At 35.6% G+C, this 72,089-nt stretch overlaps 1 protein-coding gene across 2 annotated transcripts; it reads left to right on the top strand.

Annotated features, from left to right (window-relative positions):
• Positions 1-21,920: 21,920 nt before the first annotated feature.
• LOC141611748 (thioredoxin H9-like) lies at positions 21,921-65,464 on the top strand. 2 transcript variants are annotated; one of them, XM_074430359.1, is made up of 6 exons: positions 21,943-22,134; positions 22,986-23,049; positions 23,678-23,728; positions 24,592-24,705; positions 30,262-30,384; positions 65,057-65,464. In XM_074430359.1, exons 2-6 carry the CDS (start codon positions 23,029-23,031, stop codon positions 65,201-65,203), a joined length of 456 nt encoding a protein of 151 aa, XP_074286460.1. In that variant the 5' UTR covers positions 21,943-22,134; positions 22,986-23,028; the 3' UTR covers positions 65,204-65,464. The 2 variants fall into 2 exon arrangements, with proteins under 2 accessions (XP_074286461.1, XP_074286460.1); XM_074430360.1 differs by lacking the exon at positions 23,678-23,728 and having other exon boundaries at positions 21,921-22,134.
• The last annotated feature ends 6,625 nt before the right edge of the window (positions 65,465-72,089 follow it).

Raw genomic sequence — 72,089 nt, 5'->3', positions numbered from 1 at the left:
CGGTTTGTTGAGACCGACGATAGTTGTGCTTTCAGTGCGATTTCCTACTCGGTATTAGTCCCATAATGTGATGTTGATGTGTTGTGGTTGATTGAATAATATAGTAATTGTATTGTGACGGTTTGTTGATTGTGATTGTTTGTATCTGGTTCTCGAGGCGTGTCCTCGGCTGAGTGGGGTCACTTGCGGGAGTGGCTTCACGCCCTAGTTTCGCCCTTCGTGGAACCCGCAACGGAAAGGGATGTGCACATTAATGGACAGAGTTATCGCTTATTATGAGGAGCGGGGATTTGGTGGGTACGGCTGCGGTCCCCCATCGCGTGGTGGTCCAAAGTGGACGATCGGTGATTGAGATTGATGGGACTGATGTGATTGTGTGTGTGACGGTGTGAGATATATGTTTATCGTATTGTTGATATATATAGATTGTGTGATTAGTACTGACCCCGTGTTGTTGTTTGTAAAACCTGCGGTGATCCATTCGGGGATGGTGAGCAGTAATTGAGCAAGTTTGAGTTGAGTACTGGGATAGCTGGGATGTGCCACCGTCTGACGATAGAAGTCTTCCGCTGTAGCTTTACTAGTTTTATGACATTTCGATTAGTTCGATGAGACGAGTTGGTTTTGAGAACATGTATCGTATTTTGGTATTTGGTTTCAGTTGTAACCTTTCGCTAAACTTATATTATTTAAAGTTGTTTCGTTATTGTCTTATGAATATCATGCCTCGGGTAACCGAGATGGTAGCTTCTTTATACCTGAGTGGTCCTGGTAAGGCACTTGGAGTATGGGGGTGTTACAGCTTTGATTGCCCAAAAAGCTTTGTACTCTAACTCAATCGGTAAGTGGCATGCCTTCCCATAGACAAGTTTGTAAGGGGAAGCTCCTATGGGAGTCTTATAGGACGTCCTATAAGCCCAAAGAGCGTCATCAAGCTTCATGCTCCAATCCTTACAAGTTTTGTTGACAACTTTCTCAAGAATTTGCTTGATCTTTCTATTTGAAACTTCAACTTGACCGCTTGTTTGAGGATGGTATCCCAAGCCGGTTCTATGTTGAACACCATATTTGGTCAAAAGGGATGTGAGCTTCTTTTCATGAAAATGCGTTCCTCCATCACTTATGATTGCTCTAGGGACTCCGAACCTTGGGAAGATTATTCTCCTGAAGATTTTAGTGACCGTCCTTGCATCATCGGTTGGGGTGGCAATTGCCTCTACCCATTTTGAGACGTAGTCTACGGACACAAGGATGTATTTGTTCCCTTTGGATGTCACAAACGGCCCTTGGTAGTCGATCCCCCAAACGTCGAAGATCTCTACCTCTAGTATGCCCCTTTGTGGAATTTCATTCCTCCACGAGATATTCCCCGTTCTTTGACAAGCATCACAATGAAGGATGAACTCCCTAGCATCTTGGAACATCGTAGGCCAAAAGAAGCCCGTTTGAAGAATTTTCGCAATGGTTCTTCTTGCTCCGTGGCATCCACCATAAGGGGATGAGTGACATCCTTCCAAGATTCCTTGAATTTCCCATTGAGGGATGCACCTTCGGTATAGCCCATCACTATACTCCTTTTAAAGATTTGGGTCATCCCAAAAGTACCTCTTGACTTCGAATAAAAACCTCTTCCTTTGGTTGTAGTTTAAGTTTGGAGGGAGTACTCTTCCAACAATATAGTTGGCATAATCGGCAAACCATGGGCTGATATGCCTCTCAAGCTGTGTTTGAATGGCCATTAAGATATCATCGGGGAAAGAGTCATTGATCGGTGTTTCTCCTTCTTCGTCATGAAACTGGATCCTTGACAAATGATCCGCTACTACATTCTCGGCCCCTTTCTTATCTCTTATTTCCAAGTCGAATTCTTGAAGAAGCAAAATCCATCTCAACAACCTTGGTTTTGCCTCTTTCTTTATCAAGAGATGTCGAAGAGCTCGGTGATCCGAAAAAACAATCACCTTGGATCCAAGCAAATAAGAACGGAATTTGTCTAAAGCATAGACAATGGCAAGGAGCTCTTTCTCTGTGGTATCATAGTTCACTTTGGAAGAATCAAGAGTCTTGCTTATATACTAGATAGCATGTAAAGCCCTTCCTACCCGTTGGCCAAGGACCGCTCCAACGACGTAGTTACTAGCATCGCACATAGTCGCGAACGGTAGTTCCCAATTTGGTGGTTGAATGATCGGTGCCGAGATTAGTGCTTCCTTAATTCTATTGAAGGCTTCAACACACTCATTAGTGAAATGAAATTGGGCATCTTTAAGTAAGAGTTGAGTGAGGGGTTTCGCGATTTTTGAGAATTCTTTTATAAAACGGCGATAAAAACCCGCGTGACCGAGAAAACTTCTCACCCCTCTAACATTCACGGGAGGTGGGAGTTTCTCTATCACCTCAACCTTAGCTTTATCGACCTCGATGCCCTTTTCCGAGATTAAATGATCCAAAATAATTCCTTCATTGACCATAAAGTGACACTTTTCCCAATTCAAAACGAGACTAACATCTTCACATTTTTGCAATACAAGAGAAAGGTTATGCAAGCAAGAGTCAAAGTCTTTCGCATAAACACTAAAATCATCCATAAAAACTTCTATTATGGTCTCTAGGTAATCGGAGAAGACACTCATCATGCATCTTTGGAAAGTAGCGGGGGCATTACACAAGCCAAAAGGCATTCTCCTATAAGCAAAAGTACCATAAGGGCATGTGAAGGTGGTCTTGTGTTGGTCATCCGGGTGTATAGGGATTTGAAAGAATCCCGAGTACCCGTCAAGGTAGCAGAAGAACTTGTTAGAGGCTAGCCTCTCAAGCATTTGGTCAATGAATGGTAGGGGAAATGATCCTTTCTTGTTGCGGAGTTCAATTTTCGATAGTCAATACACATACGCCAACCGATGATCTTCCTTGTGGGTATTAGCTCATTCTTTTCATTTGTCACCACCGTGGTACCTCCTTTCTTAGGTATCACTTGAACGGGGCTAACCCACAAAGAGTCCGATATGGGATATATGATTCCTGCATCAAGTAATTTCATAACCTCTCCTTTAACAACTTCTTGCATGTGGGGGTTGTGGGTTAATATCCGTATACTACCCCTTTAATTGCAAGACTATAACGTAAATTTAAACATGCGAATATTGTCATAAAACATAAAAACAATAGAAACGATAAGGAACAAGAAATAACCTCGGGTCCTTTAAATTGCGGCGTAAAGAACAGAAATCAAAGCAGATTTCCTCCTAATCGTTACACCCAAGACTTTGTCCGAGATATGCCCTTGTGCTAGAACAGTGTTCTCCGATTGCCTTGCAATATGGGGAGAACTGATGTGTGTTTTGTCGAGATGAGAGATCTCAGGTTTTTCAGAGAAGAATACTCTTCAAAACCCTAATTTTTGTTTCAAATGATGATTAGGTTTAACAGAAGGAGGAGGTCTCCTTTTGTTCTCCTATTTCGGCCAAAACCGTGACCCACAAGGGGAAGTGGGCTTCCACTTCCTCTTGGTTTTAACTCGAGGTCCGGTTCGTTAAATACTAAAATGTATATGACGGGTTTGTATTATAAACTGTTATCGGTTATCGGAAATTAAGGCATCAGCTAATAATACGGGTTAGCTGAATTATTAATACGTGTCCGAAAAAACAGTATTGTATAATTATTTTTAATATACATTTAATTAAATATAAATCACGTATATTTAATTTTACGAATTAACTGGTTAATTCGCCTTAGCCCATGATATTTAATCCGTATTAAATATAATATCTCAACATCACATATTTGACTAATTACTAGTCAAATAACTCGGACTAACTGGTTAGTCAATTTTTTGCATCTACATGACAGTATTTTCATACCGTCACATCTCTCGAACGTATCCTATAGGTGTGACTTTTAGGGACCAGTTGATCACCGCCATCTGTATGACAATAACGTCAAACTTATCTAGCAAGCCAACCGTTATTGATAAACGTGGATCAACTGATAATAATACCAAAGTATGCCCTTTGATCCTTTTAGAGGTTTATAAGTCCTTGCACTAACTGTTAAGGACACCAACCCCAACAAGCTCCCACTTGTCCGTACAAGTGTGCAATGACGTTATCCGCACTAACTGGAGGATACAAGCTCCAACAAACTCCCACTTGTCCGTACAAGTGTATGTGCGATAACCGATTCTCATATTCATTTAAAATTTCTCCCACTCAATGTAAAACAATTTGCAGATCCGGATCCGCAAAGGTCGTATTTTACAATCGATCTGTATCTAGAGTGGTTTCCCCGACTAGAGAGTAACTTAACCGATAAAACGAATCCGTATCCGAGCATGGCCATGCATTTCGATTCTGACTCCTCGAGTGGCCCCGAGAAATATCGAGTACCTGATAAAGGCTGAATATTTCCTTCAACTCGACTCCTTCCGATCTAAGCACAACATGAAATGACCCAGAAAAAATCTACTTGGCCCCCTGTTACGGATGACCGTGAGAAAGAAACCAAAGTCACCCAAAATCTGCCGTAGTCTCAAGAGACAGTCGATAGTCAAAGAATCGACTCTTAGGATCACCATGGCAGTCCTATCCACGACCGGCGTGAATGTTATAAAACATTTAGGACTCCACGTCGATGTCACATTGGTGTCCTACGAAATATCCGTATAAATCGCCTCTCGTGATTGGTCGATCAACCGGTTGACTTATGGCTCGTTGAACCCACCATCAACCAACGTCACAAAATAATTGCCGAGTTATCAGCTCATGTGGGCAATTAAGGACTAACAAGATATGATGTTTGTTCGTTCACTTTGTGGTGTTCAAAATTGTCGTACAATTCCACATGAAAAACAAAATATATATATAAAATATCAAAACGATGATGTCGTATAGAGTACAAAAGAGAATGAATCTGATCCATAAAAGAGTACTATAACTCAGGAACACGTTTGATTCCCATGGAATTTACGTGCCCTTCATGCTTATCTTGTCGTAATGCTTTAGTGAGAGGATCTGCTATGTTATCATCTGTAGCAATCTTTTCTATCACTACTTCCTTTTGCTCCACGTAATCTCGGATTAGATGAGCTTTCCGTTGTACATGTCTAGACTTGTTGCTAGACTTAGGCTCCTTAGCTTGGAAGATGGCACCACTATTGTCGCAATAGATGGTGATCGGGTCATTCGAACTAGGCACTACAGAGAGCCCATGTAAGAATTGACGCATCCATATCGCTTCCTTTGTTGCTTCGACGCGGCATAGTACTCGGACTCGATCGTAGAATCTCTTTATGTAACAGTTTGTTTCGAACTCTTCCAAATGATCGCAGCGCCATTAAGAGTAAAAACGAATCCAGGCATCGAGATTTCGAGTCATCTCGATCCGTTTGGAAGCTAGCATCTGCAGAATCTGGTTGCGCATAGCGTTTGAGAGCCTCCATAAGTCAATGCCCAATCTTTAGTCCTCCGTAGGTACTTAAGAATGTTCTTGACAGACCAACCAATGTGGTTCACCTGGTTCTTTGTTGGAATCGACTTGTCATACTCAATGCATATGCCACGTCCGGACGTGTGCATATCATGGCATACATGATTGATCCTATAGCCGAAGCATAAGGAATCCGTGTCATGCGCTCTTTCTCTTCCGGTGTCTCGGTGCCCGAGACTTGCTCAAATGCACCCCCGGAGCCATAGGAAGAAACCCCTTCTTGGAGTTAGTCATCTTTGAATCTCTCTAGCACTTTGTCTATGTAAGACTCTGATCGAGAGATAACATCCGTCGTGATCTATCTCGATAGATACGGATGCCTAGAATTCTTTGTGCCTCTCCCAGATCTTTCATCTGGAAATGGTTCTTCAACCATACTTTCACCGAAGTTAAGAGAGGTATGTCATTCCCAATCAGGAGTATGTCGTCAACATACAATATTAGGAAGACAATCTTGCTCCCACTCGACTTGATATATAGACATGGTTCCTCGACGGATCGAGTAAATCCATTTTCTTTTATCACTTGGTCGAAGCGATGATTCCAACTCCTTGATGCTTGCTTAAGTCCATAAATGGAACGCTTAAGCTTGCACACTTTCTTAGGATGTACTGGATCGATGAAACCTTCGGGTTGTACCATGTACAACTCTTCCTCCAAAAATCCGTTTAAGAAGGCGGTTTTCACGTCCATTTGCCAAATTTCATAGTCATGAAATGCGGCAATCGCTAAGATAATCCGAATGGAACGCAGCATGACTACGGGTGCAAAAATCTCATCGTAGTGCAAACCTGGCACTTGGGTGAAACCTTTAGCAACTAGTCGTGCTTTGTAGATATCTTGTTGACCTTCCACAGAATGCTTTATCTTGTAAAGCCATTTGCATTGAAGGGGACGAACCTTAGCAGGTAAGTCAACAAGATCCCACACGTGGTTCTCATACATGGAGTCCATCTCGGATTGCATGGCCTCAAGCCATAGCTTTGAGTCAGAACTGGTCATGGCACCTTTATAGGTTACGGGTTCACTACTCGTTAAGAGTAGAATGTCATCTATGTCATGTTCCTCGACCAGACCAATGTATCTGTCCGGAGGAATAGAGACTCTTCCCGACCTCCTAGGTTCCTCGGAATATTTACATGCAGCCGGGATTGAAGGAACAGTTCCTCCAATGGTTGCTCGGTGTTTGGTTCTCGGAATCTCCGACAGTCGAAGGTTCTATCACTCTTTGCATTCTCGAGAAATTCCTTCTCTAAGAATGTCGCACTAGCCGCAACAAAAAAACACGTTGTTCGGTTGGCGAATAGAAGTAATGACCAAGTGTTCCTTTAGGATAACCTATAAAGAATGTCTTGACGATCGCGGGCCGAGCTTATCCTCGTGTCTCCACTTGACATAAGCCTCGCAGCCCCAAACCCGTATAAAGGACAAGTTAGGGACCGTTCCTTCCATAGTTCATATGGAGTCTTGTCAACAGACTTTAGACGGACTTCGGTTAAGTATTAGAGCGGTGACAAAGAGCATAACCCCATAATGAATCGGGTAAAACCGTGTGACTCATCATGGATCGAACCATATCAAGTAGTGTTCGATTTCTCCGTTCGGACACACCATTCAACCGAGGTGTTCCGGTGGAGTTAACGTAGGGCAATCCCACAGTCCTTTAGGTGTTGATCAAACTCGTGAGAAAGATACTCGCCACCACGATCCGAACGCAGTGTTTTAATCTTTCTACCTAATAGGTTCTGTACCCTATTTTGGTATTCCTTGAATTTCTCAAAGGATTCACTTTTGTGCTTCATTAAGTAGACATAGCCATATCTACTCAAATCGTCCGTGAAAGTGATGAAATACCTATAGCCTTCTCGTGCGGTGATTGACATAGGTCCACATACATCCGTGTGTATGAGTCCTAATAGGTCAAGCAGCGCATTCCAACACCTTTGAAGGAAATCCGAGTCATCTTACCGATGAGACATGATTCACACGTGCCAAATGATTGAAAATCAAAGGCCGAGATAGCTCCATGTTTGATGAGCTGTTTTACGCGTTTCTCATTAATGTGTCCCATACGGCAATGCCATAGATACGTTTGATCTTTGTCACCAACCTTTAACTTTTTATTCATTACGTGTAATATTTCCGTGGTCGATCTAAAACATAAATTCCATTCATGGAGACGCCTTGCGATAAATCATATCGTGTAATGAGAAAATGCAAGCATTGTTTTCTATTACAAATGAAAAACCAAGTTTATCAAGCGCAGAAACTGAAATAATGTTTTTGGAAAGACTAGGTACATAATAGCAGTCATATAATGACAACTCAAATCCGCTTGGAAGCTGGATCACATATGTCCCCTTGGAGATGGCAGCTACTCTTGCTCCATTCCCGACACGCAGTCCACCTCACCCTTTACGAGGGGTTCGATGTTTCGGAGCCCCCGCACATGATTACACAGAGATGAGAACCACAACCAGTATCAAGTACCCAAGTTCCGTAACTTGCGTGGTTAATCTCAATCATATGAATAAAAGTAGAAGAGAGAGAAGACATACCAACAGGTTTAACACGACTTGCCTTTAAGTCCTCATGATAAACAGGACATGTGCGTCTCCAATGCCCAGTCTTGTGGCAATGATAGCATTCCATGTTTTCACTCTTGCTCTTTGTCATGCCTGATGAGTTACTCGACTCACCAGGACCACTCTTACCTGAACCCGACTTCTTGAACTTCGCCTTACCTCTTTTAGGTTTGCCGGGAGCTTTGCCCTTACCTTTCCCTTTGTTTGACACAACGAGAACATCCTGTTTCGAGCTCCCACTGAACTTCATGTCTTTCTCGGTCTGTACGAGAAGGGAGTGCAGTTCATGGGGAGTTTTCTTCAAATCATTCATATAGTAATTCGCTCTAAATTGCGAAAAACCATCGTGGAGTGAGTGAAGCATGCGGTCGATAACAATGTTCTCGCTGATGTTACGATTAAAGGTCTCCGGTTTCTCGACATTCTCAATCATGCTGAGAATGTGTGGGCTAACCGTTGGCCCTTACGAGTCTCGCATCAAAGAAGCGAGTGGTATGCTCATAGGTCACGATTCTCGGTGCTTTCGAGAATTCCTTAGTGAGCGTGGTGAAAATCTTGTTTGCACCTTGGGCTATGAAGCGTTTATGCAAATTGGGTTCCATTGCAAAAATAAGTACGTTCTTTACCGCACCCGCTTCTAAAGCGAAATCGTTATACTTGTCGATCTCGTTTATTCCGGCCGTGGGGCCTGGGTTTAACGGCATGGGCTCAGCGGATATTTGAGCTTCCGTCGCAGCGGCAAGGCATTCCGTAATCTTTGCCTCCCGATCCCGCGAAGTTGGATCCGTCATTCTTGATCGAGTAGACCGATTCATCGACTCATGAAGATCCTAAGCCAGGACTCACGGTCCAATGTGGCACTTGGCATTGGGTTATCACTTGAACCAGCCATTTGTTGTTTAGCGATTTAAAACGTGATCTACACTGAAAAAGGAAGAAAAACAAAACGAAATAAGCATCTCATCGAGGTGATTTAAGTCTATTTTAAAATTCATTTTAAACATGTAGACTCTCGCACTTGCATAATTGATCTCCCTCAAGAATGATACAAGTGATCCCAAGACTCAATTTCGTAAATTGATAAGCCAACTGTTTAGCTAATTCTTCCTAAGAACTCTTGGTCGATAGATATCAAAATCCTATCTATAGTCCACCATAGTCACAGGATCGTACGAGTGACCATAGTGTTGAGATAAAATAGGTCAATCAGTTCCAACTTACCCGACGTAGAAGGGGTCATAGTATGCCTACCGACGAAGAAGGGACTCATTGGAGTTTGACCTATAAAGACCGTTCTCAATTTTGGTTTATACGAGGAAGATCCCATCAACAAAATTATAATTCATTTTAAGTGAACGAATAACTAGCGTCTGTCGTGAATGAATTTATTTGGATGATGGCTTAAAACGTGTGACATGAGAATGTCAATGAAAACTAACTCGTGACCTCTATATGTGTCAGTTTTCATGCAATAATTAGGTGGTTTGGTTTTTAGGCGGAAAATGATGCAAATTATCGTAACAATAAATAAATAAAGTAATGCAATACGTAAATAAAAATTTCCTAGTGTGGCCTATCCTAGTAAAAGAACATAATACAACTTTGGAATCCACCGTTGGACCCGAAAAGCTTGTCTTGATGTTCCATCTTGATCCAAGTAGCGGGAGTGAGCATCCGGTCTCCATCTATGGTCTTCTCAAAAATTACAATTAAAATTACAAAATATAAACCTATTTACAATCTAATTAAAACTGTAATTACAAGTGAAAAATCCAAAACGGAGATACAAGATCTCAAAATACAACCAAGACCGTGTTCCATCATTACGGTAACACGTTCTACTAAGGCCACACTAAGTTACAACCGCTTGTAAAATTAAATACGTAATTAAAAGGCATTCACGGCATTCATAAATTAACGATAAATAAAAATGCATCAACTAAAAACAAATTCATTCGTGACATAATTCCGTAATTATGTTAAACTTATCCAAACCACCTTTTAATGATTAAAATTCATGTGATAAAACCGCTTCTATCATTTAATTTTAATCCATTATAATCCGTCATTTTAAAGACGCTTTAAAACAACTATATGGTACGTGAGTGAATCGATTCACTATTAAGCGAGTGTACTATATCCGTATAAAGTACATATTTAAGCCAAAAGAAAATTTAAATCAAAAGAAACAAATTTTCAAAGTCATTAAAGATTTAAATCCCTCGATCCAGGGACATAAGTGCTCGATCGAGGGACAGGAGGGCTCGATCGACTGAACTGCAAGTCGATCGAGAGGTATGCTAATCAGGAGGTGCTCGATCGACTAAACTGGTGGTCGATCGAGTACCTATATCAGCAAAACTACTCGATCGAGTACGAGGACAACTCGATCGAGCAGAGGGGTTTTGAAAGCAGGTCGATCGAGTACAGCAAGGACTCGATCGAGCAAAAAATTTTGGAACAGGGTCGATCGAGTACAGCAGGGACTCGATCGAGCAAAAATTATACAGAAAAGCCACTCGATCGATTAAAAACATGGTCGATCGAGTGCAAAAATCTCTGGAAAATCCAAAACCCTCGTGAAAACATATTTCGAGACAAAATCAATTGCAAATATGATCAAAAACGCATTAAAACAAATTTGACAATTGACAAAACATGACATATTGTTATAATCTCTGTATAAAACAACAATATGCAAAAACCAAATCGAAAAACATGAAATTACCGTGTAATACATGACACGGTTTAAAAAAAATTTCTGCCGTGTATACTAGGCACGGTTTTCAAAGCAGAAAATCATCGTTTCAAAAACGTTTTATGAAAAACACATGAAAAATTCACGTGGCCTCGCTCTGATACCACTTGTGGGTTAATATCCGTATACTACCCCTTTAATTGCAGGACTATAACGTAAATTTAAACATGCGAATATTGTCATAAAACATAAAAACAATAGAAACGATAAGGAACAAGAAATAACCTCGGGTCCTTTAAATTGCGGCGTAAAGAACAGAAATCAAAGCAGATTTCCTCCTAATCGTTACACCCAAGACTTTGTCCGAGATATGCCCTTGTGCTAGAACAGTGTTCTCCGATTGCCTTGCAATATGGGGAGAACTGATGTGTGTTTTGTCGAGATGAGAGATCTCAGGTTTTTCAGAGAAGAATACTCTTCAAAACCCTAATTTTTGTTTCAAATGATGATTAGGTTTAACAGAAGGAGGAGGTCTCCTTTTGTTCTCCTATTTCGGCCAAAACCGTGACCCACAAGGGGAAGTGGGCTTCCACTTCCTCTTGGTTTTAACTCGAGGTCCGGTTCGTTAAATACTAAAATGTATATGACGGGTTTGTATTATAAACTGTTATCGGTTATCGGAAATTAAGGCATCAGCTAATAATACGGGTTAGCTGAATTATTAATACGTGTCCGACAAAACAGTATTGTATAATTATTTTAATATACATTTAATTAAATATAAATCACGTATATTTAATTTTACGAATTAACTGGTTAATTCGCCTTAGCCCATGATATTTAATCCGTATTAAATATAATATCTCAACATCACATATTTGACTAATTACTAGTCAAATAACTCGGACTAACTGGTTAGTCAATTTTTGGCATCTACATGACAGTATTTTCATACCGTCACATCTCTCGAACGTATCCTATAGGTGTGACTTTTAGGGACCAGTTGATCACCGCCATCTGTATGACAATAACGTCAAACTTATCTAGCAAGCCAACCGTTATTGATAAACGTGGATCAACTGATAATAATACCAAAGTATGCCCTTTGATCCTTTTAGAGGTTTATAAGTCCTTGCACTAACTGTTAAGGACACCAACCCCAACAGGGGTTTAATCTCCTTTGAGATTGGATGGTAGGTCTATGGTCCTCTTCTAGATGAATTCTATGCATGCGAAAATTGGGACTTATCCCCTTAAGGTCATCTAGACTATAACCTATAGCCTTTTCGTGTTGTTTCAACACATCAAGCAATTTTCCCAATTGGTTCTCATCAAGTTTGTCATTAACAATCACGGGTTTGGTCTTAGATTTATCAAGATAAGCATATTTCAAATTTGGGGGAAGGGGTTTTAAAGTTGGAACTTGTACCTCGCTTTCCTCCATTGAAGGTTCATTAAGAACTTGCTCCATTTCCATTAGACATTTCCCCATTAGAATGCTTATACATGTCCCCATTAGAATGCTTATCTTGGCCTAGGTACTCATAAATTTTATCAAATGTCAAAGAACGTTCAACATTTAACAATCTAAATCGAATCAAGTGGTCCTGTGGGAGATAGACATATGAGCTAAGAAACTCAAGTGTCAAAGCACGATAAGAGAGTTCATGCAAAAGAAATAGACCTTGCAACCCAATTTGATAGAACATATCATACATGGCAGTCTCTATACGCAAAGTACGCAAAATCTTTCGGTCCACACACCTAGTAGGAAGCATGGTTTTTGTATTCATTAATGCCACAAATTTATCCTGTTGCTCCTTATCACGAAATTCAACAAAAGGAAATTCGTCTATTGGTAGAAGCTCTTCCTCTTCCTCCTCGGAAGTCTCTACTACCACCGGCTGACGAACGGGAGTGCGTCTCCCCCGTGGCCTCTTGTTACCTTGTCCGCTACTCGACATATCTGTAAAAAGACAAGTATATAATCACAAACCAATTTAATTACCAAAACAGGCCACATTTTTAAGACCACATGAGTCGGAAAATTCAATTTTGAGGTCGAAAATCACACATAAACCATGTAAAAGGCAAGGGAATTGCAATTATATAACAAAAAGTGAAGATTACAAGCAAATAAACATAATTTCTAACCAATTTAACGCAAATAATCAACCCGGATTTATGAACCCTAATTCCCAAATTTTTGAAATTAGGCCTTTAATTCATCAATTAGAGGGTTAAAAAGTAAGGAAATAGCAATTGTATATAAGTAATGGAGGATTCAAGGCAATAAACACAAGCTTTGAGCAACAAAAGTGCAAATTTTCGGACCAAAATAGGGGAAAACGGGACTTACTTGATGAAATATGAGCAATAAAACACACAAACAAGCAAAGAGGAGTGATTTAATCCACTAGCAAGCAAATTAGCACAAATTAGAATAAAGAATGATGATGAAATGAAGGATTGGAGTAATGAGGATATCAGAATGAATGAGAGAATGAATGAATAAAGTGTGACAGAATAAACAAGGCAAGTAACAAATATGAGAAAAGAAATAAGAAGTAGCCGGTTTTTTTAACGTGGAACCCGGTCCAGTGTGGATCCTCGATCGAGCCTGCTCTTACTCGATCGAGGCACCAGTTTCCAAAAACGCCAACTCTCGACATTGCAACTTTTAATTGAATTAGATGGTTCCTCGATCGAGCCCTGCTGACAGTCGATCGAGCTTGCAATTTCCTCGATTGAGCCTCCTATTACTCGATCGAGGCACCAACTTCAGTCCTTTTTCTCGCAAATACGTTAACTTGCCGTTTTAAAATCCGTCTTAGCTGCAAAAATACTTTGAAATACGTTAAATTCTCTCCCTCACATAACTGAAAACAATGAAATAACATAATTGAAATGCGATTAATGAAATTTAAATTCCTAAATTACAAATTAATACAATGCAAACTCCGAGCTGCCTCTCGGTAGCGCTGGTTTTAGCGGTCCCGCACGACCGTATTATCTCATCAGTAGGAGGAATCAATGGTGAAGATGTCAACGACCTCTATCACCCCCAACATGGGCACCTTCATAAAAGATTTTCAAACGTTACCCATTCACCTTAAATGTCTCACCTTTGTCAGTTTACAGTGTAACTGACCCAAATTTGTTCACCTCAGCAACTGTGAACGGTCCAGACCATCTACTCCTTAGCTTACCTGGGAACAAACGCAAACGAGAATTAAATAGCAATACCTTTTCACCAATATGGAATTCTCGTTGCAAGATATGATTGTCATGACACTTTTTTGTTCGTTCCTTGTACACTTGAGCACTATCATAGGCATGTAGTCAAAACTCATCAAGCTCATTCAACTGCATCAATCTTCTCTCACCCGCCAGTGAGGGATCCATATTTAGCTCTTTTATGGCCCACATAGCCTTGTACTCAAGCTTTAAAGGTAAATGACAAGATTTGCTATAGATTAAACGGTAACGTGATGCTCCAATCGGGGTCTTGTATTCAGTACGGTAAGCCCATAAAGTATCATCAAGCTTCCGACTCCAATCTTTTCTATTCTTGCTCACTACCTTTTCGAAGATTTGTTTCAATTATTTGTTGGAAACCTCCACTTGTCCACTAGTTTAAGGATGATATGCCAATCCTCTTTGGTGTGTAACACTATATTTCTTCTACAAAGAGTTAAGATGACGTTCAATGAAATGCTTGCCTCCGTCAATAATCACCGCGCGAGGCACTCCAAAGCGTGGAAGTGATTTTCTGAAACAACTTCACAACAGAGTTAGCATCACAAGTGGGGGTGGCAGTTGCCTCCACCCATTTAGAAACATAATCTACAAACTGCTAAAATATCTCTACCTCTGAGATTCCAGTTTGAGGCATCTCGTGCCTTTGCGAAATACTACCTGTTCTTTGACATGCATCACAAGAACGAACAAAAGTAGTAGCGTCTTTTAAGATAGTTGGCAAAAAAAAACCTGATTGCATTACCTTAACAAAAGTCCTAGATGGACCATGATGACCACCATAAAAAGAAGAGTGACAATGAGAGAGAATTACATGTACCTCACCCTCTGGAATACACCGTCTATAAAGACCGTCTGCACACTCCCGGAACAAGTATGGATCATCCCAGAAATACCGTTTCACATCATGCATGAATCTCTTCTTCTGTTTATAAGACAAGTCAGGAGGAAGAATACCTCCAACCAAGTAATTAGCATAGTCTGCAAACCATGGAGTGCTCGCAGCAATAGCTAGAAGATGGTCATCTGGAAAAGAATCATCAATAGACAAAATTTCTCTTCTTTCAAATCTCAAACGAGACAAATGATCTGCAACAACATTCTCAGCACCAGACTTATCACGAATTTCTAAATTAAATTCTTGCAATAATAAAATCCATCTAATAAGTCGCGGCTTAGCTTCTTGTTTAGTTAAAAGATACTTTAATGCTTCATGGTCAGTATGAACAATAACTTTAGAACCACAAGATAAGCTCTAAATTTGTCTAAAGCATAGACAACTACAAGAAGCTCCTTCTCCATAGTAGCATAGTTGATCCGCGCATCATCAAGAGTCTTACTTGCATAGTAAATAACATGCAACACCTTATCTTTTCTTTGCCCCAACACAACTCCAACTGCATAGTCACTGGCATCACAGATAATCTAAAAAGGTATACTCCAATCCAGAGATTGGATTATAGGAGCTGAGATAAGAGCTTGTTTAATCTTGTCAAAAGACTTAACACACTCATCAGTAAACACAAAAGGTGTATCCTTGTGAAGCAGCTGGGTTAGAGGTTGAGCAATTTTCGAAAAATCCTTAATAAAGAGACGATATAATCCTGCATGACCAAGAAAATTACGTACACTCTTAACATTAACCGGGTACGGGAGTTGCTCAATTACCTCAACCTTAGCTTTATCCACTTGGATACCTTTACCGGACACCAAATGACAAAGTACCACCCCTTTAGTAACCATGAAGTGGCACTTTTCCCAGTTGACCACAAGATTGCTCTCCTCACAGCGCTGTAAAACCTTAGTCAAGTTTCTCAAACAAACATCAAAGTCACTACCATAAACACTGAAATCATCCATAAAGACCTACATAATAGACTCTATGTAATTAGAAAATATGGCCATCATACAACCCTGAAAGGTAGCTGGGGCATTACATAAACCAAAAGACATTCACCTATAAGCAAATACACCATATGGACATGTGAAAGTAGTCTTTTCCTGATCGTCAGGATGAATGGGTATCTGAAAGAAACCAAAGTAGCCATCTAGGTAACAGAAATAAATATAACATGCTAGTCTCTCTAACATCTTATCAATATAAGGAAGTGGGAAGTGGTCTTTCTTAGTAGTTGTGTTCAACTTCCTATAATTAATACACATCCTCCAACCTGTAACAAGTCTAGTAGCAATTAATTCATTCTTATCATTATTTACTACTGTAGTACCTCCTTTCTTAGGTACAACTTGGACAGGACTGACCCACTTAGAATCAGATATAGAGTAAATAATGACAACATCAAGTAATTTTTGTACCTTTTTCCTTACCACCTCCTGCATTGGAGGATTTAGTCGTCTCTTACCATGTGCACTAGGCTTGTGGCCTTCTTCCAAGTGAATAAGATGCATACAAAAGTCAGGACTAATACCTTGTAAATCATCAATGCTATACCCAGTGGCCTTTTTATGAGTTTTCAAAACAGTCAACAAAGCAGAAAGTTGGCCTTCAGTTAGGCTAGCATTGACAATTACTGGGTTCATTTCACAGTCATCCAAAAATCCATACTTAAGATGAGAGGGAAGGGGTTTAAGTTCAGGTTTCTTTCCCTCGGTAACCTTGGATGGGCTACCTAAGCTATATACCTTTTGCTTTGGGCATTCATCTCCAGTTAGAAACTTCTCAATCTCATCAACTTCTTGACTCCATGAACCCGTCTCAGCAGCAAAATTAGAAACGAGGGCAATCTCCAGAGGATCCCTACTTAAACACATAACAAGACACTCATCAATAGTAAAATCAACAATAACAATACTATGACAAGTTTCTTCTATCATGGAATGTTTCAAAGCTTTTTCTAAGTTAAAAACAATAGTATCATCCCCCACAGTTAAAGTTAGTCTCCCTTGCCTAACATCTATAACCGCCCCCGTTGTGTGAAGGAATGGTCTACCCAAGATGATAGGAATTTGGTTGTCCTCCGCCATATCTAAGACAACAAAATCAACGGGAATGAAGAATTTCCCAACTCGAACGGGAATATCCTCCAACACACCCAATGTGTGCTTAATAGATCGGTCAGCCTTATACAAAGTCATATTAGTAACAGTCATTTGACCCATATTTAACTTCTTACAAATAGATTAAGGCATGACACTAATGTTAGCTCCTAAATCACAAAGAGCTTTACTAATAGCAAGATGACCGATATGACAAGGAATAGAAAAACTCCCTGGATCCTTTAGCTTAGGTGGTGAATTAGCTTGCAACACGGCGCTGCACTTTTTAGTAAAAGGAACTGTCTCCACTTCATCAAAATACCTCTTCCTTGTAAACATTTCTTTCATAAACTTCGCATAAGCCGGCACTTGAGTGATCAACTCAGTAAAAGGAACACTCACTTGCAAGTTATTTACTACCTCCATTAACCTTACAAACTGCTTATCCAGCTTAGATTTTTTTTTGACGATGCGGAAAAGGTAGTGCAATAGTAATCGGCTCGACTTCCTTTGCTTTAGAAACGATTTTTGAAACACCGTCATCGACTGCAGGGGTGCCTCGATCGAGCCTGGGTAATACTCGATCGAGCACTGAAGTTCCTCAGTCGAGCCTATGGCTACTCGATCGAGGATCCTTGGAAGATCCGTCTTTTTGCTTTTCTCGCGATTATTCTCATCTCGTGTTTCCGTTTCGTCAACTTATTTTTCATCGTCACTTAGCTCCAAATTACCCAATCCCTTAGGATGCATATAAGGTACCGCATCTTCATTAATGGGCAATTCCTCTTCATTACTTGGCAATTCCGGATTTTGATATGTATGACCGCTCCTCAACTGGATGACATTAGCTTGCTCATAAGCTTGCTTACCTTGAGGAGGAAGATGTCCGGGCTGTTTTGAAGAATTATGAATGGCCATCCGAGCCACTTGGGTATCCAACATCTTGTTATGGGCAATCAGCTCAGAAATTTGAGCCGTCTGCTTTTGTTGCATTGACAAAGTTTGTTGCAAGAGAGCTTTCAACTCTGCCATCTCATTATTTGGAGCTTGTTGAGTAGTTTTTTTAGGAGGTTGTTGATATTAATTATGAAACTGCTGACCTCCTTGATTTTGCATTTGATATCCTCCTTGTGCTTGATTACCATGATTTTGAGGAATAGTATATGGATTTTTCTGTGGTTGTTGCGGCTGTGGATTTTGCACATTATGACTAGACCATTGAAGGAAAGGATGCTCCTTCGTTCTTTTATTGTAAAAATTAGAGAAATGTGTACCTTGCCTGAAAGACTGATAGGCATTAACTTGCTCCAATGTGCTCATACACTCAGCTGCACTATGACCATCCATACCACACCGCGCACAAGACTCCTCCTGTTGACTCATATCATGAACTACCTCTTTACTACCCAAAGATTGGGTAGTCTTGATCTCAGCAATTTGGGGAAAAAGAGCCTCTAACTGTGCCGCAATACCGCTATCTCCACCATTCCCACGTGTACTTCCCCTAGGATTTCCATACTTAGCAGTATGGGTAGCAATCTGATCAATTAAATTCTACGCGGTATCATCATTAGTGTTGTCCTGGAACCTCCCATTAGCTGAAGAATCTAGCAAAGCACGATGATCGTCATACAACCCGTTATAAAACTGGTTGCAAAGAAACCACTTTTGAAAGCCATTATGGGGAACCGAACGGACAAAACGTTTTGAAGCGAACCCATGCTTCATTCAAATCTTCAGTAGATGCTTGCTTGAAGCTGGTAATTTGACTTCTCAATGCATTAGTTTTCTGTGGTGAAAGTACCTCTTGTAAAAAGAAAGAGCTAGAGTATTCCATTCAGTAACTCCTTGATCCTCCGTATCTAAATCTCGCAACCACTCCGCAGCACCATCTTTCAAAGAAAAAGGAAAGAGCACCTGCTTCACCTGATCTTGTGTCACCCCAGCAGTTAAAGGGATGGAACAACAATAAGTAACGAATTTCTCCATATGTTTTGTAGGGTCTTCAGTAGCTCCCCCTCCAAATAAATATCATTCCACCAAATTTATGTAAGAGGGATGAATTTCAAAAGTTCCATCATCTATAGTAGGGAGCTTGAATCCTTTAGGGATGGAAGCCAAAGTAGGCTCGGAATGACTTGCTAAAGTAGGCATGATGGTAAACTCAGGAACTGGAATATCAAGATCAGAAATAGTGTCCTCTTCAAAGGACATATTTTCTGAAGAAGTAGAATGCTCTGTCTCAACGTCAAGTATACTTAAGTCTTCTACTTGACCCACTTCTTTCTAAAACCTTCGTCTGTAGGAAAATGTCTTCTCTGGCTCGAGATCTATTGGAAGAATCTCGGACCTAGTTGACCTGGGCATACACGAAACTAACAAGAAAAATATAAGAACGGTCTCAAGGAACTAGGTTCCCTGAGACAAAAAGATAAAATAAACAAAAACAAACAAGAAAATTGTTGCCTCCCCGGCAACGGCTCAAAATTTGATAAGGCTAATGTCGTATCACCTAAATCAAAATAATTCTATCTCACTACTAAGAAAATAGTTAGTGGCAAGAAAGGTATCGAATCCACAGGGAGGCGGTAATATTCATTTTGCTAATATTTAAAGTGTCTTAAAGTAACCGATTTCCTGGGGGTTTTGTTTGGTTTGTTTTCTAACAATTAACAGCAAGTGAAATAAAGATGATTAACAATAATATTAAAGAAGTCTAGGATTCCGGTTCACTAGGTCAATTATACGGGGTGTATCTTAATCAATTGTTAGGTTAATCAAACTATATAAGGTCACAAGATTGATTAATTCTATTATGCCCTTTAGATTAAGTCTGACATGCACTCGTTATAATTAAACACAATCTATCTGATTATCGCAGCCTATATTAATTCTAACTCAGTCGGTAAAAGTATTAATTTGCTACACTAATTATAGACTTAGGCCTTAAATCATATAACTAGAATAAGAAAAATAATCAAACGATAGTTTAAACGATATTGCTAACAATCAATTAATAACCCCCTTCTAATCAACCTAGATCCCCTTTATCCTAGATGAATGATTTAGCTACTCATATTAAATTGATTAACAATAATAAAGGTAGATGTAAGCATGATTGAAGACATAAAATAATAACAATGAATTAAAAGCATAAACTTGAATAATAATTAATGAAGAACGATTAAATACCTTAACAATTAATGAGGAAAGATGTTAGATCCAAAAGTATGCTAGCCAACAAAAACTAAGAGTATTTTGCGGTATGAAAGTTATAAAAAGCGTAACCTAATAATCCTTACGAGTTTAGAATATATAGTACAAATAAGACGTGTTTTAGGAAAATACGGAAAAGATTTAGCTATAAAGATCCTCGATCGAGCCTTGACATACTCGATCGAGGACAAGTTACTCGATCGAGCCCATATATACTCGATCGAGGAACCAGCCATCCAGCTTATCTTCGTTTAATCTTCTCGTCTTATCTTCAAGTCTCCTCGTTTCTCATGCCATACCTCGTGTATTCTGCTATGCCATATCCGCAATGCTCATTTTTACTTGATTCACCTCGTAATGCGTCATTTCTGCATTAAAACATAAAGTAGCAGCAGTATCGACATTTCACTATAAAAGGCATATAAATGACATAATAGGCACGAAAACGGTATCAAAACCAACATGAAAGGAGTTATAAAAGTGTATATAAAAGTGATACATCACTTTGCCACCTCCCCTCCCTCCTCCTCCTCGTCCCTGTTTCTTTTCCCCTAAGTCATATATATTCCCACCTCCTCTTTCCATGCTGACCTCCTTCACTATACGCCTCCAACTCTTCCCCCATCCACCAACCCCCGGTCATGCCCCAACCTCCTACTGCCACTCGAGAATGCGACAATTCCCCACTCAAAATAGTCCCATCATCCATCATCATAGCATACACCTCCCCCCCCCCCCCATGTATTCTCCTCCACCACGGCAACCTCTTTAGACTTAGACTCTCCTTCTTTCCTTCCTCCCGTCACCCCTCTTTTTCCCTCTCCACTGCTCCCTTGTCCCTGCCACGGCCAAGTGCCACCTTTTTCGGCTTTTTTCACCTTCAAACTCAGTGCAATCAATTGAAGTTTTTCGATCATTTTTGAAATATCAGCTTCACTACTTTCAGCAGCATTCTTTTCAGCCTCGAATTGAGCATTTAGATCTCTTCTTGCCTTCCTCGAAATATCATGCGCAGTTTTCGTAATCTTCCATTGCGAAGCTCTCAACCACTCCCCAAAATGCAATTCATCTTCAATATACGAACCTTCATCACAATCTTTATGTCCATGCCCAATCACCCCTCACCTATAGCAAAAAATAGGAAGCCGCTTGTACTTAACATCAAAGTTTATCACCCGTCCTCCCTTCAGCTTGATTGGCACAGAGTTCTTCAACGGCTGCCTTAAATCATACATCACTCGAATATGGATCGCCCTATCTAACTCACTATGCTGCCCCGTCTCGACATCAATAAACGTACCCAAACAGGACCCATATGTATGAGAATCATTCTAGTCATGAATGTTAATGGATAATCTAGTTTTTTACTCCTACGTCCATTAACGTTTGTCGATATTCGATTTAAGTGGTACAAATGGGTTCAAAGGGTTGTCCAAAAATAATTCACAATTTTTTTTGTGGTTATTACTTTAGTTAAAATACTTGATTCGAATATTTTATTGAGTTTAAAAATAATTGGTTGTTGTCTCTCATCGCATACAGTTGAGTTTCCACATCGTACCCAAAATTTATGGCTCAAACTAAATTACTAACTAGAAATTTTTGTCTTACCAATGACCCTAATTCCACGAATACAAATTTGGTTGACTTGATTAGCTCATGGCTTTTGATCAAATTTAGAACGATATCTGTCCTTGTTTCCCATTAAAGAGAAAGATATCTAGAACGAGTTTCAATTCCCCTTTTTTGCCAACCTTGCTCGGGGGATCTCCAAAATACAAAACAATAAATAATTTTCTTTATCAATAAATTCACAAAAGAAAGCATGTGAAAATTTTCTATGATTATTTTTTTAACGTTCAAAGTTTGGGTTTATTGAGCAAATTGTCAAAGGTAATAACACCATCTTCTTTATATTATTACGTATTAAACTCCATCATCATGATTGAATTAATTTTTTCTATATGTATAATTTTCTATAAATTTTCTATGATAAATACTTGGGAATCTTTTTAACCAAAAAAAAATTGCATTTTCTTTTACGCAACCAATAAAATGAGATAATATGATCCCAATATCGAGCATAATCTTCATCTAATTATTTAAACGTATTCTATCATTAAAATGTATAATAATGTTCCACACGAATGTACTCCGTAGATCATAATGTAATAACTACACTTTGTGTTATTGTAAGTTAAGTTTTCATGAATCAGATTAATTTTTATAACCATGTTTTGTATAGGAATGGATTAATTGTGATTTAGTTTGTTGGAAATAATTCAATTTAAACGTGTTAGTGATTGTTTTTATATTCTTCATAAATGGTTAGTTTGAAGTTTTCTAAGAAATAATAGTTGTCGTGCTATTAGGATATACGTGAACATGTTACTCAAATGACACTAATGAATAATCTAACATATTTTCGTCTAGATTAAAAATGTTCATGTAAGTTTTTGATAGTTATGTCACACAATTTCCGTGATGAAAATTTACAAACTTTATACGTTATTTATTTTGCTATTTCATGTTCGCATAGTAACTCGTTACCTCTTTTACATTTATCATTACAAATTTAACTCCTTTTTAGTCTAACTCTTAAAAAACATAAAAAAAAGAATTATTTGTCATTTTAATCTAGTTTCTAAACCTTAACATAGAGGTAAAAAAAGTAACTCTGTATTACATCAGTTTGTATATTATATTAGATATCTCAACTAAGGTAGCCTTGTTTTATTTTCAAGGTAAATTTGCATTTTCAATAAGAAGGTTTGCTGACCACATTTAATGGGACAGTGCTGGACTAGAGTAACTTACTTTCATACACTTTATTATGTTATGTTTCTTTCTCTCATCATAGCATGTCCACATAGAAAAAGTTAATACCTTTTTTCATACCAATTTTTTTTGTAATTAAAAATTTCCGACATATTATTGGATACATCTAATAGTATACAGTACTCCCAAACGTAATAAATGATAAAATTTAAATTGTTAGTGTGTTATATAAATAATAATACATAATCTAAATGAAAAATATATATTCATTGGCTAAGCTGTATGATATGAGTGTATTATCTTGAACTTTCTTTTCTTCACTTTATTAGAATTTCATTCCAGTGAGAATAAATGGTGGGTCTTTCAAAAAAAGTTGGAGAATGGGACTTAAACTTATATAGCAAAATTGTAAAAATGTCTATAAGAAATGTCACATTAGTGATCTATGTGTACTTATCAAATCTCATTTGAATTTATACTTATTGTCAAATGTTTACAATGTGCGTACTTTTACGAAATTTAATGAGAATTCACCGTTAACTTTTATTTAACATATTATCACACATTATACATAGAAAAATATCATCTACTTGTGTAAAATTTGTTAATATTAAACTTTATCCGTATCATTAATAACCTCAAATTTTAAATCCCTAAGGTGGAGTGCTCGATTGCTAGGACATTTAAATGGATTAAACCTTACAGCGGGGTAATAAACTAAACTTTTCTCTTAAATAAATAAAACGTTTTTCTACGATGTACCCTTCTAATATTTACCTTGATTTTTGAAAATTATTCCCTCCGTCCTGGTCGTTTGTTTACCTATTCTTATATGTGTCACATTCATTTACTAATTACCTTTTTATATTAGAATATTTTTTAAGGGTAATTTGATTATCCACAAGATACATTGTCCACTTGTTATTTAATAACACTACCACAAATGGTCCCCTCTAGGTCCTCTCCTTGATATTTGTGTCAAAAGCAAAGGTAAATAAATGACCGGGACGGAGAGAGTATACAAGATACCCTACATTTTAAGTATTCTACAAACAATGCAAATGCTTAAAAGTCTCACTTTGTAAGATTATATACAATGTTGGTTAATTATTCATCCGTAATTTGTGAATCCAGTAATACAGTCATCGTTTATTCATCACTGAACTTGTCTGGAAGATTAAATTTAATTGTTGAAGAACAAAAATTTTGATAATTAGGGTAATAATTGGTACTAATCACTAAGTACGAGCTATATAAGACGATTTAAAAAAATTGAGGATTATATTGTTAGAATTCGGAAAAATATAGGAGTACATCGTAGAAAAACTCAAACATAATTTATTTATTTGATCTAAAATGCTATTTTTAGTATATCATCATATAATAAAAATTTTGGTGGCATTTGACATTTTTGACAATGTATATATACATTTTGTCTTTTTGTGATTTAACTTGTATTTTCTAATTTCTGATAATAAATTATAAGAATAAATATTTATTGTCATGTAATGTAAGTGTCGTGCTAACTTTTAAATATACTCGTTTCTGGTAAATACCTTCATAATCTAACAGTTTTGTAAAAGACCATATAAGCGACGACATGTTATAGGCGGGAAAGTTTGCCACATCAATAAATTAGAGAGTTGGGAAGAAAAACTGACAGAGGCCAAGCAAGATGGTAAAATTGTAAGTATGTTATTTCTATTCCAATTATCTTGGTGGCATTCTTTTTCGTTTTTTGTTGATGATGGAGAAAGAATATAAATATAACTATTGCAACCAACTGTGTCAAAGGAAAGTACATACTATGTTATCATTATACGATCAAATAACGTGTTAAATCACAATGTTGTAGAAGTTAATGTTGTAAAGTGAATAAATCATCTCATCCTGATACTAACTTAACAAAAAAAAATAGATAAAAAACGTGACCTTAAAAAAAAAAAAATAAATAAACTTAATGAAAAAGAAAATATTTGAGCCAATTATTTTTTTTATAAGGAGTTAAGAATATGAATTATGGATAAATGATGAGTTCTATTAATTTCAATGAAAGTATTATACAAGTGTTTAGAAAACCTATAATAGAGTTATAGAAAGCCATTATTCTAGTAATACTACTAAGAATACAATGACTTTTTAATATAAATAAGATACAGCTTTACAGTAAGAATTTAAATTTGTAATATGGAAAAGACTATGTTATGGAAATATCCTTAATATGTTCGACAATCCTAGAGTGAGACTAATCTTGATTAAAAGCAAATCTATAGAGCCGTGATTAAATTAGCGTTTAGTTAGTACATTAGCAAGCTGGTCACCACCTAAAAAGTGCCAAACAATAAGAAGACCTTGCTGAACCTACTTAAGAAGAAAATGAAAACAAAAGAGCGACATGTTTAACATGAGAATGAAAAACGAGGGTTGCAGAATAATGCGTACATTCAAGATTATCACAATAGACATGGGAAGTCATAGGATAACGCCATGTTCAGTAAGTAACACATTGTCCCAAATTATTTCAGTTGTGGTGTACGATGTCGACAATGGCCCTAATTTTGCTCCATTAGAAAAACGATAAATGGCATGGCTACGAGACACTTGTTATATTTAGGTTTTACTAAGGAAGTTATTGTACCAGTGGTAGACATAATAATCTCGTCTCCAATCCAATATGCATAGCGATGAAAATGAAGACGGGGGGAAGGGGGTCATCACAAATCACAATAGAAATTGGCACAACCGTCGACATTACCTTTGAGATATCAAAATGAGACTCTTAAATGTCATCTAGTACATCACTTGACGAAACCTCAATATATTGAGCTTCTTTTTTTACACTATTAAAAATATCCGCTTGAAGTAAGTAATATTTATTGGAGGACAAGTTTGCGGTACCAGGAAAGGATAGTGGAAAGCTTACGTCCTTTAAGAAATAACCATATTTATAGGTGGACAGAAAAGAGAAGCGTCATGAAGAGGGAGGTCAAAAGATAGAATAGAGGTCCTAAGCTCGGTCTACCAAACACGACGAGCTTGTTTAAGCTCTAAATTTTGAAATATTACACACCTGAGACACAAAATTAGAATAGACAAATTGGCCACGTGGTTGGACATGTAGCCCGTGTCGATTAAGAGGCCTTAAGAAAAATAATGTTTACAAATAAATCTATTTGGCTAAGTGACCAACCCCGAGTTAGAGCAAGTGAAAGAATAAGATGAACTGTGTGTGGTTAACCATGAGACCAATAGTTTCCAAATAATCAATTAGGACATTGGAGGAACCGTTTACAAACAAGCCAGTCCTTATATTTTTGAACGGACTTATCAAGATTGAATTTGATATGAAGAACCCATTAAACCCAACAATATTATAGGAGCGCTAAGAGGAAACAAGGAACCATGTGCTATTACCAAGGCAAGAATTCTACTCCTCGATCATAAAAGCATCAAAGAACGATGATATTTTGCTTTACACTGATAAGAATTTGGATAGGGGAAAGGAGTTTAGAAAACTAAGCACACTTAGGATTTGGTTTCATAATAATGCGAGAAAGACGAGTAATAGGTTGTGAGGGTGGAGGAGGAGGAGGGAGCGGAGCTGGGGAGGAGGTAAAGGAGGAGACATAAGAGGAGGCAGAGGAAGTTTTGGTGGAAGAAGAAATGAAGTACGGTATAGATGGTCCCTAATTGTGTGGTGGCGACAGTTAGTTAGGGATGATAAAGGTAATGATGATGGGCAAATATAAAGAGCACTATTGCAAGGGCCAAAGGGTGGTGGATATCAAGGACGAGAAGAATAAATGAGTTTAAGTTTGTGGAAAGTGTAGAGCAGAGCCAATGGTAACAACGACGTCTAAAGAATAGAAACTTATTGTAAATAGGTAAGAAAAAACATTGTGTAAAGTCTTGGAGGGCATACAACTGATGAGGTAGATGGCGGTAACAAAGACATAAATCGAGGTCGGTATACAATTGATGAGGTATTAGGGGAATCTCGATTCAACGATGTATTAATGACGAAGGCTTCACATATATATTGTGCTTGAGAGTATGAGGAGGGGAGGTGTTGTGAGTGATGTCTTGTTGACTCATAGAAGGATTGCATGTGACGTATTTACCACTATTATTTAAGTCGAGTTGAAGGATGGGTTTATTAAAGTATTTTTCAATAAGGGACCTGAAGTGGGTGATGACACCAATGGTATCGAATTTATGAGAGGAAAGATAAAATAAAATATACTTAGTGAATTAAAGTGAACCACAAATATAACGCAGTACAAACATTTATAGAGTGATCGTGAAAAATCCATACAATAGAGAGAATAAGTTAATGAGGAGAAGGTGTGAGTGTAGATGTAGAGAAAGGTAACTTGTGACTTATTTATATTAAAAAGGATTATAATGAGTAATAGAAGATTAAATAGAATAATTAAATTCCTCACTAATTAGCCCAAGAATACTAGAGGATGGGTGATCTATGATGTTGAGTTGAGTAGGAAAAAACGAAGCCATGAAGAGCTAATAAGGAAGGAGGACGCTATTTGTCATGCTGAAACTAGATTTGCCTAGGAGAATAATGTTGCCCGTGATTCAATCCTTACGGTAAAAAGAGAAGTGCAACAATAAAGCAATGATATTATTATCACTATAAAATTTAGAGAGAAAAGGAATATTACAAATAATATGAGGGACGTGTAACCCATGATTAAAAAGAAGTTTAGAGAAAGAATTAGGTATAGAGAAATAACGAGTGTGACTAATGGATATTGATGAGTCATACCCGATTATTAGATCATTGATACCATAAAAATATGCATATAAAGCTAAAGTGTTGCTTTACTCTTGGGGGGGGGGGGGTGTGGATATTTTGCTTTGGGTAAAGTAAAGGTATGTTGAGGTTATGGAAATTGAATGTTCGGATGAAGTTGTTTGAAAATGAGGCATTGGGAGATACTTGGGACGATTGAAGGAGGTTCGATGGGCGGTTTCAGAGGCAGTGGTAGGAAATGTAAATACGAACGTAGGAGTTTGTTTTGTGCAAGACTTTAAAGCTAGTTTTGAAGCTGATAAGCGTGCCCCGAGCGAGAAAATGAGAAAGTTCAACGATATATGACTATATGACTTGCATATAATTGGTAATGCTTTTATATTGTCTTAGTAAGGGATTTGAGACAATTTTTTATTTGAGTAAGTGACCATGAGAGGGATTATCATGAATATTTGCAAGAGTAATCCATACAACATAAAATATTTTGGTTTGAACAAGAAGATGAGTATTGAGGAATTTATGTTGCCAAGAAGAGAATTCTTATTAAGTCAATCTTATCAAATTCAAGTAGTATAAGTTGGACTAAGTATATCTGTTTTCTCGACATTGGTAATGTATTCAGGTAGAAATCATTGACTTTCATCCACAAATTTGAGAAAGTCGTACACTGATACTTGAAGGAAACATTTTTGATTCGGGTAGAACAAGTGAGATAGGCGAGAGCAGTAAGTTGAATGCAATACGATAAATTGACAAAGAGGAACAAAAGGGCTGGATATAGTAGGGAGTCATCGAGCTATTTTTGGCCACAATAAAAATATAGGAGAAAATGAATTATTTGCGGTGGTATGATCGTTTTGGTGTGATACCATTTAAGAATTATGAATAATTTGATGATTTATATTAATATCATTGCAAATATTTATACAAGTGTTTAGAAAATCTACGACCTTCTATAGAATACTAGAATCTAGAATATTATAAAGAATTCAATGACTTGGTAATGAACTCATTATGAGTAACTTTGTAGTAAAAATTCTATGCAAAATAGGGAATGGAAGTTACGGAACTATATTTGATATCTGGACCTTACTAGCACGCCGAAAAAAGTGAAAACTTTCAAGACTACAAGCTGCTTTGAAATCAAAATGTAATTACTCGATAATACTTGTACAAATATGTTTGATATAAATTTTCAGGCGCATCATCAGAAAAAAAATGATTGATACTGATACCTGAAAGATGAAGATTAAACATAAGGGTTTCTGAAAGAGAATTGAGAAGGAGATTTTTTTTCAATTTTCATGATTTTACGATCGCTGAAAATATTTCTATGACATGGGTCATTTACATTCGAAGTTTCAAACTGTATAAGTAGTTCAGAAATTCTTATATGAACTGGTTTTACATTATTTAGTGCAAAATCACTTCATATTTTGTATCAAATATGCTTCCTATGACTTTATCAATTAACTATGATTTAGTGAGGGTATGTAGATTTTTATAGGATGTGTTTATATTACTCGAATGTAAACCATTTCACACAAGACCAACTCTCAATAGTTTGGATATGATTCAATTGTTAATGATTTATTATTTGTGAAAAATAGCGGAAGATTCTAAATATTAACTTTTCTAAAACTATTACTTTGTTAAAATTGAAAATTATCACTATGTTACTCACACTGACTTCTAAATCACTACAAAAACATTTTTCTTTTTTATAACGTAATTTTAAATTTTCTCAAAAGACTAATTTTGTATTATTTTTTGCATGGCGAGGTGATAGGAAAAGGTTGTCTCAATGGGTGGATGGAGTTATTGGACGGGTTGGTGGGTGGGCGAGTGTTGGGGGAGGGGAGCGACAAGGTCGTGGTTGTATGGTGGTCTAGTTGGTTTTGGGATCAAGATAGTCAGTTGTACCAACTAATATCTAATGCATGTTGGAGGTGGCTTAAGGGACGTATAACTTGGCAATTCATATATTGTTTTAAATTAAAGGGTTTATGGTAGTGTTCTTCTTAGTCAAAGCAAGAAGATGTACTCGATTTTTTAAGTTTGGCTATACTTCTCTTACTCCCTCCATACACCAATGATCTTCCCACTTTTCTAATATATATAAGAAGTATTTTATTGGAAGGAGAAGATCATTAGTACCTGGACGGAGTATTATTTTATAAATGTAAAAGTTGTTAACGAGTTTTAAAAGCAAAGAGTAATTTAATTGCTATAATATATCAAAAATTGTGCTATATAGAAAAACAAAATCATAAAAGATGTTCATCATGCTACATAGTGTAGTTTTTGGTTTTATGTTTATGCTTTATTTCGTTTTCTGTTTAACGAAGTACAACACCGTTAGCTTACGTAGACAATATACTTGAATGCGAAAAAATATCAAATGTGCGAGTACGATGGAAATAGACAATGCTAAAGAAATGATGTTATATTTCGATTTTTTCAATATGCAGGCCGTGGTAAAATTTAGTGCATCTTGGTGCAAACCATGTAAAGAGATAGCGACACCTTATCGTGAGCTTGCTGACAAATATTCTTCCTTAGTTTTTCTTGCTGTAGACGTTGACGAAATGGCGGTAAATATACTTCACTCTCTTATGTAGTTATTTTACACATGTCGATGATCTTTTTAATAAAAAATTGTAAAATTCTGCTCTCTTTTTTCATTTTGGATGAGAGGAAATAAATCATTAAAGCACATCTTAGTAAGAAAGAAGAATAATTGCACTTAATACCTAATTTGTATTACACTTCACAAATTCGTTTATAATATAAAATAAATTCAAAATAATGAGCATTTGAGGCTCCCCATATTTTCTCTTTCTTTTCCTTATTCGTCCATCGCATTTTCACTAACTTTTTCATTTATCCTCCCCAATTCATATCTTCATCTATCCAACAATGGACTTCCCCAACAATATTAATTTATACCCAAAAATTTTGGAACCTCCCCAAAAGTAACACAAAATGCCTTACTTTTTCTTTGGAGACCTCCCCTACAAATAGATAAGCAAGCCCATTTATTGGGAGTGCCTCTGCAATAATGGGGTTTCCATTTGAGGAGATAGAGGGCATATGGGGAGGTTAGTTTTCCACCTTTTGTAATCCCCTATAAAATCTAGTGCAAAACAGTGGCGGAAACACTGTCGAATGAGATTAAATACAAAAATATAAAAGTTCTAACTGTTATAAATTGAGAATGTATAAAATTTTCAAGGATAAAACTATATACTTAAGTCTAAACAAATGCCACTTTTATAAAAAGGGCGGAAATAAAATTCTTCAAAGTATTCAAACTAAAAATCATAAAAGAAAGCAGAAAAACAGAGTAGGATCTTCAAACTATTCGCTAGCTCACACAGAAATCCCCAGCAAAGCTAACACCCGTCATGTTATAAACATAACAACCACAATCAGTGGGGATTAACTCGACGTCCTCCCAGCCATATCACATGATATAAATGTTAAAACAGCAATAATATATAAAAAATAGATTGAAATATCAAAACATATATAACGAAAACACGATTCCAATATCACGTTCAAAAAGAAACGTGCTGCATGCTTAAGAGCAAAATTCTTCAAATGACAGAATGGAAATAATATAGTTCAGGCTAGATTTTCAATTTAGCTATACTCCTTGACACCGCAATGTCTTACACTAGTTTCGGGAACCCAGTGTCACGCAAAGGTGACCAAGTCCACTCACTAGACAACAAGCTATAATAGGACGCGACTTACCACGTAGTGCGAAGTCTTAATCTAAGTACATGTACATGACTCTACGACAATCTGTACCGCCCGCAGGATACCCAATCATATAGCTGTATAAGAACTCGTATGCCTTAGTTCATTATTCTTTGCCCTTACTTTAATTATTCCAAACTTAAAATATCCCAAATATAGTCTCTTATTCAAAGTATATTATTTCAAAGGTTCGTAAGTGAACTACACTTTTATATCTTCAAAACAGGAAGCTTAAACTTCACTTCCAAAAGTATAAAAATAAATTCAAGGTTACGAATTAGTAAAGTTACTGTACTAAAGCTTTGAATAAGCCAAAGATTTAATGTACTTTAGTAAGATATATATTATTGGGCCTTAACGAGACAAACACTTAAAATCAGATTTTAAAAACAGGACAACAGTACTGTGAAATTCATAATTAAATACAGAAAAATCAAAATGATGCAAGGACAATTTTATTGGTTTCCAATAGCTTTTGGATACAACTTTCATTTTATAATCAACTTCAGAAAACGAAACCAACAGGGGTCTAAAAATTCATTTCTAAAAGCTGTCAGAAATCGACACCAATAATATTTCAGTTCATAAAATGACTTTAAGAAAACATTTTAAGGCAAATTAAAATTCTAAACATAAATAGACAAAATTTTATGTAGGAAAACGATTAGTCACTATATCATAAGGGAAAGTCAGTTTACGAATTATTCTTTCGATTGATGACAGATTCGCAGTTTAGAGGCGAACTGTTCATAAATAATTTATTCTGAACAAACCGTATATCGAAAATTTGTGAAATGTTATAGAGATATTATTGACTTCAAATAAATAGGAGTCTCTATATTAAGTTTCCGGGTTTGAGCACTTTAAACATATGAAATGAATTTTACCAACAGACTGACAGATTTTACAACGATTTTCACCAAAACTTATAAAATGATTATAAAATCGAAATTAAGGTTTCAAGACCTAAAATGTTACACACACCTCAATATACAGTGTCTCGGCCACATATTAAAATTTCGAGAATTAATATTATGATTTAGTATTTTAAATATAATTAAAACAGTTCAGCATCGCTATAATCGCAAAAACGTATTAACACTATAAAATCCGAAATAAAGACTATAGCTCCAAAATAATTACCAAAAAAATTCATGGTATCTTAAAATTAACTATTAATTCCATAAAAATAATTTACACCAGATTAAAGTATAAAAACGAAATATTAAAACCCTAATATCAAAACAATAGATTAAAACATAAAAATCAATATATCAACTAAATAAATTCCCAATTGACAAAACAAAATTATGTAAAGTCAAAAGTAATATATAAACATCATGAAACAGGTTTCAATAATTTCTAAAATTATATATTAGTATAAATCATCATAAAATATTAAAAACTCTATAATACATGCAACTACAACAAGTAAATCGTGTAATATATTACCTTAATTGTCAAGATCTGAATCAACAAAATGCTATCCTTTAAAAGTGTCTTATAAAAGCCTACAAAACAATATAAATATATGGTGAAAACCCATATAAAATGTTAATAAAAAGGCGAAAAGAGTAATTAACTTACCCTTGAGATAAGATGATTAATGGATAAATTGGAGTAATAAATGATGAAGATTTATGGTGTTTTGATTGATTAGTATCACGGTAAACACAAAGGAGTGAGCTAGGTTATTTTTCTTATTTTGTGAGTGATAAATGACCTAATGAATGTGGACATAAAGGAGAGTGTTTAAGTGGGAATGAATAAATATAATAATCAATAAATCTCTTTGAAAAGCTCTAGAAAAACAAGCCACATGAGAGGATGAGTCAAAGAAAATATCTTCTCATTTTTAGTTGTAAAATAATTAGAAGTGGAATAAGAATAATTATCTTAAAGACTTAAAATAAAAGGAAATAAAACAAGTTTATACGTAACTTGTCTAAAACTAAAATAAACGGTCCAAATGACCATATGAGCCAAACTGTATTTTCAAATTGGTTTATAAAATTTCACTTAAATAAAAAGTTGGTCCAAAGAAGAAATCAGACTAAAATCGACTAAAAATGGAATTTATCAAAGGTTTAAACCAAAATCGATAAATTAAAGAATTAACACTAAATCTCCTAAATAAAAATAAAATATATGATATTAGAAATTAATAAGAATAAAGGAGTTCAGAAGTAAATTCCAAAATCCAACGAATTCACTAGGAATAGAATTATAATACGAATTAAATGAACAAATAAAACGAAGCTGAAATAATTAGAATTAACAATAAATCTTGAGAACAAAAGAATATTCGTGTTACAAAATAATTCAAGAATTTAAAGGGAGAAAAATGAATTACTTGGGAATAAATTCCGAGTTATACAAGTGAAATCGTAATCGAAAATAAAATACGGTTACAAAATTAAATTAGAAAAATTGCAGGTGTTACACCTTTTCGGATGCTCAATTATTCCTTACTACCTGAAACAAAGTCACAATCTCATGCAAAATAAATAAAATTGACCAACATACACCTAAGGTTTCTCTTTAATTTTTTTTCTTTTCCGTCTTCCATGTTCTATCTTCATATTACCATGCAACTACTCATATAAGTCTAATGTCTGTCCTCTTTAATTAAATTAGAACAACAAATAAGTTTGTTTTTACGAACATGATAACAACCGATAAACCCAAAAACTATGAACGAGAATATTGTTGGAAAGATTTCAGTAATTTGGTGCATCTAATACACCAGAATAAGAAGTAAAACATGAAAAAAAAAAAAAAAAAAAGGTGACTTTAACCCATAAGAATATGAATGGTCTTAGATCAAGATTAAGGAATAAGAAATAACCTTAAAAAAACATGAAAATTGAAACTTGGTTACAAATTTAGAGTAAAATATTGAGAACATTGATTGTCGAAAATAGATAAATATAGGTTTTAGATGACTTTGAGAGAAACACTTCCAATCGCAAATATTAAATGAAATAGACTAAACGAGATGTTGGTGAAATATGAAGTTGAATATCTATATTTAAAAATCAAATTTGGATTGTAACGGGCAAGGAAGAGGATGAGTCTGAAATCAAATATAGATGAATAGATTTTAGTTTTGAGGTTAGTGGAGTAGAGAGGAGTAAAGGAAGACGGAGAACTATATTGGGTTTCAGTGGACGTGGAAGAAATTATATTTAAAGGAGTAGGGGTATCTTGTGAAGAAATGGCCAATACTACTCTTATGAGTAAAGAAAATGAATCAAAAATGAAAAAAATTATGATCAAATGGTTATTTGGTATCAATCGGTTAAAAGAGTTCTTAGTTTACGTTTTGATTTTTTTATAGGGTTAATTGATGAGAATAATCCAAACTATGTCTCCCCTTCTTATATTAATCCATACTAACGTTTAACCGAAAAAAATATGAACTACGCCTTCATTTATCTTTCACTAAACTCGACCTAATTTTTACCTATTACAACAGGTAAGGTTTCAGGTCATAAATCGTAGGGCCCATTTATCTTCTTGTTCTTCCAGAATCTGGGCAAATAAAAAATAACACCCAGAAATCCTAAATTAATTTTAACTTGTCCCAAATTAATAAAAAAAAAAAAACAGAAATCCCAAATTGATATTTTATAACAATAATCCATCATATTGGTGGTCTGCAATAATCACTCCATCCTCTAAATAATCCCAATTAAATCCAACCTAAGGATCATACCTTCTAATAATGAACCAGCTGATATTTTTTGAAGTGTATGTTGAAATATTTGATAGTTTTTGGATAACCTAGATGGTATATGTGAAGTTTATGTGTAATATTTTCAAGTGATGAATCAAGAACTTGATTTACTTGATACACACAAACATCACAAAATATGAGTTGGTTCGTTATTAGAAGGTATGGTGTTTAGGTTGGATTTAATTGGGATTATTGATAGGGTGGAGTGATTATTGCAGACCACCAATAGGATAGATTATTGTTATGAAATAACCCATTAATTTTTACTTATCTTCTTCCAGAATCGTTAACTTACCCCCAAACTAATTTCAATACTAATCAAAATCCAAAAACGCAAACCAATCTACAATCCCCAAATGTTAGTAAAAACCCAGAAAACCAACTAATCAAATATCACCAACCACCACCACTCCCCCACCATCAGAACAATCAAGCAGCACATCTGCCTCTACAACGGCACCACCATCCAACGACTGAACGAAGTCATACGCACCACCACCATCACTATCCTTTCATCACAAATTCGAAGCTAAACTATTCAATTTTCTGAGGAAAGGCCAATTAACCAAATGAAAGTAATCCATTTACAAAATAAGGATACTTCTTGAAAAACTTATCAATTGTAATCAAAGTATTTCAAGGTTTGGTTTTTTTTTCTAAAGTCAAAGAGGAAAAACTTGAAGAAGACAGAAATCCCACTAGAATAGGAAAAGAAATGTTGAGTTTTAGAGCGGTTACATAATGAATGACGAAAATTTATTAATAATATTAAGATTTGAAGAGGTAGAAAGTGAGATTTGAAGGGGGGTTTTGATAAGATTTGTGGTCTCAATTTGATTTGAAGTGAGCTCCGTTGTTAAATTTGAAGGGGATTTGATTTTGAAAAATATTAGGTATAAAATGAGATATGATTTTGAGGAGTGCATCTAAGCATAAAGCTCGGGTTAGGTTGGTAGTGGCGGAGTGAGGAAAGGGCGTTGGTGGAGGTGGCGGCGTCAGAGCAGGTTACAGAGACGGAGGGATATGAATGTGACAATGGTTTTGGTTGTTTCATGGTTGATGATGGAGGATTTGCATGTTGGTGGAGGAGATGACTTAGATTAGCGATTTATTGGTTTTAAGTTTTTTTTTGTTTTCAAGTATGACCTAAATAACAGGTATCCGGTTACCTGGTGTATTGTGAGAAAAATGAAGGCGTAATTCAGATTTTTCTCAGTTAAACGTTAGTATGGATTAATATGAGAAGGGGAGACATAGTTTGGATTATTACCATCAATTAACCCTTTTTTATATTCGGTAGTAATTAAAAAAAAAAGTGATATATATTTGGTATTAACCGACAATTAATCATAACAAAAATTATAAACTTAATTAACAGTTCTTTTTAAGGACTTGCTTGCAATATTTGTAGAAAAAAAAAGCAAGTGGCTTACCATTGGATTTAGAATACATAAAAGTGGAAGGTAAGAATATCAGGTCTAACAAGCCATGTAGCTTGGTTTGCAAAGAATAATAAGTAAATCTTCACATTAGAAAAACAATATTGTGGACTTTGAGATGTTGCACTCAACCATTGTAGCAATAAATGTAGCCGATGAACAAAGTATCTTACAAAATTGGTAAATCAAGATACATTGTCTTATAGCTTTTCATTGAAGATGCTATTAGCGAGATATACTAAGACATTGATTCGAAATTGAAACAAATTTTGATAACTACATAGGTCTTCATTTTGGTAGGCGTGACTAAGATTAAAAATGATCCATCACTTTTTTTTTTGTGAGAATGTCTAATGGTTAAATTATCATGAGACCAACTTATATATCAAAGTGGTTTTTAATCGTTTTATAATGAGCTATTAAGGAGTGACTATATGTGCATCTTTCTTTTCCATACATATATATATATATATATATATATATAGATTTGGGATCCAGTGAGAACCACTGACATAATGAGAACCTTGAGAAATCCATCTTAGGGATTTTTTTTCTAAAATATAACGACATATTTAGATTCGGCATAGAATTTTATGGCTAGATAACATATTTCTTGGTCCAAAAAGTATAAATTATTGACGAAAATCGAGACGAGAAACATTTTATTAATTTTAATGAACATACTACTCATTTTCATATATCTAACAATTTTCAAGCATCTAAAACTCGTTTTCGTGCACCTAAAGCCTGATATTTCCATGCACCTAGTAATCATTTTCATGCATGTAACAATTTTCATGCACCTAGTATTTGTTTTCGTGCATCTATAGCCATTTTAGTATACCTAATTGTATTTTTGTACATTAAATTTATATTTTGTTAATAAAATCAATAAATTTTGTTTAGCTATACTAAAAATGTGTTTGAATAAACTAAACTAAGAGTAAATGATCCCTCAAAACTTTCGGAATAAGATTTGATGATGATTTAATATGGATTCTCACGGTTCTCATTATGTTAGTGGTTCTCAGCGGATCCTGACCCTCTATATATATATATATATATATATATATATATATATATATATATATATATATATATATATATATATATATATATATATATATATATATATATATATATATATATATATATATATATATATATATATATATATATATATAAAAAAGGATGAAACAACTAGTATAAGAAGAGAAGTTTTTTTCAAAAAGTGTTGAAAAATAAAATAATTATCATTTTAGGTTGGAAAGAAAGTTAATTGCCAAATTGGGGTTCAACATTAATTAGACAATACCAAACATAGACCCAATCCATATACTACTTATTTCACCCCATCATATCACAATTTTTCACCACCTCTCCTCACAACTCACAGCAGTCAAGTTCACCGATACCCAGACTGTCACAAGTACATAATAGCCTCCAACATCGCCAACTCCACCAACATTCTCCGTAAAACTCCGCCACACTTTGTTTAACAGAGATAGATATAGAGAGAAGAAGAGTTCACCGGCACTACTCGTCCACCGCCAAACTCCCTTCACCATCGACGACCGAATTCCATTCCTTATCCATCGTCGTCACAACCACTACGCCCAATAAAAAGTTCAAACAAACCCTCTTATTAGATGAGTTCTCTAACTACAAGCTTCTTATTTATCCGCCCCTGTTTGAGTCAACATTGTCCTCCCTACCAGGTCTCGTACGTGAGAGAGCTTCTAACCAGCAATACTAGATTGGACACACACGTGAGCTTGATCGGAGAGGTCGGACCAGATAAAAGTGGAGAGGTGGTAAGGGCGGTGATAGTTAGATAGTAGATTGTTGTGTGTAATGAGGTGAAGTGAGGTGGAGGTGAACAAAGTGGAGATGAGTGGGGAGAGAGGAGTGACGAGTGCAATATAGTGGTGTGAGAGGAGTCATAGGAGATGAAGGGTTGCAGGGAGGGTGTGAAGGGTGGTGGTGCGGACGTTAGTGAGAAAATGTGATAGAGAGAGGTGAAATGAGAAGTATATGGTTTGGGTCTTCGTTTAGGGTTGTCCAATTCGAGTTTGACCCCAATTTGAGAATTGAATTTCTTTAAAACCCAAAATAATATTTTTTTTAACATTATTTTTAAGAAAGTTTAAAAGAAGACTCATTGTTAATTTATGATATTACATTATTCTTCCTCCATTATATTTATTTTAGGGTTATTTAATGGTAATACTCCAAACTATTGAGGTGCTTCTCAAAATACTCCAAACTATAATTTAACTACCAATATAACCAACTATTACACTCATTTACTTTTAATAAAATTGGGCCTTTATTAACCTATAATAATAGGTAAAAAAGTCACAACTTTCTCTTTGTATATGATCTTCATCTCCTTCCTCTACCCTATACCAAAAAATCCAGAAAACCCAGAAACCCCACTCCATATTACCAAAAAAAATCAACCAAAATCACACAAAAACTCTAATTAACCCAATTAAATCAATGATAGTACAAAATCAGAACACCAAATATGAACAATTACCTTAAAAACAAATTACAAAGAGCCCTATAATATAATCACGCTTATCATGTTTAATCTCTCTGCAAACATCACCCGCATCAATCGGCAAATCACGCTCATTCTCACTAGCACTAACCCTAAATTCCTCGATTGCGGCCGCCTTCTTCTCTCCCTATCATCATCATCAACAACAACAATCCTAGCAAGAACATCTTCAACAACACTAACACTAGCCAACTTAAAGAAGCAGCAGCAAAACCTCTCTATTTGTACTGGTTTTAAGGTTAATTTGTTACGACTTTTGTTTTTAATGAGAGTTAGACTTTTTAAAACTAGCAAACCCAGAAATTAATCAATTGAAACGGGGTCATATATTAATGAATTAGATATATTAAGAGTAATTGAAAGGAAATAACATCATGGGTTTAATTTTGTAATGGAATTGAAGAAAGAAACTAAGAAAGTGAAGGTTTAATTTATGTTGAGGAATTATATAAGAGAAACAAAAGGGGGTAAAAAAGGGGAAGATTGAAGAAGAAGGTGAAGAATTCACCTGAAGATGAGATTAGGAGAACATCAATGGGGCCGGGCGTGTTGACAAGAATCAGCAATGGTAGAAAAAAAGAGGGGTTAAAACATTTTAACCGGCTTAGCAGGTAGCCAATCTATCTATTCTAATACCAGGGAAAGAGTGTTAAAGTTGGGTATATTGGTAGTTAAAATAAAGTATGGAGTATTTTAAGAAGTACCACAATAATTTAGAGTATTGACATTAAATAACCCTTTATTTTATCACCTTGATGCTATATTTAAGAAATGACGAAATGTTATTATTATTAATTGATGTAGATATAACATTTTAGTCATGTCATTTATTTGGCAATCAAATATAGTACTTTATTTAAGTAAAGTTTTTTCGGATGAAAATAAAATCCGTAGCCACAAACGTTTTGTTAGGTGCGTAATTGGTAACATTCAGATATACGTGATAGGTTTCATACCCTGCACACCATGTTAACAATCCTTTCTACTCACCCTTCTTATTCAACAGGATGTTCACATTTATTATTGGTGTTTTTTTAATAGAAAATGCAATGTGCAAGTAGGTGAAGACATATATAAAATGTCAAATCATTTTAAAAAGGAAAAACGTAACAACTAGTTGAATATGCCAGAAAAAAAAAAAAAAAAAAAAAACGTAAACTTGTAGTTGAATGGGAGGGAAAAAAAGTTACAATATCAATGAAATTGGGAAGTTATAGATTGATTTTGTTTCTTTTAGGTAAAATGTAAGTTCTCATTAATGCAAATCGAGCCAAATACACCACACCATTCAATACATAATACATCTGAGGGAGGAACATCAAGTCCCCGTTACTTCTACAACTCTCATTCTAACCTTGGTAACACTCATCTTAGAATATCATCCTTACACATAGACAATACTCTTCTAACACCCCCACCTACCAATGAGCTTTAACCAGACATTTCCCAATAAGTAAGGGTGTTACCATCTCGGTTGCCCAAGGTACGTATATCAAATAGGTCATAAAAAACATTTAATAAATCTCTTTACAAACTTATAGCGGAAAGAAACAGACAAGAACTAACTATGACATTAAAAGAAATACAAATGTTGACACTACTATCGACCAAGCCAACTCTATATCGTGCGAGCTCTCCAACCCAGCAGCTACAACGAAACAACGGCCATAGCAACCTGAAAAGTCTCACTGCTCACCATTTGCCGGCAATATCAAAGTCACCGCAGACACAGACAAAGAGAAGAAACACACAAACACACCACACAAGTAACTAACAGAATATGAAGACAGTAAAATAAAATGATTCAAAGTGCAATACAACCCAAACCAACCACTACCAATCTCCACCATTCCAATCACGTACTAACCAATGGTTCCCATCGCAACGGGTAACCAACACCGCCAGTGGGGGACCGCAGCCGTGCCCACCTAAGCCCCGCTCATTGTAACGACATAACCAAGAGGTGAACATGGGGGTGAAGGCCATCTCCCGACAAAAGCTTCACAATCAATACCAGTAACAACAACATCACCACCATCACCATTTCCATACTGTAGCCGAAACAACTCATCAAGGTAACAGTCAAAAACAACAACCACTTCACACAACTAAACAAGCAACATCCATAAACTGAAACTGAGTAGGAAAACTCTACCTTTTTGCCATTGCATAGAAATGCATCAATCATACTACACCAAGCACGAATCCATATCATACCCTACAAACAACGATCATACCCTATCATTATGCTATTCAAGATCAACTGAATGATAACCAATTATTCACAAACTCACCTTGAAGAACAAATGGATGCCGACGGCGGCGACAACCCAACTCGATGACTCTATGCATAAGCTATCTCCCTTCCCGGATTAGTGTTCGAGGCTAACTCATGATTGGTAGAGGATGATGAGAGAATTAGGAGAGAGAGGAAATTAGGTTTAGAAATGATAAAATGTTTTGTGGAAATGAATTTCGTTTTAGCCTTCGTATTTTATATTAACACGCTGTCAGACGCGTTACTCGGTCGAGTGTAGGACATAATCGGCCAAGTACGCCGCACTCGGTCGAGTACCACAGTTACTCGGCTGAGTGACCTCTACTAGGTTGAGTAACGAGTTATGATGGCAACATAATCTCCCCCTGTCTCCCTTATTAAGGGTCTCCCATGATCAAAAGGTCAGTCAACGGGTCCCTAATAATGCGGATATTACAATTCTTAACTTGACTTCCTCTTTAATCTGCATAACAACCACCTATGGCCAACCATAGAAATATTAAATCTGCAATTAATATGCGCCCACCAAATATGGTAATATAGTGTCATGATAACATCATATACTGATATACATGCATCCTTCCTAAGCGTAAGGGTAAACCTGCTCGTACACCACCACTCAACAACACCATCAACAGAGATAACACACTGACACCACCGAGTTATTATAATAATATAACGGATACTGTAAGGGAACTGTAAAAATAAGCGCTTTTGATCTTCCTATCTACCTCAAGCAACTCACAAACACCCGCCACTCTAGAAATATGCATACGACAACTCCTATCCTTGGTTAATAAACTTTGACGACCAGCGAACCAGCCAATGAAATTATGTTTAGCTACATACAATCTGTTCCAAACACATGGGTATCAAACTACATCAGGTCTCAATTCCCTTAACGAAGTGTAACCATCAGAAATAGTGTATTCACCCTCTTCTTTCAATCACCATTTACTAACATATCCCTCAATTAGTTGCTCCTTCACCCTAAAAATACGTTTCCAAGCGTAGCTGGCACCACTATTAGGTTTATAACCCTTTCATCTAGAAACAATATGTACCCATTTTACTCATAAGTGATCATTCTTTTGCATTGTCCACCACATATATACTTCCATACAGCAGCCTTATTCAATCTAAAAATATTGAGGATACCCAAACCTCCCTGCTTCTTAAGCCAACTCACTTTCATCCAAGACATAAGTGACGGAGACTGTGCATGGATATTGTAACACCCCCGAATTTCGACTAGAATTAAAACCTTTATTATTACAAATAAATTGCTAAAACTCGGAGATGTTAACTAATAGTGACCAAAGTAGTACAATCTCAAACCCAAACAAAAGTACTTCAACTTAAATAAGTATAAAGTTTACAACCTCATTATAAAAATCCAAACGAAAATATCAAAAACCCGAAACATAAAACTTAAAGTCTAAAATTCCAATTCACTATATTAAATAGCTTAAGGAAAACCAAGGCTAAGCTAGATCGCATCTCACAACCCTTTTCCCGCGCTAATGTTTTATACCTGCAGCAAGTTATTTAATTAAAACAAACATCAACAGAAAGGTTGAGTAAGTACGACCCGAATCTAGTAAGACACTTCTAAAACTCATTTGAAAATATTTTACTTGCTGGTTTTCGCAAACAGAGTAAAAGCAATTTAAAACTATTTAAGAAAAACAGAATTGGTGTAAGATAAAGTATGTAACAGAGTATAAAAGTATAAAGAGAGAAAGAATTGCATCCGATGTCCAGATAGAGCACGATAGTGGAAGTACACAGATGAGTCACCCCTTTTTGCGCTAAGAGGAAACACAACTATAAACCAAGTAAGGAGCATAAATTAATTGCTCAGGAGGAGGCCAATGTCTATAAGTATGCATACCCTCACTGCGGCCTACAGTGAAAAGAACGGAGGGGAGGGTACGATCAACTACCCCCGAGAGTATAAGTAATAGTAGTAGCAGTAAGTCTCACTATCAGATAGATGGAATCATCGGAATAAAATAAAAGTAGTTGTCAAGACAATTATAAAGACAGTTCACCAGTAAGAGTAGTTCAAGCTAGTATAAATAGTTCGGAGTAGTAATGTCAAATATCATTGTATAAATAAGAATAATAACATTTGAGAAGGAGTAAATAAAATTCATTTATTAAATACATTTGCACAAGCGGAAGCTTTAGAAATAATTAGAAGGAGAGACGCAATTGTACTTACCTTGAATAAGCAAGCAAATAGTCACGCAAGAGAAAGAAGTTAAAACGGCTCCTTGACCCACTCGGACTCTTTAATTAGTTATTAAAATAATAATCATCAATAACTAACTAATAGATATCTATATCATATGACCCGATTAAACAATTACTAGTTCAGCTGTCCAACCAAGTGTAGTGTACCCGTCTCATTATACACTAATAATAAAACTCATTATTATAGAAATGGATTACGTTATAAATAAATAAATAAATAAATAAGAACTCGACTTAGACCGTCTTATACACCACGTACTGACCAAATGGTAAAATAATTAAACTCGTAACACTTAGCACACCATCCATACTTGATACTCCCGTAATACACCTTCAAGTCTTCAACCCATATATTCATGCACCATGCAGACACCTAGAATTCACGTACTCCATATCACAAGTACACCACGCAACCCACATTCGACGCAAACAACACGGGTCACCCTTCACACACCCGAGCACAAGCCAGTTCTGATAATCCGTCACCAATACTACACCCATCTCCTATTCAATCCGGCAACACCATCACCACAGACACAACCCTCAAGCACGATTCCAAACCATAGTCACAACGCGTCGTACGAAAACCCGCAAACAGATTTTATAAACTGATCCTGACCAGCCCAAATAACAAAGTTAAAAACAAACTTAAGACACCATTCAATGTCCCAAACAACCACCACGACAAGCGAACAACTCGCCTCAAAATTCAGCACCAAACACTCCCAAAAACGACCGTTAACATCTCTAAAAACAGAGTAGCAGTATTTGACATTATTACTTGATAACCTAGCAAACGAACCCATTAATAGATGCCATATACAAATACTAACATGTCCTGAAAGTTTCAGATTTGACGATGCTAAGACGAAGCCACACGATGTATCAAAACTTTACCGACATCGACCCAAAACAGAGTACTATATTAAGTTACTGACCAGCATTTAATCGACCATTAAAACGCTGTAAAACAACATAAAAGATGTCATATATGATCCCAAATACCTACTTATGATCCAAGTTAACAATCCCAAACCCGACTCGGTAACTGAATACATGTTTTATGAAATATGAAGCGTGAAAACCATAAGAGAACGAAATTAAAAGATGTGAATATACCTTAAGACACGAAAGGTGCTACGGAAATAGAACGACAACAGATGAAGGCGGTTTTGAGCATGAGTTTATTCGTGAAACAAAAGGAGGACGTGAAGAGTTAAGAAAGATAAACACCTAAGAGGGGGAGAGGTGAATTAGGTGTACCTTTTTAAAATTTTGTTCTTAACTTAATTACTTGATAACTTAAGTAAAGAACCTTGAAGTACAAACCTTGAAAAACTTAATATAATGTAAGTTCACAAGATGGTAGAGCCGTTTTATGTCACAGTATAGCTGACTGTGACACAGAACTTGACTAGATATAAGCGAGAAATAGCAAAGTGAAAGAACGTAAAAGTAAATGAACAAACAAACGACATTTAAAAAATTGGTTCAGCCTTTACTCCGAGGCCTACGTCCAACCGCTATTTTATTGTTTGTTTAGAAATTTACTCAAACTTACTAAACTCTTTACAATGAAAATAACTCGCCAACCTACTTCGGTTGCACTCAAACTTAAAGCTACTCCGCTTCAAGAGTTTATGGATTCTATCTCAAGGTGTACAGAATCTTTGAATCTCAAGAGTTCACTTAATGAACATGGAGATTACAATTAAGACTTAACACGAGAATCATGAAACAAACTCATTATGTCACAGTACAGCGGACTGATACTTGGTGGTTTACAGCTTTTCGAAAACAAATGAAGACTTTAAAATCTGAAAAACATTTTGCAAACACTTGAAGAACAAAGTTTTAAATGCACAAATGATTTGCAATGTTTTACAATAAATGCTTTGGAAAGTCTTGGGAAATAAGTGATGCTAAGACTTGCTATTTATAGTGGAAGTAGTGGTGTTAAGGTGAATACTTTAATTAATTAATCACACAATAAAATAACTAGTCTTATTTGATTGTAAGTGTTAGGTGTTGCGTGTGAGTGCAACAACCAGGTTGCTTTGCTTGTTATTTCAGTTTTAAAACTTCCAACACATTTGACAAGTGACAACTTACCACAAATGGAAGAGTGCTTTAGTACTTGACTAAATCAACTTTCCATTTATGTAAAAGTAAATGCACAACTTTAGAGGAGTCAACATGTGAGATTTGCAAATTGATTTTTCAGATTTGTTTTCAAATTTTGAAGATTCAAATGCTAAGGTTTGAAATTTGTAAAGTTTTAACACTTAAACATTTCGTATAAAACCTTCCTCCTTATGGTAGTATCAGAAACCACAATACAGCGTACTGTTGCATGGTTTTGCCATAACTAGACTTGAATGAGAATGTTACACTTACTCTTACAATTTTCGACTAAGGCTAGGATAATATCATTGTCTTGACTTCTTGATTGCTTTATCTTGATTATCTTGAGCCATCATTGAGAGTCCATTTGATTGCTTCAATAACTAAGCATTTTCAACTAAAAGCAAATAATCAAATAACAAAGGGACGTGGCATCATCAACCAAATGTGTTCTAACAAATTCCCCCTTTGATGATGACAAGTCCAAACATATGTGATATTCCCCCTTAGCCCATGGTCAGTCGGTCTTTGGTCATTTCAACATATACATAATTTATAAACATGATCAAGGTATTCGAAGGGTGCAACATGCTTGGCTAAAGTAGAACATCTAATCATGGTAGCTAAGACATAAACACAGTAAACGTTAGCCTAAGAGTTAAGAGATCACACAGAAGCATACTTAAACCATTTCCCCCTCTTGACATCATCAAGGAGGGAGCATCAACATGTTCAAGGATAGCTAAATAGTTCAAAACACACGCAAATATTGGTCAAGCATAAAAAAAACATCCAAAAGTGCATAAGAATTTTAAAGTCAAAGAGCCAAACTAGGATAATGGATAAAAGGGTTAGGTAGGCATAAGCTTAAGCCGTGGATTTTGGCTTCTTATCATCAAGACGTTCAAATAAATCCTCGTTCATGGTATGAAGATCAGCCACCTCATTCCGTAGCTTGGCATTTTCCTTGATCAAATGATTAACGATCCCAAAAAGTTGATACAATTTTGCAAGAACCACCCCCTGTTCAACAGTAGACCCGAGAGTTGCATCACCCTTTCCCTGATTTTTCCTCATCAGCTTCCCATTGCGAATCTCCGTGCTCATTCGGGAAAGGAGGCCCGGAGTCATCTCATCACTTAGCTTCTCAACAGCGGGGCTCCCTTTCAGCACTAAACCTTCCTTTTCAAATATTAAAGAAAGTCACATCCCCATAAAGAACCACTATGTTCTTATCATAGTTCCCGTCTTGAAATTCTGCATCTATCTCATTAATGCGATGGAACATGAGACGAGGAAGGTTAATGGGAATGTGTTTGACAATATGGTGGATGAGGAGCATGTCAAGGAGAGAACATCTCCCTCGAATGTCGTTGCTAGAGACAAGGTTCCTAAAGACCAGATTGAAGATAAACCGGATTGGGGCAGGGAGTTCAAGGGCATAGATATTTGTAGGACCATGTTCATCATGAGGTCTAAGGACTTTCATAACCTTGGTAGATGTGACTTCCTCAACCTCACCGCAGTCACGTTTTGGGAAGGTGGTTAACCCCACATCACGAATCCCCAAATGGGCAGCAAGTTGTTCGGTTCTAAGGATAAAGGGTTTTTGATTGATGTAGGCCGAGAGGGTACCAGATGCAACATTAGCCTTGACAATAGCATAGAATTGAATAATCTCGGACAAGTACATAGAGCTATACTTGTCCAACAGATTTACCCAACCCTGAGCTTCCATGGCCTCTTTGAAATACTTAAAAGCAGGGGAAGAGTCATACCAAGATTTCTTGTAACGCCTGCCACTATGAAAGCAACAGTTCAGAATACCGTGACACAACTTCAATGTTTCTTCGGGAAGATCAATGAAGTTAAGATGATTCAGGACAACATTTCTGAATTGATCGGTATGAGGTGCAACAATCAGGTCCATGCAGGTGTTGAAAGGAACCTTCTCCTCAATAATCTCATCCTCATTGATTCCATCCAAACTCGGCAAATCCCGATGATACCGAGACTGTTTGAGTGCTTTGGTCCTTGAACCGGATCCCTTTCTTCTTTGAGTGACTTTGGGTTTTGATGGGGATGCTTCTGGTGTTGCATCGTCGTCATCACCAAAGATTTCGGCCATCTTCCTCTTAGATCGTGTCCGAGAGGACGGCTTTAAGAAAAGTGGGTCAAACCCATCATCAACTTCCTTCTCAACATCACAATCATCAACATTGATTACCTCTTCAACAGTAGATGCCTTTGTTGCATCAGTCTCAGCCGGCACATCTTCCTCCATTCTCTCATTCACCAAGTCTTTCAAGATTTCATCAACACCATCATCCTTCTTTTCCTCATCTAATTTTTCTTCAATCTTTTCTTTTTCCTTTTTCTCACTTGTTTCACTCTCTTTTTCTTCTTTTTCTTTTTCTTTCTGATTTTCAACATCTTCCATTTCCTTTTCACCAATTTCATCGTCACCATCACCTTCTTCCTGTTTGTCTTCAACAGATTCCCCCTCTTTTTCTTTCGATGTGCCACCTTTTTTTTTTGATGTTTCACCTTCTTTGACTTGCATGTTGGTGGCTTCTTCCTCATCAGACTCAACATCTATTTCAGGATCCAAATGAAGTGAGATGGGAGGTCTCCTTTCACAACCGCCTCTGCCATGCCCACCGCCTCGTTTTGCGGTTGTTTTCTTTCGTGTCACAGTGGGCTTGACAGTAACAGAGGTGGTGTCTTTGGTAGTTTCAGTGGTAGTGGGAATCATTTCTTCAGTACTTGCAGCGGTTTTGGGGGCCATTTTTTGCTTTGCAATGAACTTTGGATTAAAGGTATTTCTAAGATTTATGAGTTCCTTGGACAATCTAGGTTTTGGAGGCATCTTTGAATAGAAAGGGGTTGATTTTGACGTTTTTTTTTTTTTGAAAATGGAGGGAAGTTGAAAAGGATTTCAATTGTTTAGTGGGTAAAAGGGGATTTTTGTGGATTTGTATAAAAGGTAATGATGTGTACGGTGGGATTAAAGAGAGGGTTTAATGTGGTCATGTGAGGGGCATGGTTAATGATGGTTAGGTGGAGTGTTTAATCGTAGTTGATGGGACATAAAGTGGGTGTGGCTCAATGCAAAAGAAAAAGAACTCAAGTGTAACTAAGGAATCTTGATTAAAATGCTCGGTTTATATTTGCATGCACATGTTTATTTTGCTAATTAACAAATTAATTCCAACCTCTAATCAATCATTGGAGAAAATAATTCAATTTAGCTACATGTCACCTAATAAACCAATTTACGACCGAAGTCTTACGAATTATTCTCTTTCCAACGGTTTTGTGAAAATGTCCGCAATTTGATTTTCCGTTCTACAAAAGCTTAGACATATATTACCTTTCTCGACTTGATCACGCAAGAAATGATGTCTTATGTCGATGTGTTTAGTGCGTGAATGTTGTATGGGATTCTTTGATATATTAATTGCACTAGTATTATCACAAAATATGGGAGTGGTCTCGAAAATAATACCATAATCATGCAATTGTTGACGTACCCAAAGAATTTGTGCACAACAAAGAGCGGCACTTACATACTCACTTTCGGCCGTGGATAATGCAACGGTGTTTTGCTTCTTAGATGCCCATGAAATGAGACATGGTCCTAGGAATGTAGCAATGCCCGAAGTGCTTTTCCTATCCAATGTGTCACCAGCATAATCCGCATCTGAAAATCCTACAAGATCAAGTTCGTAGTGAGTTGGGTACCAAAGATATAGCCCTTGTGTTCCAATCAAATATCTAAAAATCCGTTCGACGGCTTTGAAATGTGATTCCTTAGGATTTGATTGGAAACGAGCACAAACACACACACACTAAAATGTATGTCGGGTCGACTAGCGGTTAAATAGAGTAAGGAACCGATCATACCTCGATATACCTTTTTACTAATGCTCTTACCATTTTCGTCCTTATCAAGCTTGATTTTAGGCACCATTGGTGTAGGCATAAGATTAGAATTAGTCAATCCAAACTTACTTAGCATTTCTTTTAAGTACTTTTGTTGATGAATCATTGTTCCGTTTTCACTTTGTTTGATTTGAAGACCAGGGAAAAATCCAAGTTCTCCCATCATACTCATTTCAAATTCGGAAGTCATTAAATTGGAAAAGTACTTATAAAGAACATTGTTAGTTGCTCCAAAAATGATGTCATCGACATATACTTGCACAAGCAACAGTTCGTCTCCTTGTGACTTGATAAACAACGTTTTATCAACGGAACCACGTAAGAAACCATTTTCCAATAGAAACTTTGAAAGCCTGTCATACCAGGCCCTAGGAGCCTCTTTTAAACCATAAAGTACTTTATAAAGTTTAAAAACGTGGTTAGGAAACTCGTTGTTTACAAAGCCCGGAGGTTGTTCAACAAACACTTCTTAATCAAGGTATCCATTTAAAAATGCGGTTTTGACATCCATTTGAAAAAGTTTCATACCTTGATAAGATGCAAAAGCTACAAGCACTCGTATGGCCTCAAGCCTAGCTACCGGTGCAAAGGTTTCGTCATAATCGATTCCTTCTTGTTGATTAAAACCTTGCACCACTAGTCGAGCTTTATTCCTTACGATTTCTCCAACATCATCTAGCTTGTTGTGAAAGACCCACCGTGTACCAATTACAGTACGTTGGGAGGACCTAGGGACAAGATGTTATACCCTATTTCTTTCGAATTGCTCCAATTCCTCTTGCATGGCTGTCAACCAGCATTCATCAGTCAGGGCTACTGTGACATGGTCAGGTTCAATTTGAGAGAGGAAAGCATTGTATGCACAGAAATTTTGGAGCGATGATCTGGTTTTTATTCCAGATGTTAGGTCACTGGTTAGGTTTGATAAAGGATGTGAGCTTTGGTGTTTCCGTTTTTTAGGAATAAGTGAGTTAGAGGAATCAGTTTGTTCGTCTGTAATAGTGGAGGGGACTGTTGCATGAGGATTGTTTCAAGGGGGTGATTGTGGTTCGTTTATTATTTGATTGGGCTGTTCTTCACCATCCTCATTCCCCCTGGATGAGCTAGCATCTTCTTGTGTTGGAGGACGATTAGTTCCCCCTGAATTTTGGACATCCTCCTCGGGCAACAGTGGTTCCAACTGTTGCTCAGCCTCTTCCACCACTTGATCCATATCATGTCGTGTCATTCCAATCTCAAAATCATCATCATATTCATCATCCTCATCATCAACCTGCGTGTTTGACACAAAAAGACTAGATTCGTCAAATATTACATGAACACTTTCTTTCATTTTCATAGTTCTTTTGTTATAAATTTTATAAGCTTTATTATGATCGGAATAACCAACAAAAACTCCTTCATCACTACGAGCATCAAATTTGCCAAGGTTGTCTTTTCCATTATTGTGCACAAAGAATTTACTACCAAAGCATTTTAAGTGTGAGATGTTAGGTTTTCTTCCTCGTAGTAGTTCATAGGGAGTTTTCTCAATGATTTTTCTAATCATGACACGGTTGTAAATGTAACAAGATGTGTTTACGGCTTCGGCCCAAAAATTCTTAGGAACTTTAGAGCTAATGAGCATGGTCCTAGCCATATTTTCAAGAGTTCGATTCATTCGTTCCACAACCCCATTTTGTTATGGGGTTCTTGCGGCCGAAACGTTGTGGCTAACACCATTCTCATTACAATAGGACTCAAATGACAAGTTCTCAAATTCGGTTCCATGGTCGGATCTCAATGAGACAAGTTTATAACGAAAATTGTTTTAAACCTTTTTGACCCAAATTAAGAACTCGTCAAATGTTTGGTCCTTAGAACTTAAGAAGAGAAGCCAAACAAATCTTATGAAATCATCTACAATGACACAAATATAACGACTTCCTCCTCTACTCACAATATGCATGGGACCGCATAGATCAATATGGATGAGTTCAAGAGGTAAGGAAGTGCTAACTACCTTTTTGGATTTAAAGGAGCACTTGACTTGTTTTCCTTTAACACAATCATCACAAAGTGATTTAAATTCAAACTTAATGTTAGGAATGCCTTCAACTAGATCAAGTCTCTTGAGGGTGTTAAGTGTTTTAGCATTTACATGACCAAGTCGTTTGTGCCAAAGCCAAGGGTCATTCTTTTGAACAATCATGCATGATAATGATTGACCCAACAATGAGTATAGGTTAGTCATGTAGACATCTTTGACACGTTTACCTTCAAGTATGAGTTCTCTAATTTTTTCATTGATGATTCTACATTCACTAGGAAGAAATTCAACAATATTACCTCGATCACATAATTGTGAAATGCTCAAGAGATTGTGTTTCAAACCTTTGACAAGCAACACTTTGTCCACGCATAATGACTTTGACTTACCAACCTTTCCAATACCAATGATCTCACCCTTTTTGTTATCGCCAAACGTCACCATGCCACCATCGTAGGCTTCTAGCGAGAGGAATTGGCTTTTATCTCCCATCATGTGACGAGAGCATCCACTGTCTAAGTACCAATTGTTGCTGCCTCTCACTAATGCCTATAAGAAATCAAACATTTAGTTTAGGAACCCAAACAAGTTTGGGTTCCTTCTTGATAACAACTTTCTTGACTTCCTCTTTCTTGATCTGAACTTGTTTAGCAATTTTAGTGTTTCTTTCTAAGTCACGGACCCTTTTCTCACAACCATTAAACTCATGACCTATTTTACCACAGTAATTGCAAATAATATAGTTAGGAATACCGGCATACTTTCTTCTTCGAAAGTCAGTTTTGCTTGAATCCTAGTTTCGAGTGCAACAGTGCGTGCTACTGTTGCATTTGAAACCAAATCCAGCTTTCTTTGCAAATGTTTCATATTCTTGTGATTGTTTTAAAAGAAACTCCAAAACTTTCTGACTTCCTTCCCATTTTAGGTAGAACATCTTAGCCTCATCTAGCTCTTTTGTCAATGTTTCGATTTTAGCAAGATGATTAAGATTTAGTTGACCAACTTTGTCGAAAGCTTGTTTTGCATGCCTTACTTCATCACTAAGCAATAATCCAATTTGTTCAAGTTGCTTGTTATCTCTTTTACACATGGTGAGGTCATTTAGAAGAGAGTCACGTTCTTTAGTTAAAGAAGACACTAATTTCGTGAGAGTATCTATTTCTTTTCTTGATTCAGATGCCGCGGTAGCAACATCTATTGCATGAGTCTGTTTAGCCTTTTTCAAAATCTCAATTTGAGCAAGAAGGTCATCGTTTGATTTTTGCACTCGATCTAAAGTACTTTTGACACGACTTGACTCATCATTCAACATTTCAGCAATCTTAACAAGATTTTCTTTTTTCATTTTCACGAGTTGTTAAGTCAATCAAAAGTTGGTCACGTTCTTGAGTTAGTGACGACACATTTCCTTTGTTAGAACCAGATGCAACAGTGCAGGAATCTGTTGCATTCGTTTCATCAACCTTATTGGCTAGAAACAAATTTTGTTTTCGAAACTTTTTGATTTCTTTTTCAAGACTCAACATGGAACTAGGTTGATCATTCTCATTAAGACATTCTTTTACGTTAACATTTTTTTCGGCTATGTCCTCAATTTCAATTTGCATAGCTTCCAATTTATTGGTTTGGACACGACATTTATCAATGAATTGATCTAGGAGGAGACAAATTTTGTCTTTAGAGAAGGATCAAACCTTTTTCTTGAGCTTAATTACCTCATGGTCTGAATCTGAGTCTGAATCTGCGGAGTGAGCCATAAGACATTTGATGTCTTCTTTCTTTGAGGATTTGGAATCACCTTTTGAGGAACTAGACGAGATGCACAATTTGGCGTCTAATTCATCCTCAAGGACATCGTCCTCTTCAGAATCATACATGCCCCAAATAGCAGTCATTACCTTGTTTTTGTAATCACGTTTAGCAAAATCACGTTTTTCCTTAGATTTGATATCGTTCCACTTTGGGCATTCTTTGATTTGATGACCCTTGTCACCACATTTAAAGCAACCAACAGTGGAGTTTGATCTTCTCTTTGGAAAACGACGTTTGCTAGAATTGTTGCTATACCTTTGAGAGTTTCGACCATTTATCATGCCAACAATGTTTTTAGTGAACATTGCGAACTCATCGTATTCATTCTCCTCATCACTTGAGAGAGCATTAAGAGCGAGTCCTTTTCCTTTAGAGCTTTCACTAGAACGCTTCATAAGAGTTAACTCATGAGCCATAAGTGAGCCCATAAGTTCATCAAGGGTGAGAAATGAAAGGTCTTAAGCTTCCTCAATAGCCGTAACCTTCGGTTGCCACTTTTCAGTTAGGCAACGAAGAATTTTACGAACTAAATCCTTGGACTGAAAACTTCTACCTAAACTCTTAAGGTCATTGACAATACCAGAAAAACGTGAGGACAAACTATTAATTGACTCATCTCTTTCCATATTGAACATCTCATACCGTTGCATGAGAAGATCAATACGGTACTTTTTGACTTGTGACGTTCCTTCATAAGCAAGATTTAAGGTGTCCCAAATCTCTTTGGCCGAAGCACATCCAGATATTCGATTAATCTCTTGGTCACCGATCCCATATTGTAGAATGCACATGGCCTTAGAGTTTTTCTCGATTTTCCTATAATCAGCCTCAACATAATTTTCCTCACTTTTCAAGGTACTAGTGCCATCAGCATTACTCACTTCGATTTTGAGGGGACCCTTTTGAATGATCAACCAACATTCATAGTCCGCACTTTTAACATAGTGCTCCATGCGGTGTTTCCACCAAGCATAGTTTTCTCCCTTGAAGATGGGATACTTAGTGTGTTTTGAATCGTCCATAACTATAGGATCAACTCTTTTGTTTTAACCAATATCAAGAGCACGAGGCTCTGATACCAATTGAAGAGTTAGGAATGATAAACACCTAAGAGGGGGAGGGGGTGAATTAGGTGTACCTTTTTAAAATTTTGTTCTTAACTTAGTTACTTGATAACTTAAGTAAAGAACCTTGAAGTACAAACCTTGAAAAACTTAATATAATGTAAGTTCACAAGATGGTAGAGCCGTTTTATGTCATAGTATAGCTGACTGTGACACAGAACTTGACTAGATATAAGCGAGAAATAGCAAAGTGAAAGAACGTAAAAGTAAATGAACAAACAAACGACATTTAAAAAATTGGTTCAGCCTTTACTCCGAGGCCTACGTCCAACCGTTATTTTATTGCTTGTTTAGAAATTTACTCAAACTTACTAAACTCTTTACAATGAAAATAACTCGCCAACCTACTCCGGTTGCACTCAAACTTAAAGCTACTCCGCTTCAAGAGTTTATGGATTCTATCTCAAGGTGTACAGAATCTTTAAATCTCAAGAGTTCACTTAATGAACATGGAGATTACAATTAAGACTTAACACGAGAATGATGAAACAAACTCATTATGTCACAGTACAGCGGACTGATAGTTGGAGGTTTACAGCTTTTCGAAAACAAATGAAGACTTTAAAATCTGAAAAACATTTTTCAAACACTTGAAGAACCAAGCTTTAAATGCACAAATGATTTGCAATGTTTTACAATAAATGCTTTGGAAAGTCTTGGGAAATAAGTGATGCTAAGACTTTCTATTTATAGTGGAAGTAGTGGTCTTAAGGTGAATACTTTAATTAATTAATCACACAATAAAATAACTAGTCTTATTTGATTGTAAGTGTTAGGTGTTGAGTGTGAGTGCGACAACCAGGTTGCTCTGCTTCTTATTTCAGTTTTAAAGCTTCCAACACATTTGACAAGTGACAACTTACCACAAATGGAAGATTGCTTTAGTACTTGACTAAATCAACTTTCCATTTATGTAAAAGTAGATGCACAACTTTAGAGGAGTCAACATGTGAGATTTGCAAATTGATTTTTCAGATTTGTTTTCAAATTTTGAAGATTCAAATGCTAAGGTTTGAAATTTGTAAAGTTTTAACACTTAAACATTTCGTATAAAACCTTCCTCCTTACGGTAGTATCAGAAACCACAGTACAACGTACTGTTGCATGGTTTTGCCATAACTAGACTTGAATGAGAATGTTACACTTACTCTTACAATTTTCGACTAAGGCTAGGATAATATCATTGTCTTGACTTCTTGATTGCTTTATCTTGATCATCTTGAGTCATCATTGAGAGTCCATTTGATTGCTTCAATAACTAAGCATTTTCAACTAAAAGCAAACAATCAAATAACAAAGGGACTTGGCATCATCAACCAAATGTGTTCTAACAGGACGGCTTGAGTCGATATTGGTATAAGGCGAAAGAGGAGGACAGTAATAAGAACCAGTTTATATACTCCCTCTGTCCCGGTCATTTGTTGTCCTTTTCCATATTAGTGTGTCTCAATCATTTGTTGTCCTTTCTATTTTAAGAATGAACTTGATGAACAATTTGGTCATTCACACAAAAATTTTTCCACTTGTCACCTAGTAATTGGCCCATTCCTTTTTCCTTGGTCTTTGTGCCAAAACCAAAGGACAACAATTGACCGGGACGGAGGGAGTATATTTCTAGGGTTAGGAACCTAAGTAAATAATAAATTTTTTGCATTGGGAAAATAAGGTAGAAGATTTGAGTTAAAGATGGAAACGGGATTGAAATAAGGCAACTCGAAATCGCTGTGTGAAACCGTGTGAATCATACGGAGTACAAAAGAAGTCCTATGTGATATCTTCTCTCTTTAAAGAATTTTATTTTAATAATAATATAATATAATATATATTAAAATATGAAATATTAGTGTACCATAGTTATTATTATTACTAATCATGCCTCAAGTCAATTATTTACGCTTCTCATTTAAAAATCTTTCGTAGTATAAAGTTTTAAGACGATAAAATAACTTTTGACAAATTTTCAAAATGACTTTAAATAAAACAATAATTTAAAATGACGGAGTATTGCAATCTTCCCCCGTTAAAAGAAACTTCGTCCTCGAAGTTTGGTGTGAGTAAGGTTTTATAGCGGTTGTTACAGTCTATCCCCCTAAAAAGGTTACATCCCGTAACTAGAATTAAAGAAAGGCATAAAATTTAAAACTTAAATAAATTACCCGCTCTATCACGCTGGTTCTGAGCTGGATGTGCAGCAATTATAGTGTTTAGTTGTCCAGTGGTCTTTGCTCCAGTTGTAGTTGTACTAGTTGTTGGCTTAGCATTATTATTCTGAGCAGAGTTGTTACTGAATCAGTTCCCTCCTTGGTAACCCCTAGTCCGAGGTCTAGTAACAAAGTTCCCCACTCCAGCTGACTGAGTTTGACGGAAGTTATTGTTTTGATATTGGTTACCTTGCTCCCTCAACTTAGTCCTGCACTCGGATATTCTATGTACAGTACGCCCACAATAAGTGCATTTCCAAGGGTTTCCATCATAATAATAACCAAGGTGGTCACGATCACAACTCTTGCAAAAATAGAAGTTTGAGGCGTTCACAGTCCTATTAGCAGAACATGATCGGGTGTTGTAAGGTTTCTTACTCTGGGTTGGTTCACTCATCCCCGAAAGGCTTTTCTTTTTATCCCCAACGACTGCATTTCGCTCATTGAAAATCCTCTCCACATTACTGGCTTTGGTGTAAACATCCAGAATGGTCGTATAATCCCATCCTCCTAAGGCAGCCCTAATGTTGATATCTAGTCCTTGCTCAAACCTCGAAGCTCGGGATTCAGGTGTAGGAACTAACTCTAGAGCAAATCGAGCTAGCTCTTGGAATTGGTTGTAATACTCTTGAACTATGAGGTCCCCTTGCCTCAGGTTATTAAACTCAGTTTTCTTAGCTCTTTTGATATGTTCAGGGAAAAACTCACTCCTCAAGGCAGCCTTAAATTCCTCCCAGTTCATAGCTCTCAGTACAGGTATCCCATTATCAGTTCGGAGCACAGATTCCATTAACCTATCTTGGTTCTCAGTCCACCAGTTATCGACAATGTCCACTAAGTAGTGAGTGGCCTGGGATATCCTCAAATCCTCAGGGCAATTTAGGGTAACTAAAATCTTGTCGAAAGACCTAACCCAGGCTTCCAACTTTACGGGGTCTCTCTTGCCATCAAAATAGTCAGGTCTCTGCAAGCTCACTGCCTTAATCATATCCGAGGCAACATTCGAATTCCTAGCTTGGTTCATTGTAGTAACAATCTGCATTAAGTTTCCAGTCATAGTCACCAACTGTTCAACGACAGCGGTCAATTGGTTAAGGTTCTGCTGCATGTTCGCTCTTTCAGCCATTTCTAGGTATAGATAAAGCATATTAGATTACCATCCTAAGAGTATGACAATCAAGTATACAAGTATACATAGAAAGGCTTATATCCTATCGTCCATTTTCCTTTATGATGTTCAACAAGTAGAAGTAAAGTCCCTGATTTTTCATAAAGAATAACAGTAACAACAATCAAGTAAGAGAGTAGGAATAAAAGAAGTTATAGAAGACAACAAATTCCTCAATAGTATTAAGCCTTATAAATTCTTAGATAAAAGATGTAACTCAACTTAAGAGAGTTTCGTGTTTGATAGAGTAGCTAGTAGTAAATGCAGTAGAAGTAGTAGCAACTTAATGGAGAACAATCAAACGAATATATCCAAGCACAAGTGTCGTTCCCCATAAATCCCATCACTCATCTCTCGTTTCTAAATTTTTTTTTTTTGAAAGAAAAGTTTAATAGTTTAGTATAACTGAAACGAAAATAATTTTATGTTTTAAACTGAAAATGTTTTCGAAAATGTTTGAAATAATTTTTTTTTCTTTTTTTTATTTTTAAATATTTTCCAGAGATTAGGAAAGAACTGCTCTGATACCACTTGTAACACCCCCGAATTTCGGCTAGAATTCAAACCCTTATTATTACAAATAAATTGCCAAAACTCGGAGATGTTAACTAATAGTGACCAAAGTAGTACAATCTCAAAACCAAACAAAAGTACTTCAACTTAAACAAGTATAAAGTTTACAACCTCATTATAAAAATCCAATCGAAAATATCAAAAACCCGAAACATAAAACTTAAAGTCTAAAATTCTAATTCACTTTATTAAATAGCTTAAGGAAAACCAAGGCTAAGCTAGATCGCATCTCACAACCCTTTTCCCGCGCTAATGTTTCATACCTGCAGCAAGTTATTTAAACAAAACAAACATCAACAGAAAGGTTGAGTAAGTACGACCCGAATCTAGTAAGACACTTCTAAAACTCATTTGAAAATATTTTACTTGCTGGTTTTCGCAAACAGAGTAAAAGCAATTTAAAACTATTTAAGAAAAACAGAAGTGGTGTAAGATAAAGTATGTAACAGAGTATAAAAGTATAAAGAGAGAAAGAATTGCATCCGATGTCCAGATAGAGCACGATAGTGGAACTACACAGATGAGTCACCCCTTTTTGCGCTAAGAGGAAACACAACTATGAACCAAGGAGCATAAATTAATTGCTCAGGAGGAGCCCAATGTCTATAAGTATGCATACCCTCACTACGGCCTACAGTGAGAAGAACAGAGGGGAGGGTTCGATCAACTACCCCCGAGAGTATAAGTAATAGTAGTAGCAGTAAGTCTCACTATCAGATAGATGGAATCATCGGGATAAAATAAAAGTAGTTGTCAAGACAATTATAAACACAGTTCACCAGTAAGAGTAGTTCAAGCCAGTACAAATAGTTCGGAGTAGTAATGTCAAATATCATTGTATAAATAAGAATAATAACATTTGAGAAGGAGTAAATAAAATTCATTTAGTAAATACATTTGTACAAGCGGAAGCTTTAGAAATAATTAGAAGGAGAGACGCAATTGTACTTACCTTGAATAAGCAAGCAAATAGTCACGCAAGAGAAAGAAGCTAAAACGCCTCCTCGACCCACTCGGACTCTACAATTAGTTATTAAAATAATAATCATCAATAACTAACTAATAGATATCTATATCATATGACCCGATTAAACAATTACTAGTTCAGCTGCCCAACCAAGTGTAGTATACCCGTCTCATTATACACTAATAATAAAACTCATTATTATAGAAATGGATTACGTTATAAATAAATAAATAAATAAGAACTCGACTTAGACCGTCTTATACACCACTTACTTACCAAATGGTAAAATAATTAAACTCGTAACACTTAGCACACCATCCATACTCCCGTAATACACCTTCAACCCATATATTCATGCACCATGCAGACACCTAGAATTCACGTACTCCATATCACAAGTACACCACGCAACCCACATTCGACGCAAACAACACGGATCACCCTTCACACACCCGAGCACGAGCCAGTTCTGATAATCCGTCACCAACACTACACCCATCTCCTATTCAATCCGGCAACACCACCACCACAGACACAACCCTCAAGCACGATTCCAAGCCATAGTCACAATGCGTCGTACGAAAACCCGCAAACAGATTTTATAAATTGATCCTGACCAGCCCAAATAACTAAGTTAAAAACGAACTTAAGACACCATTCAACATCCCAAACAACCACCACGACAACCGAGCAACTCGCCTCAAAATTCAGCACCAAACACTCCCAAAAACGACCCAAAACAGAGTACTATATAAAGTTACTGACCAGCATTTAATCGACCATTAAAACGCTGTAAAACAACATGAAAGATGTCATATATGATCCCAAATAACTACTTATGATCCAAGTTAACAATCCCAAACCCGACTCGGTAACTGAATACATGTTTTATGAAATATGAAGCGTGAAAACCATAAGAGAACGAAATTAAAACATGTGAATATACCTTAAGACACGAAAGGTGCTACGGAAATAGAACGACAACAGATGAAGGCGGTTTTGAGCGTGAGTTTATTCGTGAAACAAAAGGAGGACGGCTTGAGTCGATATTGGCATAAGGCGAAAGAGGAGGACAGTAATGAGAACCAGTTTATATATATCTCTAGGGTTAGGAACCTAAGTAAGGCTCTGTTTGGTAAAACTGTCTGAAAAAGTAGCTGAAACCTGAAAAGGTAGCTGAAAACTCAAAAGCTAACTGAAACCTGAAAAGTTAACTGATAAGGTAGCTGAAAATTAGGAGTTGATAAGGTAATGATTATATAAAAATGTGTTTGGCAAACTAACTGAAAAGGTAGCAAATTTTGCTAAAATGACGTAGAAGGATATGAAAAGTATTTAATATTATAGAATAAAGGGGTACAAAATGGAAAATAAGTCATTTCAGCTACCTGATTTCTCAAATGCTACCTGAGGTAGCATTTCATTTCAGGTACCTTATTTGACCAAATAAGCTACTTGCCAAACACTTGCAAAAAAATCAGGTAGCTGAAATTTTGGTCAAATAAGCTACTTTGGTCAAATAAGCTACCTGAAATGTGGTGTCAAACGGAGTCTAAATAATAATATTTTTGCATTGGGAAAATAAGGTAGAAGATGTTTATGATGGAAACGAGATTGAAATAAGGCAACTCGAAATCGCTGTGGGAAACCGTGTGAATCATACGGAGTACAAAAGAAGTCCTATGTGATATCTTCTCTCTTTAAAGAATTTTATTTTAATAATAATATAATATAATATATATTAAAATATGAAAGATTAGTGTACCATAGTTATTATTATTACTAATCATAAGTCAAGTCAATTATTTACGCTTCTCATTAAAAAATCTTTCGTGTTATAAAGTTTTAAGACGATAAAATAACTTTTGACAAATTTTCAAAATGACTTTAAATAAAACAATAATTTAAAATGACGGAGTATTACAGATATCACCTGCTAAATAAAATTCTTACAGATACTATCAAATTCCCGGACGCACTAGAAAGGAGCACAAAAAATCTATTCCAAAAAGAATGTAGGGTACTTTGTATTACCTTCACCAAGATTAATCTCTTAGCATATGAGAGCTTCCTGGATTCGAGGGCCCTGAATCTGTCAACCACCCTCTTACTTTAAAAATACCTAAACGCCTTACCATTAAAAGCCAAAGAATAATTAGGAGTAGTCACACATTCCATAACCAGATGTATAAAAAATCTAGGAAAGTTTAAAGCATCCAACATTCTTTCAAGGCACTTCCATTCTACAATACCACAAGCCTTTTTGTAAATCTATCTTCATGATCACCCTAGGAGAACATGAACTTCTATTGTACAACTTAACTAGGTCATACCAAATCAAGATGTTCTCCACAATATCTCTTCCCCTAATAAATGCACTCAGACTGGGACTAACGAGATAAGGAAGATCATTACTAAGCCTGTTGCATATGATTTTAGCAATACACTTGAAAATGATATTACAAAAAGAAATGAGCTTGAACTGGGAAATGGAATTAGGAAGACGGTCTGCCTCAATAATTTCCCATTCATAAAAAAAACTGTTTAACAGCCACAATCACCTCATTACCAACTACTGGCCAAACATCTATATAGAACTAACTAGTGTAGCCATCTGATCCCAGGACCTTAGACCCTGGAATAGAGAAGATGGTCTGCCTCACTTCCTCCCCGTTGACTCGTCTGTCCAGAATATTACGATGCTCATGCATTAGAATTTTTCCTTTAGCAACAGTTGGGTAACACACCTGAATAATCTCACTACTACTTCTAAGGATACTCTGATAATAACTCAAATCCTTGTTAATATCACTAGCATAATCGCATATTTTACTATTCACATCCTCAACTTAAATAATTTTATTCATAGTTCTCCTTTTCTTAGTTGCTGAATGAAAACAAAAAAAAATATACAAAAAAAGAGGTGTTCTAATCCTCCTCAATTAACCAGTTATCTTTAACTTTCTGTGTTAAGAAAAAAACATTGTTAGCATTTAATAACAAAGTACGATTCTTGGATGTTTCTTCCGGGGCAGGATCAAGAGTATTCTCAATCAAATCTCTCTACAAATTATGAAGGGCCATTAGCAAAACTATAATGTTATTTTTAACATCATGCAGCTGCTCCATATTCAACCTTTCAGTTGCTTCTTAAGCTTCTTCAGCTTAATCACCACTTTACATATGAGTGCCCTCAACACCTCCACTCTAACTTTGTTGAATAATATCCATGTAGTTGAGAGCCATGGACCACATATTGAAGTACTTAAAATAAGTATTTCTTGTCTTTGGAGGACTATCAAAATAAATCGCATAAGGGCAATGATCATAATAAACACTATTGGGCATAGGAAAAAGGAATAAATCCAGCTATTTAGCATTAACCAAAGCCCTATTAATCCTGCTATACAACCTAGTGTCAACTTCATTATTTTTATTCAAGTGAAAAATGAGTCCATGACTGTAATGTTAGAAGCACTACAATCATTAATACAATTTTGAAAAAGAGTAATCTTAGCCAAACTTATTTCAGAACCCAACTCTCATTCAATTTGGGTAGAGCACATTATTAAAATTCACCCCTATGAGTCAGGCTCCAACCATTCCCTTACAATACTTAGTCAGAGAACTCTACAAAACACACGTATCAGCTAGCCTATTCAAACCATAACAAAAGTGACTCAAAACACATTCTAATTACCTTTATCAGTAACCTTAACATGGACTGTCTAGGAAGTCATATCCAACACCTACAGATAAAATAGAAGAGGATTACATAACACCCAAATTCTACCCCCCTTTATTATATGAGTTATTATTAGTGCAAATGACCCAAACACTACAAATATTGTTCTTCACATTATTCCGCCTAATGTTCTTGACTCTATTCTCTAAAAAGCCAAAAAAGTTCAGGAACCACGTAATGTTCTTCTCCTTAATCAATTTATTCATCTCTCTCACATCCCAAAATCAATGGTTAACTACTATCAACTTGAATCGCTGAAACACTTCCCTTGAACAAGTTAATCTTAGCTGATTTCTGGAGAGAGAAATTTCTCTCAAAACCTGAGTGTTCTTAAACGTTTACATTTTCTTTCTATATTGTCAGATTGGGTGATAAATTCCTCCATTACTAGAAAAAGTTGGTAGTAATATTCTATACGCACCTTCTTCTCAATGCTCGATTGATTTGAGCATATAACACTCTGGGGTAATTTTTGGCTCACTTGTACCTCCACCGGCAACCTAGAAAGTCACGGGAAATTCTTCTTTTATGTTGCTTCATTACACTTAATAACCTTCCCTATTAATCCATCAATTTTAACTAAACACTCTGAACCCTGCTCGGTTTAATTCATATAGCATAATCCAATTAGGGAAGGTTTTAAGTTCTTGTCCAACTCAATCGTAAGGGACCATTCACGAATGAGATATCAAACATTAAATGAGAATTTTGTAGAACCTTTTGCCGACTATCACGAGTTTTGAATCTGGCTATAAATAAATCATTGGGCATAAACGATATTTTATCCAAATCAGTCCCTTTCCAGACCATTTTTACAAAACCAGTAATGTTATTCCATGGAGGATTCAATCCAATAACATAACCAAAGATAGAAGTAGACTAGTAATTAATTTCCTTATTAACATTATCTTGCGTAAGTTTAAGAATCAGGGTTGCCTCACAATTAACTTGCCTTCCATGCAAGCCCTCTGCTTTCCATTCATGTGTCACTAGATCGTAATCAATCTGTTCAGTTTCTTCCAAAATAGTATCATTCTCAAAATAAAAAACACTGACGATGTCTTTCCCATAATCAAGAGCTCTTGTCGTGAACCCCGACGCCTCATCTTTTCTTTTTAGATAATTATCAGTAGGTATAGTATTGTCATTATCTCAGTATATTTTTTTATTTCTCAAAGGATTGTTATTGTTGTTTTTCCGAGATTTTGGCATTGTTAAAACTTAGATCTCACAGAAACTTGAATCTCACAGAAATTCAGAAATTTCGAGATATATATATATATATACTCGTGTTTTTATGTATAAATTTGAATGAAAAATAATTTTTTGCGAAATGTCATAATTCATAAAACCCCCCCTTAAAAAGGTAACATGTACCCACTTTTTCCTTCACAAAAAGTGAGTTCATGTTACTTTTGGAGTGAATGGGAGAGAGTATTTTATTTGTATGATTAATAAGTCTTAAGAGTAAAAATTAACGGTCTTCTTTTTTGTTTTAAATGTCTTTTTTTTCGTTTTGTTTAAACTTGCAGGAATTAAGTAGTTCATGGGAAATCAAAGCAACCCCAACTTTCTATTTTATAAGAAGTGGTCAACCAATGGACAAACTAGTAGGAGCCAATAAATCGGAACTTCAGAAGAAAATAGCTACAATTGTTGATTTGGCCAGCAAGATGTAAATGTCATTATCCGTTATTGGTTTAATTTCATCAATGTACTTGTTTTTAAGCATTCTACATACTACTATGTTAGGTCCATATATGATAATGAATTTCAAGGGAATAGTTTTAAATGCCTTTAATTCATTAAGTTAGCATGCGTCATGCTTGGGTTTAAGGTATTGATTAGACCTAACTTCAAATGTATTTGTACATTTATGTCTCATTTACAATTCCTTAATTATAACTACTTTTAATGATAAGGATTCAGTTTTACTGCAATACCGGTGTAAAAGTTTACGATATCGTGTGTGCTAACTTTAGGCGCTTTTCGCAATGAATAACTAAAAGTAAGGAGAAGTAGAAATTCATGTTTTCACAACAAAGTATTCAAGGGTAAATAGAGTCTAAAAGAGTTAATGATCAAACCTCTATCATTTGTGAAAATTGTAAGACCCGAAACCTTTTTATAATTTGATTACTCCAATATTTTAGTCTTTCACTTTGTTTGATTTAGAGACAAACAACAAACGCCCCCCAATTGGTTACATTAGAATTATTTACACAAACACACGCTAAACATAGACCTTCCGTCTGGGATCGATCCGTACTTACACTTGGTATTGCTAGAGTTTGTAGTGGATTATAAATTGTGAATTTGGAGGCTCACGACAAGCCTATCCAAATTTTGGCGCCATTGTCGGGAAAGACAATTGTTTTTTTTGTGTGCTTGTAAATATTTCTTGCAAATAGTTTTTTTTAATAAGGGTCTTGTGTCTTTTAATTAGAAAATGTGTTTTCATTTTCTCCAACAAGAGCATGAATTACCTCATCACTACTTTCAAAGGCTAGAGATATACTTGGTAGATCACCCATATCTATGTATGAGTTAAGGTTTTTGGGTTGGAATTTACCATAAAACCAAGGTACTCAAATAGATGTTAAAGTCAAAAGTGAGGGTGAATTTTTCGAGTTAAAACATGAAAATAAATTGGATGTACTTGATCTTTTGGTTGAGAACTCTCGACAATTAGAAATGACTAATTCAACTCTAAATCTTACTCCTTGTTTTGATACCTCACCGAACATTGAATCGAGTCCAAATCATGATGTGAACAACCTTGGTTATTCTACTTCTCTTACCCTTGATGTGAGTGCTCCAATTTATGATGAAGAAGAGAGTAATGACTTTGATTTGGTCACCTTGTCCTATGTTGAACCCGAAGTAGATTTAACCTTAACCCCGCAATTTGATGACGAGTCTTTTGGTGGAGATTCGGGTGATATCTTATGGGATTTGGATGAAACTTTTGTAAGGATTAGGGAAAATACGTTGGTTAAGATGACCCAATTGCGTAAAGAACGATACCATGAGTATGTGATTTTTTTTTATATGCTTATAGTGTTGGAGTATGTGTCCTCAACAATAGTGCGATCACATCAATAAATCTCATATAAGAATACGTAAGGGATGACTCAATATATATAGTCAACTGATCAACATTAATCAGTAATGATTGGCTAACTAGAGTTTGACATTACTGTCGTTTGACGGTGGTGATCAGTTGATCCCTTAAGGTCACACCTAAAGGACGATTCCCTCAATTGTAAAGTTAATCGATTGTATGACGATACAGATTGATTAAATCTTTAAATTGAACAAATTGATATATAAGAGAAAATATTATATCTTATTGTAATATGATTAAATAAGATTCAATTTAGTAACTAATATGTTATATTACTAAAATTGATTAATATTTGTGAAACATCTGAGATAAGAGTAATTGGTTAATCATAATTGCAAAATATTGTAGATTATATTAACTAGACCTAATGTGACCCATTTTATATACATGTAATTGTGAATTACTTGTTAATTTGTTAATTGTAAATTTTAATATATAATGATATTTAATTAGTTAAATATGCATTTATATTACAAATGACATTTTACATGTCACATGTCACAACATATTACAAATGACAAATGACAAAAATAAAAAGGAGTCCATTTTAAGTGGCCAAAACCGGTTTATGTAAGGGTTATTAGGTGATTATTTTAAGCTAATTGGAACATAATGATGACCCTATTGCATGAAAGATACCTACACCTATTCTAACTTTTCTTGTGAAGAACAAAAGACAAAATTGGGAAGAAAAATTAGACTACCCTATGTGCTAAAATCGGTTGCCCCTCTATATACTGACAAGTGAATTGTTCTCATTTTGATCATAATTCTTATGCTCAAAATCTCTTCTTCTCTCTACATAAAAATTGTTTTATGCATAAATTTTGTTCATAAATTCTAATATTCACATAACATTACTATGGTAGTAATATAACTAATATTAGAATTAATATTTAAGGTCACTACAAATGTTATCTAGTTAATAATATTTGTAGTATTGTGGGATAGTCTTGGTGCAACTAAGAGGAGGTATTCCACTATGAATACTTGAAGTTTTTGGAGGATCATCCAAATATCTTATTTAGCTCAAGATCTAGATTTGGAAGGAGTCCAAATCTAGGGCCCATAAACCCGTCACAAATGTATGTAAGAAAACCGTTTTCTCCTAACCTTGTTAATTTTGTTATGCATGCACTAGATCCTCATCTAAATCAATAAGTTATTTAGAACAATAATTAAATATTAGAGGGTTATTGAATCCTTTCAAGTGGTATCAGAGCATAGGTCATGCATGCATAATCGGTTTGGTTTTTCCGAGTTAAATGTAACTTAATTAAAACTAAAATTTGTGATTTATAAGGATAAAGCCACGAAATTTTTTGCATGTAATATATTCTGGTCCTAAAATATATTTAGGTCATTTTGATGAATTATGGATGATTATTGCTTATTTTAATGATTTTTAGTGAAATAATTACATTTTAATGAGTAAAATGAACTTTTATTTACTAAAAATAGTTAAACTTCACTACTGGCCGTGATTTTTTAGTATGACCTCACATGAATATTTTGCATATTGTATGAAAAATTTCGGATCATTGTGATTAGTTTTGCATGTTTTATGATTTTATGTGATAAAAATGGTATAAATGGAGGTTAATAACTAAAAATAGTTAAACTTCGAAACAAGCCATGAAATTTTAATATGATGTCACATGCATATTTTACAGATTGTATATAAAATTTGAGATAAATGTGATTTATTATGCATGATTTATAATTTTAGTGGTTAAAATGATATAAATAGTGACTATTTTTAGCCAAAATAGCTAAAATGAATTTTATGTCATGAATTTTTTTCCTAATGTTGTATATATGATATGGACATCAGATCTAAAGTTTATTGGTTTTTATGTGATAAAGTCGATAAAAGGGCAACTTTATTAGTCATAAAAATTAGTTCAAAATTTTTGGTTTAAATTTTGCCATTTTCAGGTTCTAGATATTATTTAAGAATGTTCAAAATTTTGATTTTGATTTTTTTCATAATTTTTATGTTTAATTTGGAATTAAATGATAAACGTTATGTTTTATACGATTTATTAATAAAGTAAATTATAAATATTTTTGTGGGCAAATTTTATTGAGTTTTTGGAATCTTAGTAATATTTCAGTATATACAAAAATGTGATTTCGAATTTTTCCAATTTTTTATGATTTATTGGGAATTATTTCATAATTGTTATGATTAAAAGAAGTTTAAATAAGCAATAATACAAAACCAAGTTGAATTATTGTCAAATGTTTAGTGAAGACTAATTTTTGAGTCCTAAGAAGGTTAGGATAATTAACTTGGGCTTAAATTTGATTTAAGTATTGATTTATGATTTTAATAAGTTATTATCACATGTTTCCATAAAACCGGATTATATACGATATAAGATTTAAGTAGGGCGATCTGGCACATTAATTTGGCATGTTAGACATATATTATAATGCTGCAATTTTATTGATGAATGTCATATTTTATTTATATAATTTTGAATTATGTAATTTTATATTAGTATGGCCTTAGTTTTAATCGGTATTACCCGTAATGTAAAGGATTATCGATTCGGTTGTAATTTTATTGTGATCTCGTATCACTTTTATTTTTACTAGTTTTTATATCACAAATGTATAATAGGAATAGCTATGTATTTTATTATATTTGTTTTTCCGGAGTTCTTTCAAGATGGTGCCATTCGGAAGGTGTTTCGACAAGACGGAGTTTTCTTGGAAGGCGTGCCATATGAAGATTCTAGGGACCAAAGGAGTTGTTTTCCGAATTTGTAATAGATTATTAGATTTTCTATTTTAGGAAAGGCCATACTAGGAAATTTATTTATTGCTTTGCATTTTTCCTTTATATGTTGCATGCATTGTCAAATCGCCATTAACATCACATGCATTTTTATATATACATATCGTCTTTTCGACCGTGTCGATTATAATTATCGTTAGTTCACTAATATAGTTCACATAAAAGTGATAGATAATAAATCGACAAGACCTCTCACATATTTAAAATTGAGATTAGCCTTTCCAAATAGTAGGACCCATGAATCCCTTTGACATTTGGGGTAAATTCGGTTTCCCGGGTTACTTTCATTTTTCATTGGGTAAGTGGGGTAATAAAACGTTATTACACGCGAAATTTGGTTGGACTCAACGGGATATAAAAACTAGTCTTATGTTCCGGTGCTAGAGATGAAATTTATGAAATTCATCGACCGAGAGTTCTAAGGTAGAATCAATTAAAGAGTTAATTCACCAAATTTATGCAAGTATGGGATATATCGTTTTCCCGTGCCCATATTTACGTGAAGATGGATCTCTGAATCATTTATATAATTGGGTGGAGGTCATTATACAAATGCTAAAACATGCTAAAATGTTTTCATATATTAACGATGGATGTTTTTTTTCCACTATTTCGTTGTTTTATGTTGTTCTTTATCATTTCTCCTATTAATATTCGATATCATTCGATTGTAACACGAGTCTCCGTTAAACAACTATTACTAACGACAAATAGAATCTCTTTCTAAATCCTCAAATGAACCGTTTTTAATAGGGCATGAACTAGTTCCATAGGAATCGTTCTAATCCATAGAACTCCATAGGAGTTGTCCTATGTCATATAAGATTAGCATCTTAAATTCCTAACATGCCTATGTATGATTTATTGTGAAAATGTATGAATAGAAATAATAATTAATCAAAATATGTTTTGATGAATTCTTCTAAACATTCATGGTTCAACAATCTTATTGCTCAACCTAAACACTTGTCATCAAGTACTTAAGTTATTAAAAACATGACAATGTTAAATTGGTAAATTAATTTGTTAGAAATTTTGATTAACCAAATACCACAATAGAGTTAACCCTTGTGAAGGATTAACTAAGAATTTATATGAAGATAAGTCTTCATCAAGTAGAAATTCTTGAAGTCAGTGGGAGCAATAAGAAGTAAGTACCTATCTTAATCGTTAAGGATAGAACTAGGTTTAAAAGAGAAGGTGTTAGATACTAAAATAGATACAAACCCCAATAAGTAAAGATCAAGGAAGTTGGTCGTGTGACTCCAACATATTCCTTCTTGAAAATCTATGACATTGACATTACATTATTGCCAAATACCACATTATGAGTATTTGATACAAATTTGTGAAATTCATCATGATATTTGGCATTATCGTGTGACGACTAGCAAAAATAAGTTCAGAAATTTGCATGAATGGAGCTAGGGTAGTTGCCATTTCATCCATGAACATATGAATGCTGTAGTGTACTCATTTTAGTTTTGTGTTTAGAAATGTACCTCAATAATTGTTATGATGTACAATATGTCTAAATAAGAATAGAATTCAAGTTTTTGTATAAAACGCAAAGGGTTTCTCTATTATGCAATTAAAATAAGCGTTGTGCCCTAACATACCACGATTAAGTTTATGGTGAGACCATACAAATCAAGGTAATTATATTAAAACTAAAAATAAAATGTCATATTTATACAAAACTCAAGTTGGTGACTCCAATCATTTCTCAATTCTCGATTGAAAATCACATTTAGAAACTAATTTTGACTAGTCTCCCAAACCACTTGATTGGGAATCTTTTGGTGTGTGCGAATCTTGTATTTAAAGCAAGTTAATTCATGACTTTTTCTAGAAAAGGATTATGAATAGAGCAAGATATTCGCCCTATTTACACTTGGAGTATATGGTCGAATACAATTTCAATCAGAGAAGGTTATTACTTCTTTATCTCTTTTACCAACGAACTAGGTTGATACTTGATATCCACTTAATGAGGTAAGAAGAGAAATTCTTTGAATAAACTCAAATGAATGTTTAAAAAGTATCAAAACCTACAGATTATACAATCAAAGTATTAGTACTTTGTTAAGGATGAGAACTATAAAGTAGTGACTTTGATTTACACCATATAGTGTGTGATATAGTATCACAAAATTACTTTCATAATCACACACTATTAAGATAAGGTGTGTTAGAAAGTTGCAAAGAATCCTATGCAATATGATTGAATCTTTACATTGTAGTTGGAGGTAGTTTCTATTATAAAATTTGTCTGGCATTTAAATTTTCCTCTAATATAAAACATGGTTAAAGCAATCATCTACTTTTCATATGAGACATGGTTAGGCATGGTACCTAAATTGTAGCTTGTTTCGATAGTAAAAATGTGCTCTCTCTTCCTACATGATCACGAGAACAAAGGGTTTGTGGCTCGTGATGCTGTCTATTAAAGAAAAGAGGATTATTTCTTAAAGACAGAGTGGGAGAAAATGTTCAAGAGCCACAAACTGAGATTAAGACGTAGGAAGATGTAACTTCTTGGTCAAAATCAGTAGAAATTTATTCGAAACTTAAGTTAATAGGAGTCATGTTACCTTTTGAAAGTAACGAACCTGTAACTTATTAAGATGCT

Source organism: Silene latifolia, chromosome 11 (assembly GCF_048544455.1).
Source record: "Silene latifolia isolate original U9 population chromosome 11, ASM4854445v1, whole genome shotgun sequence".
Classification (NCBI taxonomy): domain Eukaryota; kingdom Viridiplantae; phylum Streptophyta; class Magnoliopsida; order Caryophyllales; family Caryophyllaceae; genus Silene; species Silene latifolia.
This window is presented reverse-complemented; position numbering and strand designations above follow the sequence as displayed.

Coding starts and splice junctions, on each gene's coding strand:
- LOC141611748 (XM_074430359.1), top strand. CDS start 23,029: ATGGGACAGTGCTGGACTAGA. Junction 23,729..24,591: donor GGATTAAACCTTACAGCGGG/GTAATAAACTAA, acceptor ATAATCTAACAG/TTTTGTAAAAGACCATATAA. Junction 24,706..30,261: donor CCAAGCAAGATGGTAAAATT/GTAAGTATGTTA, acceptor TTCAATATGCAG/GCCGTGGTAAAATTTAGTGC.